Source organism: Quercus lobata, chromosome 1, assembly GCF_001633185.2.
Source record: "Quercus lobata isolate SW786 chromosome 1, ValleyOak3.0 Primary Assembly, whole genome shotgun sequence".
NCBI classification, from domain to species: Eukaryota; Viridiplantae; Streptophyta; class Magnoliopsida; order Fagales; family Fagaceae; genus Quercus; species Quercus lobata.
In genome coordinates this window covers 40,406,672-40,478,760 of record NC_044904.1, presented here as the reverse complement: position 1 = coordinate 40,478,760, position 72,089 = coordinate 40,406,672, and the positions used below count along the sequence as shown (strand labels likewise).

General features: G+C 36.6%; 1 protein-coding gene and 1 pseudogene across 9 annotated transcripts; both read left to right on the top strand.

The window, feature by feature from the left end:
- The first annotated feature begins 40,726 nt into the window (after positions 1-40,726).
- Positions 40,727-64,491, top strand: LOC115990229. Of its 9 annotated transcripts, none has more exons than XM_031114078.1 (13): positions 40,727-41,298; positions 41,616-41,763; positions 42,281-42,438; positions 43,382-43,564; positions 46,030-46,105; positions 47,746-47,823; positions 55,253-55,338; positions 59,178-59,251; positions 60,808-60,853; positions 61,892-62,001; positions 62,311-62,485; positions 63,497-63,547; positions 64,117-64,491. In XM_031114078.1, the coding sequence occupies exons 1-13, from the start codon at positions 41,035-41,037 to the stop codon at positions 64,300-64,302; spliced, it is 1,635 nt and encodes a 544-aa protein (XP_030969938.1). In that variant the 5' UTR covers positions 40,727-41,034; the 3' UTR covers positions 64,303-64,491. The 9 variants fall into 9 exon arrangements, with proteins under 9 accessions (XP_030969938.1, XP_030969965.1, XP_030969949.1 ...); XM_031114105.1 differs by having other exon boundaries at positions 63,417-63,547; positions 64,117-64,186; XM_031114084.1 differs by having other exon boundaries at positions 40,728-41,298; positions 42,284-42,438.
- A 680-nt stretch (positions 64,492-65,171) lies between these two features.
- LOC115953876 lies at positions 65,172-66,510 on the top strand (annotated as a pseudogene).
- Positions 66,511-72,089: the final 5,579 nt, after the last annotated feature.

The window sequence follows — 72,089 nt, the reverse complement described above, 5'->3', positions numbered from 1 at the left end:
AGAGAGAGAGAGAGAGAGAGACACACGCCAAAGAAAACAATCACACGCACATGATAATATTTACGTGATTTGGAAATTTGCCTACGTCCACGGAGTTGCAGATATTTCACTATTATCCGGGAAAAATACAAAGTGCAGCTACATTGTTTTTAGTCTCTCAAGAACGACAACCAAAAACTTTTAAATGTGAAAACTTTACCTCTTTATCGCTTTAAACCTCCTCAGGACGTTTGAACTCCATGAGAATTGATGGTCCTCGGTTTATTAGGTAAGCTGCAGTGCTAACAATATCAGCTCAGAAAGTTTTTGGTAGTCCAGCATACAACCTCATACTCCTAGCACGCTCATTGAGAGTTCTGTTCATGCACTCAACCACACCATTCTGCTGTGGTGTCCCAAAAATGGTCTTCTCCATCCTAATTCCCTGTGCAGCACAATACTCACTGAACCCTCCATTTATGTACTCTCCTCCATTATCTGACCTCAAACATTTTACTTTCAAACCTGTTTCTGTCTTAACCATAACCTTTCACTTCTTAAAAGTTTCAAATACATTAGATTTATTTTTCAGAAAATAAACCCATACCTTTCTACTTGAGTCATCAATAAAAGTGATGTAGTACCTTGAACCTCCAAGGGATGCAACCGAAGAAGGCCCCCACAAATTAGTGTGTACTAATTCCAATTTTTCAGCCTTCGGTGTCCTGTCAGTTTTCAAGAAGCTCACTTTTTTCTGCTTTTCTAAGATGCAACTTTCACACATGTCAAAATCAATGGACTTCAATTTCGGTAGTTTTCCTTTTGACAGCAGCATCTTCATCCCTTACTCACTTATGTGACCAAGTCTACGGTGTCATAGGCTTGTATCAGTACTTGCATCAGCAACTGCAATTGTGTCTCTTGGACTTGATGTCATATATAGAATACCAATCTTCTTTCCACGAGCCAATACCCTAGCTCCCTTTGTAACCTTCCAAGTACCACTAACAAATAATATTACATGTCCTTCATCATCAAGTTAGCTAATAGAAATCAGATTCCTCCTCAAGTCAAGAATATGTCGAACCTTCTCCAGTAACCAAACAGATCCATTGGGCAACAATATCCAAACGTCTCCCATACCTACAACATCCAAGGCTGAACCATCGACCAAATACACCTTACCAAAATCACCTGCAATATAATTATGTATGATTTCTCGGTGTGGAGTGGTATGAAACGAAACTCCTGAGTCCAAAACCCAATCATCAAGTGGACTGTCTACTGCAAGAAGTAATGCATCTTGTACCTCTTCTGTTACAGCATTTGCAGAATCATCTTCATTCTTCTTCTTAGAACTTTTGCATTGCCTCCTAAAGTGACTTGTTTTCCCACAGTTTCAGCATTGTACTTGTTGGCTTGATCTAGATTTACTTCTATTCCGATTAGAATTTCTGGATTTTGATCTGCCCCGATTTGAATTTCTGTCATTACCTCTGCCTCTTGTCTCAAGGTTTAGGGCAGAACCAGATCCTGAGGTTTTACTTGCATCTCTCCTGCGAATCTTCTCAGCCAGAATTAAATCTTGTATATCATTATACTTGAGTTTTTCCTTTCCTGTAAAATTGCTTACTGCCATCCTCATTGCCTCCCAACTGTTTGGCAAAGAAGCCAAAATGATTAGTGCACGGATCTCAGCATCAAAATCAATTTCTACAAATGACAATTGATTTGTGATAGTGTTAAATTCGTTTAGATATTGTGCTATTGATGCATTCTCTGCCATCTTCAAATTGAACAGTTTCTTCATCAGATGCACCTTGTTGTTTGCTGACGGTTTTTCATACATACCAAACAAAGCCTTCATCAAATCTGCTGTGGTCTTTTCTTTTACAACATTGTGTGCAACAAACTTAGACAGAGTTAATCTGATAATTCCAGTACTTGTTTATCAAGAAGAGCTCATTCCTCAACCTTCATAGTCTTAGGTTTTGTCCCCAAAAGAGGCAGATGCAATTTCCTCCCATAGAGATAATCTTCAATCTGCATTCTCCAATACGCGAAGTCTGTACCATCAAACTTTTCTATTTCAGACGCCTTTCCTACTTCCTCTGCCATTACTCCCACTCAAACCTAACCCTAGGCTCTGATACCAGTTGTATGGAATTAACCCGATTTCCCAACCTGTGAGGAAAAAAAAAAAAAAAAAAAAGGCCTAACAAAGGAATATTGCAAATGGTGCTAAATAATGGTGTGATATGAGGTTCCTATGGACATGGACATGTGGGGTTCTTACGGATGTGCATGTGGGGTTGACACGTGGTTCCCATGGATGGCATACGAGAGGCCCATGGATGATGCATTGATGAAGCAAAAATCCCATTCGGCAAGGGGGAGTAAGTAGGACTTATTCATGGCCCACAGAGAGGTCTTGAAGCCCACAGAGAGGTTTTGAAACCCATAGAGAGGCAGACTCACACGTGAGGGGGAGATTGTTGGATTACACGTATGAGCGAAGTCCCACATTAAATAAAGATGAGAAGAATGGTGGTTAATATAACATAATTGAGTACATACCCATTGGGTTTAGGCCTTTTGGGTTAAAGTGTGTCTCTATATATTATATTAATTACTTAAGGAAGCTCCGCAAGATGTTTATCCCCCAACACAAGGTATGTGGGAGTTGGATTTGATGAGGTGAGTAGGTTTGCATCTCCATATATATTACACAAATGAAATGGAAGCCTACATTTCCACTTGGAGTTTCACAACTTTGAGTAGTTATCGTATTAGATTGTCCTTATTGAACTTGCCTTGGTAGATAATCACATCTTTGAAACGCATCAAGGGCATCTTGAATATAAAAGGTCAAAGTTGGATGTGCCACAACTTGGCCTTCGTTTGGTTGTGCTGCGTTCTCAAATATAATGTTCACCGAGATAAACTATTGGCCTTTAACATCTGCACATAACAAAAGGAAATATTATAAATCATTATATAGTTAAGTTAGTTTAATTGTTTTAGAGCTAAATTGAATTAAAAAGAAAAAATAGGTGTTGTTAGTCCTTAATTTCCAATTGTAGCTGATTTATATGTCCCCCCACCGGACGTGGTTTCTATTAACTGAAATGATTGTCTAACCAATACCATTGCCTACGGCCTCCCATCATGATTTTTCATTTTGCCCAGACCTTATTGCAATTGATTGGCTTCTATCAGTTGAGATGATTGGGCTTCAAAGCTCTTATTGTAATAGATTGCAAAACATTTGGCAAAAATAATTCAAGTCAAGTTATTACATCAATATGTTGGTTGTAAATTCCATCTACATTTTTCTACTGCTTGAATGGACTGCATTATTAACTAAATTTCATATTTGGTTCAGTTGTGTGGGTTTCCATCACCTTAGCTGGTAAAATTTGTTGTTATAGGGGTTTGGAATCAGATCCTACCTAAACAAAAAGAGAGGAAAAAAAATCATTAATACCTTGATTTATCGGTAATTTATTCAATTGATAAAATTTCTTTTCATTAAATAAAAGATTTATGATAAAATATTATGTAATCTCTTTTCATATTGATGATTAAGTAACATGGATAGAGGAAAATCCCAATATGATTGAGTCTGTTTTGGCTTAGGATGTATTGAATTTATATTCTATTCTTATAAAAAAAAAAAAAGAAAGATTTGTGATGAAATCCTATATATGTTCCTTCTCAAAAAAAAAAAAAAAAAAAAAAAAAAAATCATTAGCACCTTGACCCAATGATAAGAAGGGAGCCTTATAAATTCAAATCCAATAGAATTTATTTAAAAAAAAATGATTTCAGTTTTCAAAACTTGGTGCGCCCATGTTGACAGGCATAACAGTCTTTAAGGTTGTTTGACAATGCAGCCATTTCAATATATTTATGAACTGTGACACACAAAACAAATCTGAATACAAGATAAACCGTATATTCGCCAATTGATTAAGGCACTTGGAAAGTTGACACCATCAATACTTGTTTCTGCTTTCCACGAGTGGATGAGTACTGAGTACGCGAAACCAAAATTAAAATAAACTGGCTGAGTGTGTAAAGCTCATGATTGACACACATTTCTCAATAATCTAATGCATGAAGACGATTTATTGGGCAATCCACCAGAGCTGCACGTTGCCACTAACTTTTCTTAAATTAGGTATTGTCATTTTTATAATCGCCCTTTGGGTGAAGCACATTTCTTCCATCTGAATCACTGTAGTGTATGGTCTTGGTCTTGCCTAAAAAAAATTATAAAAATAAATAAATAAAAAAAACAGAGAGAAAGAGATATTTTTCTTAACCTTACTTCTTAGTCTATCCAACATCATGGTGCTCCAAACTGATAAATTATTGAACCTATATATTTTTTGTAAGGTTGCAGATCCAAGACGGCCTTAATTGTGGATTAGAAAAAAAATGTTTTATAAATATTAAGACTGCGTTTGTTTTGGCGTAAAACCATTTTAGGAAATCATTTTACACCTCACCGTGTGTTTGGTTGCGCATGAAAAATAGAATTTTCCGGAAAACAATTTCATTTGACCGTAAATATTATGGCTTTGACCTGGAAATTGTTTTACATTTCTATTTTCACTTCAAACCATTTCCGGACTCAGACACGCAAAGAGAGAGAGAGAGAGAGAGAGAGAGAGAGAGAGAGAGAGAGAGAGAGAGAGAGAGAGAGAGAGAGAAGAGAGAGAGTAAAGAGAGTGAGCTAGAGATCACGCCCCAACCCCAGACGTGTCGGCAAGATCGCGCCTTCGAGATCACGCCGGTGAGATCGCGCCTTCGAGATCGTGCCGTCAAGATTGCGCTACTGAGATTGCGCTGTCAAGATCGCGCTGCAGAGATCGTCCCGTTGAGATCGCGCCATCCTCCTCTGGGTCAAATCATCGTCACCGAGATCGTCCCATCAAGATCGTGCCTTTGATTTTTGAACCGGGTCTGATCGTCGCTGCCGCCCTCTAGATCGCCTCGTCCTCCTCTAGGTTAGATCATCTCCTCTGGATCTCATCGTCGCCGCCCTCTAGATCAAATTGCCTTGTCTCGATCTCATCGTCTGCCACTCGCCGATCTGCTTTCTCTCTTTGATCTCTGATTTTTTTGTTGTTGTTGTGGTGGTGTGGGCGGTGGTGTTTTGGTGGTTTTTGTATTGTGTGGTGGTGGGTTTTGTGTGGATAGTGGTGGATTTTCTGTGGGTGGTGGTGGATTTTCTGATATAAAATTTGTTTGGAAACTGAGAAAATGGTTGAGAAAATGTGAAAAATTTGTAGGAAAATAGCATTTTCAGAATGTTACCAAACACTGAAAATTGTTTTCAGAACTATTTTCCATTGCACACCCAAACACCCAGATTTTAATTTCTTTATGGGAATTCATTTTCCCCTACATTTATTTTACACTTGAAATTCGATTACATCGAACCAACGCAACCTAATTCAATAGGAAATCCCAATTACTTTATAAAAACTTCTTGCATGTTGCATCCATGTCTACCTTTTAGTATATATATAATTATAAAAATAATATTCTTTGAAATCTCTCCGGTCAATACTTTTTTTTTTTAAAGATAATTTTAACTTATGACATTCATTCCTGATAATTGCTCTTTATCATTAGATCAAGACATCAATTAGTTTTTGGTGTAGGCTGAGATTAAATCCTAGATCTCTTAATTAATCTCTTGATACTCTTCACTCAATAATTGACAACCTTATTAATTTGAATATAATAAAATTTCATGTTTTTCTTTATTCAAGACATTCTTTCATAACAATGTAATGAATAGCGAGAATAGCTTATAAGCATCTATTGTGTAATATGAACAGCAAAATTCCCTTTCTTGCTCCTTGATCTCCCGAGAAAAGCCTGCTCTATGGACCATTACGTTAGTGTTCAATTATAAAGAAACTGTTCAGTACAACACTACCCAAAAATAATAATAATAATAGAGTAAAAAAGAAGAAGTGTGCTATACATTATTGATTATTCATATTTTTCTTGTCCTTATTTTGTTTTGTTTTATTGTGTGTTTGTTTTGTTTTCAAAATTTGGTTGAGACGTAGGATGAATTATATTTAATTATATTTTTCCTAATGCAATCACCTATTTTTCTTCTTCTCAAAATTTTCTTTAAGAGTCTGTTTGGGATCTATTTATTTTGCTAAAACTGAAAACTTTTTGCTGAAAGTATTATAGACAAAGGTAAAAGTTAGTTGAAATAGTATCAGAAAGTGCAGCGGGGCCATGAATAGTAACAAAAATAAGCTGAATAGTAAAATAAGTTGGGAAAAATAATTTTTGCTAAACACACTAAATTGTAGAGGACAATTATCCAAAAGACAAAAGTCGCCCTTAAAAAGAACCATCAGGCATTCAGACTAAACCTGAAAAAATATCTTAGCAAATCCAGCTAGGAATAGGCCAACTGGGAGGATAAGGGGAGATGACATGCCTATAAAAGGGGGGGGGGGGACTAGCAATTGAAAAGGGGATCGAGAAATGTTGAAAGAGAAACGAGAAAAGAGAGAGAGAAAAGTAGGTAGAAGTGTGTGAGTCCTACTTCTTGAAACCCAACACCACGGGAAAAAGTTGTTTTTCCTTTGGAATGTGTTTATTTCAATGTTAATGCAATCTTATTTCTACAAATTAGTTGTTTGAGCTTTCCATTATAGAGTCTTCACCTTGTTCTTTTACTAAATAAATTGTTTTTGTCAATCACTAGGGACGGACCCAAGTGGGGGCCCAAGGGGGCTCAAGCCCCCCCTGTTCCAATTTTTTTTAATATTTTTTAATATTTTTATAGTTATAATATATTTTATTTTTGTAATTAGGCCTCCTTTCCAAAAGTTTAGGCCACCTTCTCCTCAATAAGTCTAACTAGCCTCACTTAAATAAAAACTATCTAACCCAAAAACTTAACAAAAATAATAATAAAAATTTGCAATGATGATTGTATTTTAGTAAAAAAAAAAAAAAAAAAAAAAAAAAAAAAAAAACTATTTTACCAACAAAAAACCAAAAGATCATGTGCTATCAAAGAAGTTAAAGATAAATTTTTTACAATTATAGTAAAATGGTATAAATACCAGTTGACAATAACAAGTTGTTAAAAATAAAATAAAATATTTTATTAAGATTATATCTTTTCCTTCAATTAAAAAACTCAAATTTTCTCGCTTCCTTAATGTAGGGGTAAGGGCCCAAGATCGTATATTGGGCCTTGGGCTTTATCTAATGACATAGATAGATCCGAGGAGGAGCAAATAATTATTAGATGTTCCTAGTTAAATTCTCATAAATAGGAAACAAATGAAAGGTTGTCCGAGGAGGATCTTCTCCTCGGACTTGATGAATATAATTCAAAGTATGTACTCCAGAAATTAAAGTGATCTTCCAAGAAACTTCAACGATAGGGACATGTCTCATGAACATACGAGAAGGAAGGGAATCTAAAAATATCTAAGGGAAAGCTGCTACCACCGCATTAAATACATGACAGCTACTTTTTTGGCCGCATTTATGTGGAGAAGACCTCTGAACAGTGTTACCTTGGCTACCACAGCTCACAGAGAACTAGAAAGGATGTCTGATGGGACAAGTACTCAAGTAAGGGCTCGGATGATCAACAGGTGTAGGATGAAGATGGTCCAAAGGAGGATATATAATGTGAAGGACTCTTCAAGAAGAGGGGATTGGAAAAATAGAGAGAGAACACTGTAGCAATCTAAATTGTCTCTGTATCCAACTATGATCAATATATACAATTGTGACCTTCTCGGACAGAAAGTCCTTTGATATCAAAACCTCTTATTTGTATTTGATTATCATTTAATTCAATACTAGCCGTTGTTCAACTCATTAGGACCTAGTTCTTTGACCCACTCTCTACAAATTTATTGTATTGGGCTCATTGGGCCAAGATCCCATACATTTTAGGCTTGGGCCACACATTGGGACTCTACACTTTATTATTTTAATGAGTTGTTTATATTATTTTCAATGAAGTGGTAAAAGAAAAATAGAACATTTGATATTGGGTGTATTGTAAAGTGAGGTGGTAAAATAGATAAAGTAGTTTTTTGAAATGCTAAAAGCTAAAATTTTTAGCACCACCACTATGAATGCACTAACTTCAACAAAAAAAAAAAAAAAAAAAAATCCTAACCAACCTAGTATTAAAAAAAACATTTTTTTATTTTGTTTTTATCTTTGTTGGTAAATGATTGCATCTTAATGTATTTAGAAACAACGATTTTGAGCATTTATAAATTTTTAATATCTTATTTAGAGTTTTTTTTTTTTTTTTTCCTTATACTCTGACCCTGCTAACTTAAAATCTTGGATCCACCCTAGTCAATCACCTTAGTATTTGTCAAGGCAGTTCCATTTCACGTTCCTTTTTGGGTTGTTTTTGACGCCTACAAAAACCTTTATTTTTCCTTTACAAGTTTATTAGGAAAAATTAGATTTTTTTTTTTTCTAATGCATTTTGGGTGAATCGTTCTTTTTCAAAAGTCTTCTGTCTAATTGTCTAAGAGCACAACTTTGATTCCAGTGCTTGTTTATAGCTGCAATTTGCATGGGATCCATCCTCCACGTGATTGGTGAGACGCTCCTTGAAAGATTTTACTGCTGAAGTAAATCGTACTACGTACTATTATACTAGACTAATATTATGTCTGTGAGATGCACGGCTTAATAAAAGAATTATATATAATTTTTTTTTAAATATATTTTTTGATAATATAATTAAATATAATAACAAATAAAATAGTAAAAATATTTTAAAGATTATGGCAAGTTTTAAATTTCTAAAAGCTTTTTGTAGTAAATGGGCCGGGCTTTACACGGTTTTGGTCATAAACTTATAACATGAATAATTTTATTGAAAAATACTAATTAATGATTAAAGAGAAATGCTATACCCTGTCGGACTAAGATATAACTTTTACTTATTCAAATAACAATTAAAGTGAAGTAGGGTGAGGAACAACAAATAATAATTATAACATATCAACATAATAACATTTATATTTAATTATAATGAAGCGCTTGCATCTTAAAGTGTCAAATTAATATCAACACAAACATGCTAAGATGTTTATGTTAATTAATGTAAATAAGCATAAAATTAATATCAACATCTAACACCCTACTATTGCATGAATTATGATTAAAATTGACCTAATATTTTTACTTTAACCCCAAGCAATCATTCCGAATTTACAAATTAAAACTACCCAAATTTATAAAATTTAAAAAAAAAAATGAAAGCAAAATTTACAATAATACACGCATAAATATATAGACACAAAGAAACTCTGAATTCAATAATTACAAACAATATTAATTTCTAAATATTAAAAAAAAAATCTAGAATTAGAGTTAAAGTAAAGATACTGTGTGTGTTCTTTTTTTTTTAGTAAAACAACACACAAGCCCAAGTAAAGAAGCAAGGATCTTGCTTTAAGGGACTAGGCTTGGTTCACCACAGCTAAATTAGGCTGATTTCAAACCAAGTGGTGCACAAAGTACAGATCCTACAACACATACATACTAACATACAGAAAACATATACGCATTGAACAACAAGGAACAATAAAGAACGAAATAATAAGGAAGAAAAGTAAAGTAAAACATTCGAGATCCTCAGGATAATTTGGGATGTTTCATTATTTTCTTAAGTTTTAATACATCATGCTCACTAGGATGTTTTACAAGGTCCAAATAAGTTCAAAAATTATAGACCTAGATAGCTCTTTAGGCTTCAAAGATTTGTGAAGTTTGAATCACTTTGAATCCAAGTGTATTCTCTAGTGGCTGTTTCAGGATCCTATACGGTGTTTTCCCTCTCTTCTTACTTTTTGAATTCTAAAGGAGTTTTCTAAAGGATCTTTTCCCTCTTATTCACTATTGCTAAATGCCCTTCACTGTTGGTTGCCCCTCCTTTTATAATGCCATCCCAGGTTTCTAGGGTACCATTGATTCCTTCTATTTGCTCCCCTAGGTACCAGAACCAATGTTGTGTCAGCAACATTGGTGGTTGGTCTCTTCCTCATTCTTTACTATTTCCCTCTTTTGAGGTTCCCTCTTCAAAAGCTCCTAGTCGACTTTCCTGTTCTTAGGGTCCTAGAGGGCTGACCTTTGATCTTTCTTTTTCCAAGGCTTCTAGATTCCACCTTTTCTGACCCACCTTTTAGCTGCTTTCCCTTTGGTCATTTTTCCCAAATGGGCTGATTCCTTTCTATCAGGCTAAAAGATCCCCAGCCACCTTGCTTCATGGTCCATCTTCTTGGGTTCCCCGAGGTACTAGAACCTTATTTATGAGTTGTTGGTTCCCAAGTCTTCTGATCATTTTCTACATCATTGGGTGGCTGATGGGACATATTTGCCCTCGTTCTTCGTGTTTCTGGGCATGCCCCTTTGAACTATCTCAGTCCCAACCTAGACTTGCTGCACATCCTGAGGATCTTAGGCTCCTAGGAATCCCTAGGTATCCTGGTTCAATTTTCTCCCCGGGCTCCTCAACGATTTTCTTACTTTTGAGGGTTGGGCTAGACTTCTTTCCAAAACTTGCCCATTCATAGGCTTGGGTCCCTTCCTATGGGCTCTTAATGGATTTGGGCCTTCCCTTTTTTATTGAAAGCCCGAATGTTTTCTAGATTTCAATCCTTTGTATTGTTTTGGACCTCAACATTTAGCCCCTTAAGCTTGTGGGTTGCTTGTAGCCCACGCATGAGTAGACGAGATTCTTGGTCTTGGTAAGGATTTTTTTCATTTATTGTCTCAGTCAGCTTTGGGATCCCCTTTCTCTGCTTCTTAAGATCCTACTTTTCCACATTATCCTCTGACACCCTGATTTTTCACATATCACACTTTTTACATTTTCCGTAACTCCCATTAATAACTGATAATAATTTCTCTTATAAAAATTGAATATTGGCAACTGGCGTGTTTTCCAATACATCGTCTTCTTCAACTTTTCTCTACGCCATTATTGCAGTCTCTTCAAGCCATCTTTTCACTCCTAGAGATATTTTTTTTCAAACTCACTTTCTTCCTTCTTGTTTTTTCCTTTGTCCCTTCTTCTTTGTCCTTCATTCCCTTAATTCTCTTTTTTACTGCACCGTTATTCTATGGCTTCTTCCTCTTCATGAAAAAGGAGGGAGCATTCTCCCACTCCTTCTGAAGGCAAGGGTTCTTCAACAGGGTCAACATAGGGTGAGGTGTAAGAGGTTGTAGATCACCCAGCTTTCCCTTTACGAGACCCCTGGTACACCCTAGCTTGTTCTTTCCTTAGGTGTCCCATGACGAAGCTCCTTCTTCCCTTCACACTTAGGTATTTTTCAGTCAGCTTAGGTTTGCCAGTTCCGCCCAGATTCCAGACCTAAGGGAGATTTTGGATCTTTAGATCAAACGGGGAACCCACGAGGCAGTTCCCATCTTTTTCGACTTTGTCTCGGGGAAGATTACTAGTTGGTCCAGTTAGGTGGACAAGGAGCTTTCTGATGGTGAGTTTGTCAGTTGCTTGAAACACGCCAGGATCCTGAAATCATTAGCAATTTCTAGGAATCTTGAAGGTTTTAGGGACACCAAGGGCCTTAGACACTTGATGCGTCGTCGGTGTCCTTCTCTCCACACATTCTTCTTTTCTATTAGTGAGCTCACCATCACTTTGAAGGATGTGGTTAATAATTTCATCCTTCCAGTGTTTGGTGATGAGAATCCTTTTGATATCAGCCTTTCCAGTGAGGATCTCAAGATTGAAGACAAGCTTTTCAGTCACTTTGGCGGGCATACTTCTTCTTTCGGGGGGAAACTGGCCAGAATGGGCAAGTGGGTAATGACCCTTTCTCAGGAAAAGGACAAGGTGGTTAGGCAAGCCAGGTTCCTGACACTATGGCTCAGTAAGTTTTTCTTTAGCGAGTTCCCTGGGTATGGGATTAAGTCTATTTCTTTCCTCTTGTAATCAGATTGGCCTAGAATGCCCAGTATCTTTTAGCCCCCATGTTTTTAGGCCATGTTTATTCTCAGTTGGATTTGCTTCATGGAGATGGGGTTGAAGGCAACTCCTGCTATACCATTACTTCATCCCTCCATTGTGCTATTCTTTAAGTGTTCATGTGGGACCATTCTTCTATTACTTTGGTGAAATGCAGGAACTTGAAGTATGTAAAAGATAAGTTCCAAGGATCCCCAGTCGTGATCAAGGGTTTGTGTGGTAGTTCTACTAATAGTCACCCTATCATCTTCCGCTGGTTTAACTTGAAGGGTGGCAGCCTTAATCTGGTGGAGTTGTTTAATCAGGCGGGGCATTTGAGTTGGCATTCTCCCCGAAAGTTTAGCCCCAGGTTCACATGTGATTCTGTGTTGGTTTCTTTCCTCAACTCCCTAGGACATACCTTTGACCTTCGTTAGGGAGATGAAGGCAGCTTGGCATACTTGACCTGTCTAGCCCCTCATGGCTTCCAGTGCCTTCATCAAGTGGTCCAAAGTACACTTACTACTCAGCATATTGGGTACTCAGGCAATTTGGTTTTGATCAGGATATCCCATCGGTGTTCAAAGATGTAATGCCTTCTCTCCCATCCTTGGATCCATTTTTAAGGTTTCAGGCCTTTTCTTATTGGTCGCGAAGGAGCCCCCAGTTTGTGGTGCCAAACTCTCTACGGGGAGTCTTTGCTTCCAGTGGCTTTGTTGGTTACTGGAAAAGGGTTCAGAAGTCCTTCTTGGACTTTGTTGGCTTTGGTAAGATTGAGAGGGTTCCTAATCCTGGTTTCTTCTCTACTCCCTCTCACAACAAGTGTTTGGCTCTCCCCACTGCTGGCATTGTGTCTGCTGCAATAAGCAGTAAAACAGGATTTACAGAGTGGCATGCTTCTAGGCATGGTTGGGTGTGCTACGCCAATGACTTTCTTGATGCTTGGTCAAGGTGCGACCTCATTATGGGCTCTTCCTCTGGTGTGCCAATCAAGAGATGAATGGTAAAGGCCATTGGTGCTATAACCTTTGCGGGCAAAGGCAAGGAAAAGAAGATCAAGTAGGAGGCTATCAAGAAGGCTGAGGTTGAAGGTAGTGTTGAGGGTATTGAGGCTGGCCATAATACCAAGAAGAGGAAAACTGCTAAGTCTCACAAGCAGCTTGTTATTTCCGAAGAGCCTGATGGAGTGGACCCTTCTACAGTTGGAAAGGAGGTCAGCCATCCTTTCATCCCAAAGATCAAAGTGAAGACTAAGGTAGAGTCGTCTGTCCTTCAGGTCCCTGTGGGTTCCTTTAAAGGAACCTCTTCAGTAGCTATTACTTCCTCAGCCTATGGTTCTTCGGGGTCCCTTGACATTATACCCCAATCTCCCTTAGAACCCTCTGGGTATACCCGTACTAAGCAAAAGACTGTTGAAGAATCTGGAGAGAGAGAGAGAGAGAGAGAGAGAGAGAGAGAGAGAGAGAGAGAGAAGGGCAAGGCCTCATTCCTTTTTTTTTGTTTGACATTTCCTTACTCACCTCTGGTTTGTTGTCCTATTGTGTCTCCCTTCTTTTTTTCTTTACTGATGAATGGTCTTTCTTTTATTTTGTAGTCTAAGGGCAAGTCAGACCCTAAGGGAGCAAAGAGTTAGTCCTCTGGTGATGATATGGCATGACCCTTATTCACTCATTCCCTTTTACTTTCTACTATCCCTTTTTCTTTGGAATTGTGTATATATTTTTTCTGTTCTGCTAATTGTTTCTTCCTACTTTTCTTTCTTTTGTAGGTAGAGGTGCCTCCCCCTGTAACTAGTGGCTCCTTGGTGAAAATAGTGGTGGCAGCTCAGCCCCTAACTACCTCAGGCATGGAAAGGGAGCCCTCTAGTGGTGGCGTGGCTGAGGAAGCCAATCAGGCAGTCAAGGATGCCAAACCCATTTCATCTTCTGCCTCTTTGGCTATTCAGGATCCTAAAGCCTCTCAACCTCCTGTTCCTTAGGATCCCAAACCTGTGCAAACACCTAGCCTAACTAAAACTGTAACAATTGAGCCCACAACTGAACTTGCGTTAGGTAAGGAGTCTCTAAGGGGTGCATCTTCATTACACGAGTAGGTAAACTTTATCCCATCCTTTATTAGCGCCTATTTTCTTGTCTCCCTTATCCTTTCTTCCTAAAGGCTTTTGTTTTCTTTTCTCCTTTTTTTTTTTTTTTAGGCCAAGCCAGCGCTCAATTTGCCTTTGAAGCTGCCTATTCCTTGGAGTCAGAGGCTTCTGAAGGTGTGTACTACTCATTATTGTTACCTCTCCCCTTTTTAGTTCATATCTTCCCTTTCTCTGTTCCCATCCTTCTTCCTTGTCTTTTTTTATTTTATTTTATTTTATTTTTTTATGGGGAAACCCTTGGCGTCACTCCCCTCCTTTAGCAATTTTGCCAAGATTTCTTCGCCCTTCTTTCAACATGTATTATGTTCTTTCACAGAGTCTTTTGAGAGGTCAGAGGGATAGAAGGACGAACCTTCCATGATAACTGAAGTGGCTGCCCAAGCTCAGAAGGAAGCTCTACCACAAAAGGCTGGTACCTATTTTTTACCTTTCCCTTTCCCTCCTCTCTTTATCTCTTTCTCTCTTTTTTTTTTTTTTTTTACCATGACTTTATTTGTTCTTGCAGGTGTTGACGCAGGTACCAAGGAACCTGAGCCTACGATTACTAAAGAAGCTAAAGGACCTGCTCCTAGTGTCTAGACTACTGAAACTCAGATAGGGATCCCCCAGACCATCCAAATACTTGAAAGTCCTCCAGTTCCTAAAGGCAAAGACACAACAATGGAGGAAACCCCAGAGATGGCTGTCTCGGATCGTAGCTCAAGGCTTCTAGCTTTCTTGGCCCATTTTGATTCTTTGGAGTTCAACAGCCTCCCTGCGAGCCACTTTCACCATTTTGGGCCTCCCTTTGGTAGCTTCCTATGATTCTCTATGCCTGCTGAGGGCTTGCCACTCTTGGAGGGACCGTTTAAAGCTCATGGGGGCTTTACTAGTGGGTTCAGGGGAGGCGTGTTTCTGGGCAACATCTTGATGGAACTCCTCTGTGCCGTGTTGATTTCACTAAGGGACTCCTCTCTTGACTCCTTATCCGAGGAGAGGCTTTTGGAGTGGAGGGGAGTGGTGTAGGATCTTAAGTTCAATTTGTCCTTTTTGTTGAAGTACCTGCGGTCTTTAGCCCACACACTATTCCAGAGGAAGGCTTTTAAGGATCTTAACACTGAAATTGTTGTTGTTGAGGAAGCTCTGGCTTGTGCTCACAAGGCATTGCAAGATTTGAAAGTCAAGAAGCAACTGGTTCTTTCTTCCTTAACTGTTCATGTGATTCCCTCATAAGGCTCTTTGTTAGCTGGCCTTATATCTTAGCTTTTTTTTTTTTTGGCAATTCAAGGTGTATAAGTTTATTTCATTTTTTTTTTCAAACAATTTAAGATGTATAAATTTTATCTCTCTCTTTTTTACTACTTTTGACTGCCTTTGTGTGATAAATGGATCTGTGCTTTATGTATTTTTTTTTTGGTCATATTTGCCTTTTATTTCTTTTTATTATTATTATTATTATTATTATTATTATTATTATTTTTTGAACTTAGTCCTAGGCCATGGCTCCTAAAAATTCTTGTCGTAGGTCCTGGACCAAGTACCCTAGTGATTGTGTCCTTGCGCGGGTACTGAGCTAGGTACATTGGATGTTGTTTTCCTTTTCTTTTTCTTTTTTTCCAAGTCCTAGGTCATGAACTAGACAGACCTATTTTGAGGCAAGTACTGGGCTAGGTACCTCGGGGTACTTATTCTTGCCCAGAGTCCTAGACCATGTACTTGGACTAATTGTGGTGTGAGTCCCGAGTCATGTGCTAAGATTTCATCTCTCTTTCTCTTTTTTTCTTTTTTTTTTTTTAGTGCTGGCCCAGGTAACTAACCCAGATTTGGCCAAATTTGGGCTGTGTCATGTAATATTATCTTAATATAGTTGTACATCTTACTTGAGGCTCCTTTTAAAAAAGATTCCATTGAAATACATCATAACCACTATAAAGAACATAGGCTAATGACAAAAGATAGTAAGGGTCTCAACATAAAATGACCTCCTATCATAGATTCCTAAAGGAAATAGCTAAATAAAGTTCTTGGTAAAGAAAAATAACATGGAAAAAAAAAAAACATAAAGAGTGACGGGACACTTAGCAAATTGGAGAGTGACAAAAGGGATTCTCGGTGTATTGGAACCTTTCTCTTTTCACGCATAGTACTGCTTTAGCCATTTTCCGTTTATGGGATCCGCTAAGGCAGTCTAATCTTTCTTCACGAGGTAATAATATCCACTATTGTGGGCTTCCCTGATGATGTAGGGCCCTTCCCATTTTGGGGCAAATTTGGAGGGTCTTGGGACATTCTTCCTTACATGCTTCGCTGCTCTTAACACTGGTTGCCCTTCTATGAAGGCTCTTGGGTGTACTGTCTACCCATATGCCTTAAGCATTCTCTGCTGGTACCTCTGGCTCCTCCTTCTTGCCACTTCTCGCTCTTCTTCTAACCCTTCTGGATCTGCCAATCTTCTCTCATTATTTATGCTATTTATGTCCTCTTGGATTCCTTCAAGTACTACTCTTGGTGTGGGGATGACTATCTTTACTGGACTGATGGCTTCTGTCCCATAAATAAAGGAAAATTGTGAAAATCCTGTGGCTATTTTCAGGGAGCTTCTATATGCCCAGAGTACATCCGTCAAATGGGCACTCCATTTCCCCCCATACTTATGCTTCATCTTCTTGAGGATTTTTAGTATCACCTTATTAGTGGCTTTCGCCTGGCCATTTCCTTGCGGGTAGTATGGTGTGGACCTTTGATGTGATATGCCTCGGTTAGGTTTTTCATGTCCCTATTTATAAACAGGGTACCATTGTTGCTGATCAGTCTCCTAGGTATCCCAAACCGTGTAATGATGTGTTTCCGAATGAAATTTGCAACAATTGCTCCAGTGGCCTTCTTTAAAGGGATGGCTTCTACCCATTTTGTAAAATACTCAGTGGTTGCTAGGATCCATATATGGCCAGAGGGAAGGTTTATGGGTCCTATAAGATCAAACCCCCAAATGTGGAAAGGCCATGGTGTAGTCATATTTTGCAACACATTTGGATGAGTATGAATTGTGTCTCCGAGTACTTGGCATGCATGACATGTTTTAACTAGCTCCTTAGAGTCTCTTTTCATTGTGGGCCAGTAGTACCTCAGTTGCAATAGCTGCCTGTAGAGCTTCCTCTTCCCTGGGTGGCTTCCGCAATCACCGGAGTGGACTTCTCTTACTGCTTCTCTGGCTTCCCTAAATCCCAGACATCTTAAGGGTTCCCCACTATACCCCTTTTTGAACAGGATCTCATTCTACAAGAAGTACCTAACAGCGAGCTTCCTGAGTTGATGGGCCAGCGTCCTGTCAGTTGGCAAGATCCCTTGAGCCAAGTATTCGATGAATGGGGTCCTCCAATCTTCTGTTACGAACATAACATAACTATTTCTTCGTCCACCGAAAGCCGACACTTTTGACATTCTTCCTGTACAATTGTAGCATCTCTGTTCATATTTGGCCAGTAGTAATTCATGTGCTGCATTCTTCTATATAGACTGTTCTTTTTTGCAATCCCACAGGCCCGGCTGTGTAATTCTTCTAACCTCATCTTCCTTTCTTTTTCATTGATACATTTGGACAGGATCCCCCTGCGTAGCCTCTTGTATAGTTCTCCCTCTATCAAGGTGTAGTCTTTCAATTCTTTGATACTTCCTCTGTGCTCCAACTTTTCTATCTTTCCTTTTATCTCATCTCTCCAATCTTTTTGCTCTGATTCTTCAGGGAACATCCTCTTGAGGATCCTTATGATGGAATTTTCCTTCTTGTTTATCCTTATCAAAGTGCTTTTTCCTTTGAAGGGTATCTGGGATCCCAGAGTGACTAGTGCGTTAGCAAACCAGTTTTCACTCCTTTGGACATACTCCACACTAAAGGTCTGGAATGTTTGTTCCACCTTTTGTGCCCAAGTTCTATAAGCTGCCAAACTCTATTCTCTTAATGCAAAATCTCCCTTTACTTGAGAAATCACGAGGTTGGAGTTTCCCAAAACTCTCATATGCTTTACTCCTATGCTGAGTGCTACAGCCAGTCTAGTCAAGTACGCCTCATATTCAATAGCATTATTTAAGTAGGGGAACTCGAGCTTGAAGGATAATGGCACGGTATCCCCATCTTCGCAACTTAGCAGCATTCCTAGGCCATTTGAAGTTGTTGTTGCTGACCCATCAAACCTTATGGTCCACTTCTTTCCTGGGAGCTCTGCTGTTGCTACTTCTCCTAGGATCTCATCACTTAGTGAACACTCTTCTTCTCCTGGGAACTGGGCTAGTAGATCCGCTATGGCTTGGCTTTTGACAGCCTTGGGGGTCCTCAAACCGATGTCATATTGAGAGAGCAAGATCAACCACTATGCTATTCTTCTTGTTAAGAGAGGTTGATGGAGAAGTGCCTTTATGAGATGAGATTTGGTCACTAGGAGGATCTGATGGGCTGAAAAGTACCATTTTAGCCTTTAAGATGCATAGATAACCACTAGACACGCTCTTTTTATCTTGGGGTACCTGATCTTTATATCTTTTAGTGTCCTACTCAAATAATGAATAGGTTGCTCATTCCCTTCATCATCTTCCTATGCTAGTAGGGAACCTATAGCCTGGGAATTTGATGCTAAATATAGCAACAGAGGTCGCCCACGTATTGGTGCTTATAGGGTAGGCAGATGATTCATGATCTGCTGGATCCTTGAAAGGCTTCCTGCTGCTCAATTCCCCAAGTGAACTCAGCTCCCTTTTTCAACAGTTTGGATAATTCACTTATGACCGAAGCTAACCCTGGCACAAACCTCTTGATGTAGGAGACCCTCCTCAAGAAACTTTTGAGCTCTTTAACCGTCATAGGCTTTTTCATTGTTGCGATCGCTGTGGCCTTAGCTAGATTCACACTTATGCCTCTATGATGTACTAGGAACCTAAGGAATTTCCTAGCAGACACTTCAAAGGCGCACTTCATGGGATTCATGCACAATTTGTACATCCTGCACCTCTCAAAAACTCATTCAAGTACCTAGAAGTGTCCTGCCCTAGTTTTTTACTTTACCATGATGTCATCTACATAATCTTCCATTTTCTTGTGCATCATATCATGGAAGATGGTTGTTATGGTTTGCTGGTACGTGGCCCCTGCATTTTTAAGGCCAAAGGGCATCACAGTGTAATAAAAGTTTCCAATTGGGGTCTTGAACGCTGTCTTTTCTGCATCTTTGGAAGCTATCCGAATTTGGTTATACCCATTATATCCATCCATAAACGAAAACATGGAGTTTCTCGCAGCTAAATCTACAAGGAAATCAATATTGGGCAAGGGGAACTCATCCTTTGGACATGCCTTGTTTAGATTGTGAAAATCCACACAACATCGGATTTGGCCATTCTTTTTCTTCACAGGCACTATGTTGGAGGGCCATTTAGGATGATGGATAGGCTTAATGAACCCAACTGCCAGTAATTTCCTAACTTCTTGAGTTATTTGAGCCTCTAACTCGGTGTGGAAGACCTTGGCTAGTTGAACTACTGGTTTAACTCCCGGGTCCATATTAAAAGAATGGACTACTAGCCCTGGATCCAGGCCAGACATCTCATCGTATGTCTATACGAATACATCCACGTACCTCTTGAGTAATGCTACTAACTGTTCTTTTTCTTGTGTTGTTAACTGACTGCTGATAAAAACAGGCTTTAGGGATCCCAGACCAGCCTCCAAGTTTACTTCTTTCAATTCCTCTTCGGGCTAGATTTGTGCTTCCTTGTCTGGGTCCTCTAGGATCTCTTCTTGAGCCATCATACAATCTAGTGGTTTGGAACCTTCCTACACAACGCATTTGGGTCCCGTGCACCTTCATAAACGATATATTAACCTTCTTTCGGATTTCCATACTACCACGCACTCTTGGGATCCTAAGAAGCTGGTCTCCTTCTTTTGCCTTTTACTGTCTAGGAGGTTCCTTAAATCATGAGTTCCCCCTCCTCCTTCTTCTTCTAAGACTGGTGCTCCAGGTGTCCCTAGCCCCAACTCGTCATAAAATATTGTTTCTACAAAGTTCACTTCTCATTGGTTGAATGGGTTTGGGTTGGCAGGGATTCTTATGGATCTCCCATTCAATCTCCCTTTGACACATTGATGGTATGTGGAGGGAATGAGGCGATGGGATTCCGCTGTGAAACACTTTACCCTTGAATCTGCTGCTGTACTCATGAGGGATTTTGTGGCAATTCTTCTTGCTTTTGGCCCAAATCCCAGTTGGTTTAATAGTGATCTGAACTTAGGGCTCTTTTGAAGTGTCCTGACTGTTCTTGGATGGAAGGATCCTTCGGATTCTTCTACTTCTGTTGGGTACCCATGGATCACCACAACCACTACTCATTTTCCTTTGTGGTTGCGTAAAGGGTTCCTCTGCAGCTTAGGTTCCCGTTGGGTGAGCTCCAGGGTCTCCTCCCTAAATTTTTTGTGAAAAAGCCTTTGGAGGGTCTAACAATCCTTAGTAGAGTGTTTGACATAATTATGAATCCTACAAAACAAGGGATTCTTTCTTTCTTTCTCAGTAGGTGGCCTAGATACAGTGAATGACCTAACAATTTCGTCTCTAATCCATTTATCCAAAACATGGTTAAACTCTTATGTAGTACACGGGATTACAGGTGGTTCCTTAGTCACTTTTCCTTCAAGTCTCTTTCTTTTTTCTACTACGAAAGCTGTCATGGCTTGGGATACTGGTACTCTCTTTGTCTTCATGGTTAACATTGTTCTCCTGGTCCTTTGTAGTAAGTCAGCAAACTGGGTTATGCATAAATTTTCGAGATTTAGCCTGTAATCAAAGAGCATGTTGGATATGCAGGTCTCTATGAGCTCTTTTCTTCGTGATCTCCATAACAATCTAAAGAAACGTCCTCAAATCTTTTGATGAATTGGATAGGATCTTCTCCATGCCTTTGCTTTATCATCTGAAGGCTCTGGAAAATGACTTTATCTTCGCCTGGATAATACTTTGCATAGAATCTTTCCATCATCTCATTTCAGGTCTTAATGAACCCAGGCCTCAAGGTAGTGTACTATGTGTATGCTCTGTCCACTAAGGACTTAGCAAACTCTATTAGACATAACTCCTTGTTTGCTGCGTAAAGGCCCATGGTGTGAATAAATCTACTCACGTGTTCCACAGTGCTTCCGTTCCTTCCATCAAAAGGGTGGAAATTTGGAGGTTCATATCCCTTGGAGTAGGGCTTGCCAAGGAGTTCTGGTGGGAATGGGGGATCCCGAGAGAACTACTTGGGGATCCCAAATAGCTTCTCCCTTTCTTGTTCAAGAAGGGCATTGACATCTTCCAATGTGAGATACTCGGGGTTGGCTCCTCCTTCTACTGCTGACTCTTCCTCCGATTGGGCCCTCTCTTGGTTGACCATAAGAGGAGTATTATCCCTAATTTCTTGGGTTCTTCCCTCTTTGAGGAGACAAATCTCCTACTGAAGGTCCTTCATCTTTTCTGCCATTCGAGCCATGGGGTCTAGCTCTTGCACCTCACGCCTTTGTCTTGATATAACCTTATGCTCCACTAGAGGTACTTCATTCCTCTACGTAGAAGCTACTTCATTCTCTCCCATGGGCTTAGATGCTGCAGGTGGCACATTGGTGCCCTTATTGTTCCTTGGTCTTGGAGCCATGCTTTGTGGAGGGACTGCTTTTTCCCTCTCCTTTGCCCAGTCCCCAATGGAGTTGCCTTAATGTGTGGGTTTTTTTTTTTTTTTTGTGTGTGTGTGTGTGTGTGTGTGGTAAAACAGCACACAGGCCCAAGTAAAGAAGCAAGGATCCTGGGCTTGATGCTTTATGCTTTAAGGGACTGAGCTTGGTTCACCGCAACTAAATTAGGCTGATTTCGAACCAAGTGATGCACAAAGCGCGGATCCTACAACGCATACATACTAACATATAGAAAACATATATGCATTGAATAGCAAGGAACAGTAAAGAACGAAATAATGAGGAAGAAAAGTAAAGTAAAACATTAGAGATCCTTAGGATAATATGGGATGTTTCATTATTTTCTTAAGTTTTAATACATCATGCTCATTAGGATATGTTACAAGGTCCAAATAAGTTCAAAAATCACAGACTTAGATAGCTCTTTAGGCTTCAAAGACTTGTGAAGTTTGAATCCCTTTGAATCTAAGTGTATTCTCTAGTGGCTATTTTAGGATCCTAAACGGTGTTTTCTCTCTCTTTTCCCTTTTTGAATTCTAAAGGAGTTTTCCAAAGGATCTTTTTCCTCTAATTCATTATTGCTGAATGCCCTTCACTGTTGGCTGCCCCTCCTTTTATAGTGCCATCCTAGGATTTCTAGGGTACCATTGATTCTCTCTATTTGCTCCCCTGGGTACCAGAACCATTGTTGTGTCAGCAACATTGGTGGCTGGTCCATTCCTCATTCTTCACTATTTCCCTCTTTTGAGGTTCCCTCTTCAAAAGCCCCTAGCTGACTTTCTCGTTCTAGGGGGTGCTAGAGGGCTGACCTTTGATCTTTCTTTTTCCAAGACTTATAGATTCCACCTTTTCAGACCTACCTTTTGGCTACTTTCCCTTTTGTCATTTTTCCCAAATGGGCTAATTCCTTTCTATTAGGCTAAAAGATCCCCAGCCACCTTCCTTCATGGTTCATCTTCCTAGGTGCCCTAAGGTACTAGACAGTCTAGACCCTTATTCATAAGTTGTTGGTTCCCAAGTCTTCTGATCCTTTTCTGCATCATTGGGTGGCTGATGGGACATATCTGCCCTCGTTCTTCGTATTTCTAGGCATGCCCCTTTGAACTATCTCAGTCCTAACCTGGCCTTGCTGCACATCCCGAGGATCCTAGGATCTTGGGAATCCCCAGGTATCCTGGATCAATTTTCTCCCCAGGCCCCTCAGCGATTTTCTTACCTTTAAGGGTTAGGTTGGACTTCTTCTTTCCTTTGTTTCGTAAGGTCCAAAGCTTAGCCATTTATGGGCTTGGGTCCCTTCCTATGGGCTCTTAATGGATTTGGGCCTGCCCTTATTTATTGAAAGCCCGAATGTTTTTTAGATTTCAATCCTTTGTATTGTTTTGGGCTTTGATATAACATCGTGATATTTTGGACCTCAACAGATAGTCACGTGAAAATTGAATTAACTTTGACAATAAGGGGAAGGCAGTGAAGTCATGGAGATTTCACATCACCTTAAATATCCATTGTTTTTACATCACTCTTTTTATATTTAATCAATTTTCTATCTCCATTCTTTGTGGAGTGATGTTCATTATCATGGTTTTGGATGCTCAAATCTTGGTCTCATGGCTACCTGTGGGATCTACACATATTGGAAAACAAATCTTTCAAAAAGTGAATAAGATTTTTGTTAAAATTAATCTATTAGTTTTCATGGAAGATATACAATTGATTCTGAAGACCATAATAAGCATATAAATTATATCAAAGTTAACAAAAGGCAACCTGCACACAAAACATATTCAATTTGATGAAAAAAAAAAATAAAGAAGGGAATTTTATTAAAAAAAAGGCAAATACATACATGCAAGTTTCATAGGTACAGTAAGTATGAGAAGGAAAGAATATATCAAGAAACCATACGGTAGGAAAATGGAAAAATATACTAAATTGTATATATACGCCCACTTTTATATTAGATAATTTTAAATTGTGAAGAAGTTGATAATTTGATATGAACAGAAAGAAAAATGAGTTTACGTAATTAAGAAGTTTATTTTAATTGCATATTAGTTTTTTTTTATTACTTTATCCCAAAAAAATAGTTAATGTTATTAGAATTTTTTTTTTTAGTTTACGTTAAAGTTAATACATATATTAGCTATTTTTTTGTTATTTATTCCAAAAGAAAAAAAATTTTGAGAAGAAAAAATAATAGTTTTAAATTTGTTACTTTATTATTAGGAAATAGATGATGTAGGATAAATGTTTATCCCAAAAAAAAAGAAAAAAAAAAAAGAAATACTAACATAAGCTAGTAAAATTGTTACTTTATAAAATTAAAAGAAGAAGAAGAAGAAGAAGAAGTTCATTAGAAAACTTATTGTTACTTTATCCAAAAAAGTTGATAAAGATAAATGTTTTTTTTTTTTAATCTAAAAACTTAAGTGAATGAATTTATTGAAAAATCTAAAAAAATTTCTGCAATTTGGTAAAGTCACTTGGTGCAATCATGGCGTCTAAACCCAACTTTTATTATATAGTATACTAGTCGCTAACCTGTGCGATGCACGGGAAAGCTACCGATTTTTTCCAAATGATGTGACATTAGCTATTGGAATTCAACATCGATTCTCTAGTAGCATGTTGTTATTTTTCTATTTCATTTATTTCATGTCTTCCACTAAATATTCAATGCATTCATTATATTTAAAAACATATATTCAAATTGATTATCTAAGTGTTTGCAAAAAACTACAATTCAATCAACTCTAGAATACAAAATAGGCTGGGGTAAAAAATAAATCATAACTTAGTTTCCACACAAAAACAAAGGAAGCAAGCTGATAACTCCACCTCGCTCAGTTTCCACTAAACAAATTCAAACCCATAGCTCAGTTTCCACACAAAAACAATTCAAATTGACCAATAGCTCAGTTTCCACACAGAAACATATATTCAATTTGATTATCTTAGTGTGTGCACAAAAACTCAATTCAATCAACTCTAGAATACAAAATAGGTTGGGGTAAAAAATAAATCATAGCTTAGTTTCCACACAAAAACAATTCAAATTGACCAATAGCTCAGTTTCCACACACAAAAACACAGAATTTTGTGTTAATTTTATTCGGCCATTGAAAAGCAGATTAGCAGCACAAAATTAATAGAATGAACAATATTCTGGTTGGATAGGCCCAATAATTCATTATTTTGGGCCCATAACTGGGTCCCATTAGGCTAAAATCATATTGGGCTCAAAAGCACTTGTGCTTGGATTCTCAAGTAAAATAAACAAACATAACATTAGGTATCACATCCTTAACAAATGTAAAAGCAAGTTCAGATTGGTTGGCAATGTACTGAAACTCTAGTGTAGCTTCTAGATGATTGGCAATATATAGAGCATTCAGTTTCAGTCAACAATGAAAAAGAAAATATGGTTATCTTTTCTCTCCAGTTCCAATCTATAAATTTCCAGTACCTACCCCCCCCCCCCCAACAGAAGGCACTGAAACTCAAATTAGAAAAGGAGACGCACTAGACCCAGGGAGTCATTGAGATCTTAGTTTACTTCAACCACTTTCCAAAAAATGGGACAATAAATATCACAATGCAGTTCTCAAGAAATACCCCCCATAAGCTAAACTTCACAGATACAATCCTAAAATCATAAATTTCTTCAATTCTACATGGCTAACAACTATATCTAACAAAAAGCAGATTACCCATTAGTCAATTCACACTAATTTTACAAAGAAACCAACTTGTTCAATCAAGTCCATATACTCTATCGTGAGAAGCCTCGCGCAAAAGCATGAAACCGCACCATAATGCACGACAGCAGCGCAAGACGAAGGCAACACATCACACAGATGAGTGAGAGCCCTGGCGGCGAGGAGCAGAGACTGAGCGAGGTTTGGAGGCAGACCCTTTTGCTGATGGATGGAGAGAGCGAGCGACTGAGAGAGAGAAAAGGAGAGGCGCTTGTGAAAAAGAGAGGTTTATAATGGTTTTCGTAGGTTTCGGTTTTTTTTTTTTTTTTTGGTTTTGGTTTTATTGTTTTATGTTTTATTATTATTATTTTTAATGTTGTGCTGACGTGGAAAATTGTAGGAGTTTCAAAAGTTTCGATTTTATATATATATATATATATATAGATGATATGATATGACGTGCATTGGGCAATGTTAGAAAGTAGATTGCTACTCCTTACCAAAAAAAACCCAAAAAAAAAAAAAAAAAGAAAAAAAGAAGAAGAGAGAGAGGAGAGAGTAGCCGCTTTTAAACTATAAAATTTGGATTTTGTTTAATGTAATAGTTGGGACATTTGCACCTTGCAATTGCTCTTAATTGTGAGAGGAAAAAAATTTTAAAATAAAATGGTAAAAAAAAAAATTCTAATATAAGGATTGAAATTGAAAGTGGGTTATTTACTTAACCAATGATTTTCAATTACAACATGCAATTGATCTATCTCAATCTTGACAATTGTGAAAATATTTTATATCTCTAAACATACAGAAGGTCTAATTCCATATTTAAGAATTCAACTTTTAAATAGCGTGACCTAATATATAGGCAATTTTCAAGTATGAAAGTAGCCATAGTATGAAACAGGTTCAATGTCTAATTATGGAACCCTTTTGAAAAAAAAGAAAAGGATGAGCTGAAATTTACACCCTGGGCACAAAAGCATAACCTGTTAATATATACGCTCCAATTATTTATGTGTAGTGTGCTACTCTCTGGTCAAGAAGGGGCGATAGTATATCATGCTGATTTTCCAGTTTTTGTGTGCAGAACACATCTGTCTGCAAAAACTAGAGAATGTAATTGTAATTAAGAAAATCCAATGAACAAAGCTAAGGGCCCCCGATTTCTTATTACTTCAAGCGGCACTTTCCTATATTTTTATCAATTTCATTTCCACATATCAAACTCGGTTTTAGAAATTTATCAAATTGAGAATGAAAATTGATCTTTGAAAACTAAACGGGTAATTAAAAACTAGTTTTTATTTTTATTTTTTATTTATTTTAAAAAGTTCTATTGCAGACGCACTTTTGTTTCATTAACAGTATTTGCAAGTAGTGACCTAGATTTGTACTTCGTATTTCTTCACCCCTATAGATTTTTAGGTTCTTCAAGTTTACGACATGTAAAGAGTAAAAGATCTACGGAGTCTCATTTACCCTTCAAAAAGGAAGTCCTATAGAGCTACGTACTTGTGGGGATTATTGCAATTTAATTGAACTTATAGGTGCGAAACATAGCAAGGGAAGTGATACAGTATATAAATGGCTGAGCTTGATTCCAATTGCAGTTAGTCATGTCACTAGTTTCAGTGGTAGGCAAAAAATTTTCAAATGAGAAATGCGTGGCGTTCAAATCAAATGATAGATAAGGCATGCGGTATGCAGAGATGACTAGATAATGCATGTTCCAGTTAGGTGCCACTTTAGAGCATTGGAGAAACAGTGACTTTAATTTGACATTGCAGGCCATTTGGGATGCCCAAATTAGGTAAGGACAATCCTTTAAATTCCATGATCGATATTATGGCATTGGGAATCTGAAAGTACTTCATTAACAACAAAAGGACAAAAACCTTTTCAGTCAATTTAGATTGGAGACTAACCAATAATTCCCACACTTTGAAGTCATCCTATAAGAGACTGTATCGAGGGACCTCTTACTGCACATGACTTCAATGTTAATGGGATATCCGAAGACTGCCTTTTAATCTACCTCAAAACATCACTGAAACTCTTTGAGCTATAATACTTCTTCCTCAAGCTCATCATCAAACAATGGTAAAAGACTATGGCCTTCACATTTAATAAACTCAGCTTACAATTTTCTGATGTCCTAAGTCCCAATCTTTAGTGCAGGAATATTCTTAGACATGGCTATGGAAAGTTCCTGGACCACCAACAATTACTTGTTTTCATCTGGAAGTGTGTGTGTGTGTGTCCTAACAAAATAGCCACTACACCAGTAGCATTATCTTTCAGCATGCCCCAGCAAATCTTCAAGCCTGTCTTAGATGTGGGTTATTAGAATATCCTTTCCATGTTTTAAGAGACTTCTGCTTTTTGGCACAACACATATGGCTACCTTACTGCCCATGAATTTAGACTTTTTCTCCTGCCTGATACACTGCTTGTGCAAATTCAGCACTTTCACTGAAGTTTAATATTTAATAGCTGTAAAGGTGTAGGTGGAGTCAAGATTTGACTTCAAAGAGGAGGAAGGGGAATTTAAATATCATAGATTTTTTTTTTTAAGAAATAAATTAACTGCTAAACACACCTACTTTAATTATATTCTTTCACTAAATTCAAACACATTACTTAACTCAAAGTACCACAACAAAATAGCCCAATTCTTACAATAGTAGGTGAGATTTTAAGCAATGGAAAAGAGAGAATTTAAATATCATAGAAATTTTTTTTTTTTCTTTTTGAGAATGTAAATATCATAGATCTGATTGCATACACTTGCGTATATACATAGATACACATTAATTGCATACGCACACAATATATATATATATATATATATATATGATCAATTTTGACAAGAAAATGCCACTCTTAATTATGAATGTTAAATGGTATTTTAATGTTAAAAAGTACATAATTAAAAAGATAGAACATTTATTCTATTGTATTTATTTGTTAGGGCTTTTTTTTCTTCTTTTTTCTTTTTAATAAACAAGCTCCGTTGTAGCTTTTCATTGTCAAAATTTCACCTAATTCCCGTTTTAATGATTTTTTCAATAATTAGATCAACCTAAATATAGCTTATGTAGATTTTTGTTAAACTCATAATATGATTATAAAAAAATATAGTGACCATTTGTACATCTCAAATAGGGTTGTCCACGGGTTAATTCAAGTTGGGTTTGTGCTCAACCCAGCACTGGCGGCTCCACATAGAGTCTAGGGTGGTCATAGGACCACCCTGACCTGGAAAAAATAATTATTATTATGTATAAATTATAAAAATTTATAATTTTTTCATCCTTAAAATTTTTTTGTGACAACCTTAAATTTTTTTATGCCTAACATAACTAAACTTTGGATAAAATTTGGCAACAAACTTTATTGTAAGTTAAGGCTACAACTCCATTCAATTTTTTTTTTTTAATTAGTTGTGAATTTTAACAAATCTATCATTTAATTACATCTTCTTCTTATATCCTCCATACTTGCAAAATTTCAAGAAGATCAAAGATCAATAATTATGTCATCAATCAAATATTTAAATTTCGAGTTTTTGTAGTCTAAAATTATACATAATAAATAAGTGTATGGATCAAATAGTAAATAACATCTAATTGACATGAAACTTGACATGTGTTTTAAGAACATAGAGAACATGCAATTCAACGGTTAGATTTGCAAAATATGTAGCTATGTTAATTTGTTTAGAAAGAGCTGTAGCTTTGTGCTACAACTTAGTTTGTAGTCAAACTTTGCCCTTAAACTTTAGTCTCCTTAACAACAAATTAGGTTCTTACATAAAAAAAAGTCCAAGAAAAATTTTATTTAACTAAAATTTTAAAAGAGATGTAACTTGTAACATTGATAATGAGACTATTATGTAGCGATTTCAAAATAAGAAAATTCATAGAAAGAAATTGTAAGACTTTAAGTGTTTGCATGTGTGTGTGTGTGTGTGTGTGTGTGTTTTGTCATTAATATATGAAGTTCTCTTTTTATTAGATCTTATATAATTTAAGTTTCTTAATGACCACCCTCAAAAACATTTCTGGAGTCGCCACTGCAACCTAGAACCGACCTGCTCACATTGAGTGGTTGATAAAAAGACCTACCACCAACCACCACTAACCACGAGTCGAGTCGGTTTTGGTTTGGATGGACAATGTCCGGTTTCGGTCCAAACTGACAAATGAGTAGCAGTGAGACAATGGTCGTTTTGGTTGTCGGATCTAGTTGGATATCGTTGAGACCTTGCCAAATCTCAAAGAGATCTTGATGGATCTTAATGGATCTAGTTGAGACCTCTCCAGATCTAAGGTGCAAAGAGAGAGAGAGAGAGAGAGAGAGAGAGAGAGAGGGCGATGGTTGAAGGAGAGCAAAAGTTTTTGGTGAGCTTTATGCTTTTGGGTTAGTCGGATCAGTTTACTATTTCGAACTCCTAAGCTGTCACTCAACTCTCTACTCGTTGGATTTCAAACTCCTCAACTACCGCCAACAACTGCACTGAGTGAATTTGTTGAGTCTTGATTCTAGGCTAGACAGTTCTGGCAGGTTGGTAGATTTCGGTTGGATTTGGACAAACCTAATTTCAAACTTTAAATTATAACTTGTGTGTGGGTTCTTTTTTTTAAGATACAGGCCCAAGTAGAAACAAGGATCCTGAGCCCAATACTGATTGTTTTAAGGAACTGAGCTTGGTTCACCACAGGTAATTGGGCTGATTTCGAACCAGGTGGTGCACAGAGCACGAATCCTACAACACATACATGCTAACAGACAAGAAATATATGCATTGAACAGCAAGAAATAACAAATGAATGAAGTAGTAAAGAAGGACACAAAATAAAGCGTTAAGGATCCTTAAAACAATGTAAGATACATCATTACTTTCTTGATTGTGTAATACACTATGCTTACTAGGACATGTTACAAAGTCCAAATAAGTTCAAAAATTACAGACTTAGATGGCTCTTTAGGCCTCTAAAACTTATAAAGTTTGAATCCCTTTGAATTCAAGTGTGTTCTCTAGTGGCTGTTGAGGATACCGGGCGGTATTTCCCTCTCTTTTCTCTCATTTTTTGAATTTTGACAAAGTTTTCTCAAGGATTTTACTTTAATTCACAGTTGCTGAATGTTCTTTCATTGTTGGCTGCTTTCCCTTTTATAGAGCCATCCTAGGGTTTCTGGGATACCACTAATTCCCTCCATTTGCTTCTTAGGGTACCAGAACCAATGTTGTGCTAGCAACATTGGTGGCTGGTCCTTTCCTCATTCTTCATTATTTTCTTCTTTTGAGGTTCCTTCTTCAAAAAGCCTCTTACTGACTTTCTCGTTTTGGGGGGGTCCTAGAAGGCTGGCTTTTTATTCTTTCCTTCTCCAAGGCTTCTAGATCCCACTTTTTTTTTTTTTTTCAAACCCACCTTTTGGTTGCTTTCCCTTTTGTCATTTTTCCCAGGTGAGCTGATTCTTTTCTACTAGGCCGAAAGATCCTAAGCCTCCTTCCTTCCTAGTTCTTCTTCCTGGGTTCCCCGAGTTACCAGGCACTTGCCCATGAGTTGTTGGTTCCCAGGCCCTTTGACCCCTTTAGCTCCCCAGCAATTTTTTGACATTGGCAGGTTGGGCTTCCTTCTTCCCTTTGTTTCATGGGATCTAAAACTTGCTTATTCATGGATTTGAGTTCCTCCCTATGATCCTTAATGGGTTTAGGCTTCTCCCCCCTTTTCTTTATTGAAGGCCCAAATATTTTATTTTTTCTATAGTTCAATCTTTTGTGTTGTTTTGGGCCTTGGTGCAATATTGTAATTTTTTAGACCTTAAAATTTAACCCCTCGAGCTCGTGGGTTGCCTACAGCCTACGTGTGAGTAGACCAGACTCTTGACTTCTATAGAAGTTCCTTCCTTGCTATTTCAATTGGCTTCAGGGTCCCTTTCTCCTTCCCTTAGGATCCTGCTTTTCCCTACTATCTTTTTTTTTTTTTTTTTTTTTTACACTTCTTTAACAACTCCCCCTCTTTGTATGGAACGTGGTAGTTGAATGTTTGAGTAAAACTTTCCCATCCACCTTTTTCGTTCCCCCTAACTCCCATTAATAACTACCAATAACTCTCTTTTATAAAAAATTAAATATTGGCAACTGTCGCGTCTTTCTATACATCGTTTTCTCTAACTGTCCCTATGCCATTATTGCCATTACTTCAAACCGTCTTTTCATTTCTAGAGATTTTATTTTCAACCTTATCTTCCTTCTTCTAGCTTCTGTTTCTCTGTTCCTTCTCCTTTGTCCTTCACTTCTTCAACTTCCCTGTTTCTTATTGCATTACCATTCCATGGCCTCTTCTTCCTCAGGAAAAAGGAGGGAGCGTACTCCCAGCCCTTCTGAAGGTGAAAGCTCTTCTGGGTTTGCATAGAGTGAGGTGTAGGAGGTTATGGAGTGCCTAGCCTTCCCTTTATAGGATATCTGGTACACCCCTAGCCTATTCTTCCCTCAAGTATCCCATGGCGAGGCCCCTCCTTCCCCTCATACCTAGGTGTTCTTTGCCAGTCTGGGTTTGCTAGTTCCACTCAGGTTCCAAATCCGAGGGAGATTTTAGATTTGCAAATTAGGCGAGGATCTCATGAGGCGGTTCCCATTTTCTTCGACTTCGTCCCGGGTAAGAATACTGGTTGGCCTATTTGGGTGGATAGGGAGCTTTCTAATGGTGAATTCATCAGTTGTTTGGAGTGTGTCGGGATCCTGAAATCAGTAGCAATTTTCAGGAACCTTAAAGGTTTTAGGGATGCCAAGGGCCTTAGACATTTGGTGTGCCGCTGGTGCCCTTCTCTCCACACATTCTTCTTTTCCATTGGTGAGCTCACTATCACATTGGAGGATGTAGTCAGTAATTTTCTCCTCCTAGTGTTTGGTGATGAGAATTAAGAGAGGGGTGGTAGAGGCAACACCAATTGCCTTTACCACCCCTCTCTTAATTGGCAGACCAGAAGAAGTGCCTACAATAAGGTCACACCTTGACCAAGCATCAAGAAAATCATTTCTGTAACATACCCACCCACCCCTAGAGGCATGCCACTCCGCAAATCCTGTTTTGCTACTTATGGCAGCAGACACAATGCTAGCAGTGGGGAGGACCAGATGTTTGTTGAAGGTAGGAGCAGAGAAAAGACTAGGATCAGGAACCCTCCCAATCTTACCAAAACCAACAAAATCTGAGAAAGACTTTTGAATTCTTCTCCAATAGCTAGCAAAGCCACTAGAAGTAAAGACTCCCTGTTGGGAGTTTGGCACCACAAATTGAGGGCTCCTTCATGACTAATAAGAAAAAGCTTGGGACCTTAGAAACAGATCCATGGAAGGGAGAGAAGGAACTACCTCCTTGAACACCGACGGGATGTCCTGGTCAAAACCGAACTGCCTAAGAACTCGGTGTGCTAAGTAGTGGGTGTACCTGGGACCACTTGATGAAGGTACTAGAAGCCATGAGGGACTGATGCAAGCCAAATACGCTAAGCTGCCTTCATCTCCCCTATGCAGATCAAAGGTATTCCCCGGGGAGTTAAGGAAAAAAGCCAACATAGAATCGCAAGCGAACTCGGGACTAAACTCTCGAGGAGAACGCCAACTTAGGTGCCCTGCCTGATCAAACAGTTCTACTAAATTGAGGTTGCCACCACACCCTAGTCTCCCTTAGGACCTTCTGGGCGTACCCGTAGGAGACAAAAGACCATTGAAAAGCTGAGAGAGAGAGAGAGAGAGAGAGAGAGAGAGAGAGAGAAGGGCAAGGCCTCTTTCCTTTTCTTTTTTTTGACATCTGCCTGTCCTGGTTTGTTGTTCTTGTTATGTCTCTCCTTTTTTTTTTTTTTTAAGTGATGGATGGTCACTCCCCTTTTGCAGTCCAAGCGCAAGTCAGACCCTAAGGGAGGTAAAAGTCAATCCTCCGGTGATGATGTGGTATGGCCTTCTTCCCCTTGTGCCTTTTATTATTTGCTTTCTCTCTTCCTTTAGTGCTATGTATATACATTTTTTTTTTTTTTTGATGTCTTTCCACTTACTTCTTCTTACTCTTCTTTTCTTTGATAGGTCGAGGTGCCTCTTTCTATGACCGGTGGTGCTATGGCAAAAGAAGTGGTGACAACTTAATTTGCTACTGCCTTAGGTGTGGAGAAAGAGCCCCTTAGTGGTGGCGTGGTTGAGGAAGTCAGGCAGGAAATGAAGGATGCCCAGCCCATTCTACCTTCTGTTTCCTCGGTTGTTCAGGATCCTGAAACTCTTCATCCTCTTACTCCCCAAGATCCCAAGCCCATGCAGACTCCTAGTTCTACTAAAACTATGACACTTAAGCCCACAACTGAGTTTGCATTGGGCAAGGAGTTTCTGGGAGGTGCGTCCTCACCTACACGAGCAGGTAAGCCTTATCCGTCCTTTATTAGCATCTGTTCCTATTTCGCTTATCCTTTCTCCCTAAAGGTTCTTTTCCTTTTTCCCCTTTGCTTCTTTTAGGTCAAGCCAGCACCCAGTCCACCCCTGAAATAGCCCCTTCCTTGGAGTCAGAGACTACTGAAGGTGTGTATTGCTTACTTATCCTTCTCCCGCTTTTTTAGTTCACATCTTTCCCTTTTCTCTTTCCAAACTCTTCCCTTGCCTTTCCCTTTTATGGCAAAGCCCCTAGCATCCTTCCCTTCCTTTAACAATTTTGCCAAGGTTTCTTTACCTTTTCTCCAAGGTGCTTTATGCTCTTCCGCAGAGTCTTTTAAGAAGTCAGAGGGGCAAAAGGAGGAGCCTCCCATAATAGCTAACATGGCTGCCCCTATCATGAGGAGGCTCTATCATAGGGAATTGATACTAGTTCTTTAGCTTTCTCTTTCCCTTCCATCTTTATTTCTTCCTCTTTTCTCTCCTCCTCCCTTTTTTTTGACTTTATTTGCTTTTGCAGGTGCTGACATAGGTGCTAAGGATCTTGAGCTCGTAGTTACTGAAGTAGTTGTGGAACCTGCTCTCAATATCCAGGTTGTTGAGGCTCAGGCAGGGATCCCCTAGACTATCCAAAGGGTTGAAAGGGTCGCAACATTGGTGTGGGAATGCTGTAAGCCCCGGGCCCGAGGAAGAAAGCCGCCCGAGGAAGGGAAGAAATGGATCAAGGTACTCTGTAGTATTCTAAGAGGGAGCTGGAGTCTGGAGAGAATGGAAGTTAGTGGATAGTAAGGAAGCTTTTGGTTTGGTGTAGCTTGTTGCATTCGCATTAAATGGTAGACAACAGCTTTATCAGTTGCATTTATGAGAAAGTGACCTGAACAGTGTAAGCCACAGCTAAGCAGATTCCTTCCACCATTTTTTTCAGATGTTAAAAGCAACAAGTGTCAAAAAAGGAGAGGGGTTAGGTGAGAATGGATGGTGGAGATATGTTGAAGGGAGAAGTATATAAGGAAAGGAAAGAGCACTGAAAAAGGGATCGAGAAAAAAGAGAAAAAAAAGAAGGAAGAACATTGAGAGAAGAGAATGAACAGTATTACTTTTTATGCAAACTTAGTCTCCTTGGGAGAACTTGTGGAAGAGCTTGATACTCATTTATTTCTTAATACAAACCTTATTTTTCCCTACACCTGTCCTCGGGCAAAGCCTTCTATTGTTGTTCGTTTCCTTCTCTTACAAATTTTATTGATTTGGGCCAGGGTTGAATTGCACAACCCACTACTCTAAGTGGGCTTGGCCCACCAAATTTTCTGGTCCTTACACTTAGTATTTTTTTTTTATTATTAAATTCTACAATATGTTTGATTCATGCTTTTGGTCCCAAAGATAAAATATTTATCCATAGGACATTTTTTTATTATCAAAATTATAATTTGAAAAGCCACTTGCGAAGGCTCTTTCTGGCATTAGTGATGGAGAGTCCTAGGACAGATTCACTGTGAATGATTCAAGTGGATTTCATATTATGGGTTTGAGAAAAGCTAGCATATGTTGGACACATGATAAGCTTGGAATGCCTTTCCCATAATGGTATTAGGTGTGTCTTATTCTTATTCTTTTATTTTATTAGAAGGGGCTAGGAGTTTAAAATACCCATCACTAAGTATTCTGAAAAATGAGAGAATTGGATAAGGTTTATCAATGATAATCTTAAGTTCATCTCAAGAAAATTATGTAGTTTAGATAATGGGTAAGGATTTGCTGCAAACTAAGTTGTAGCAACTTTTGTAAATATGCACATGTGTCTAAGGATGTCCAAACAACCCGCAGAACGACCCACCCAGCCGATCGGACCTAAACCGTCTGCCGCCCAATTCGACTACTCCGGTGGTCGACGACAGGTCCTTACTTTCCAAAACTGATTCCAGCAAGTCTGCGGCAGGTCTCTTCTTCCAAAACTTGAGCCACCTGACCTGACCGGACTATAAATGGGTTAAAAGGTTTTTTAGACTCAATTCTTCTACTCTCACTCTCTCCTCTAACGATCTCTTTGCTCTTCGCCGATCTCTACTCTTCGTTGATCTCTGCTTGTCGCCAATCTTTGCTCATTGTTGTTAATCTTCGCTAATATCGCCCATTCACCCTCACCAATTTAGATTTATGATCAGGGATGAACGCAGGATTTTAAGCCGGGGGGGGCCGGAGATAAGCAAAATTTTTTTTTTCAAATACACATCCATATAGTATTAATAAACTATAATCCAAAGAATCAAGGTCAATTCTTTGAAATTGTGTTTGAGAGATTGAAACATCCGCATTTTCCGGAATTGGAACATCCACATTTTCTAGAATTGGAATAGCAACATTAGTTGTTGGCAATTCCACGTTGACTTCAGAAGAATTTGAAGTTGAACCTTTTCTTTTGAAAAAATCAAGCGTTGTAGTTGATTTTTTCATGATCTACAAATAAAATAAAAATCATATAAAAATCACCGTTATTTTCTTAAATTTGTGTGACAATTTTTTATATTATATGATTTATTTTTTTTCTTTTTGTCTTTGGTCTGCCTTTAATGTCTTTGTGTTTGGTTTGCCTTTATTTATGTCTCTATGTGTGTTGTCTCTTCCTTTATTTATGTCTTTTGTGTCTTTGTGTTCTCTCCATTTTCTAATTCTAACCCACTAACCCAAATACCCAATGAATCCCACTACAGACACTACTAACAAAATCTTTTCTTTTCTTTTCTTTTCCTTTTTTTTTTTTCTGTCACTTGTAAGTTGCCCAACTCCACTTTTCCCTATTATTATGTCCAACTACCAGTCAACAAAGAAAAAACAATCTGACTATCTCTATAAACTCTACTCTATCTATCTATCTCTTTTATCTATATAATGCAAGAGTCACAAACACAGAGTCATAAAGCCAAAAAGCCCAAAAAAAATAAAAATAAAATAAAACACACCACAAGCAGCAGCCGCAGCACAGATTCAATTCACAATCACCAAATCAATTCAGTTCATCACTCATCAGTAAAAACACAAACATGAAACACCACAAGTCCACAAGGCACAAGCACAGTTTCTTTGATTCTCAGATCACAAGGTTTTGAAGGAAAAGATAAGAGTAAATACCTATGAACTGTGAAGGCTCGAAGCTGGGCTGGCTAGGCAGATCGAGCAACGGCAATCGGCGGCGACGACTGCAAGTGGATCTCGTCTCGCGTGGCGGCGTGGGTCTTGCTCTCACCAGCGTAGGTCTCGCTCGAAGCTGGGTTTCGCACTCTCTCGCTCTCGTTTTGCTCTCTATCTCTCTCTGTCACGGCGACACGGCTCTCTGTCTCTCTCCGTCATGGCGACACTGACACGGGCCTCTGAATCTGATCAAGATGGGTCTCTGTACTTTCTATCTCTATCTTTATCTTGGTCTCGCAGCTCTCGCCTCTCACTTTCCTTTCTTTCTTTTTTTTTTCTTTTTTTTTCCTTTGTTTTTTGCTTTCTTCGTTTGGTTTTGGACTGCTGAGAGCTGAGTTTTTTTTTTTAGATTGACATGGGTCATGGGCTCTACTCTGAGCTGGCTTGATGATATGCTAGGGGAAGGGGGGGTTCATGATTTTTGGGAGAAGGGCCGGAGCTAAAAACTAGGGGGGCCAGAGCTAAAATCTCAGGGGGGGCCCAAGCCCCCCCCTTTTTTTTTTTTTTGGGAAAATTTTATTTGCTAATTTTTTTTTTTTGGGCCCAGGGGGGGCCCGGGCCCCCTTAGCCTTCTACCTGGGTCCGTCCCTGTCTATGGTTATCTCTCTCTCTCTCTCTCTCTCTCTCTCTCTTAGGTTCAAGCTCTCAAGTTTGATCTCTCTATTCTCTGTTATTTGGGTTTGTAGATCTGTTATTTTATTTGTGTCTGTCAATCTGTTTTTTGAGTTTGCTGATCTGTTCTTTGGGTTTGTAGTTGTAGATCTTTTGAATTGTTGGTTTTGTTCTTTAGGTTTGTGTTTGATCTTTGTATTCTCGGTCGAAATGAAAGCCGACCGCCGTCCACTCGAGCCCGATCTAACTTGATTGGTGGCTTTTCGCGGTTGACGGCGGGTCTGGAACTTCTCCACCTGATCTGATTGGGTCAGTTGCGGGTTGACACAAACCCAACCCAGACCAACTCTTGGACAGCCTTACACGTGCCAATGCCTTAGATAAATACCTATCTAGGTTTATATTTAAACAAAAACTTCCTTGTCAATATTGAATTTTTCACCAAATAGCCACTTAATATGTGTGCATTTTGCAACTTAGTTTGCTGCAAATTCTTGCCATTAGATAACAAACTTACCATCATCCTTGCTCCCAATGCTTAGACTCATCAGCCATCCCCTTCAAGGTACTTGAAAAAAAAAAGGAAAAAATAAAAAATAAAAACCTGTGCTTAATGAGGTATGTTGGGCCCAAGTTTGGAAGATCTAAATCCTAAAGGGTTTTCTCTGGGGAAGCTTGTGTTGTCTGCCATCATTTCAAGCCCAACCCGAAGCTATTCCAAATAGGAAATAGCACAAGATAATAATAATAATAATAATTAATAGTGGGTTTGCTAAGCCCAAAAATAAGTCCATTTCTGTCTTTATTATATGTAAAAGGTTTTAATTATGAGCTCATTTTGACGAGTCCTACACCAAGAAAAATACATCCTCATTTTTTACAGTAATTGCAACAAAAAAGCCATTAATTCTGGATTGCAGGTGACTCCTAGCCAAACCTTGGGTGGTTCGTGTTGAGAACATATGGAGGGAAGCCAACAAATATTGCGCATATATGTTGGCAAAAAAGGGAGGTTCTTACTTCTTAGTCTGAGAGAGATATTCTATGATAATGATACATACCCCACATTTTTGTTACAATGCTTCTTTTGGGATTTCATGGGTTTTGTTTCAATCTATGCGGTGTGCTGCAAATAAGCTTGGCTTACTTTTTGGTGTGGTGAAGTGTATGTCTGTAGTCTCTTGGTCAGCTTGTGTTGTTTAACTTTGTTTTTTGTTGTGTGTTTATTTCTTTTTAGTTTGGTATGTACCTTAAATCAAGGGTCACTCTTGTTTTGTCGTTTATACTTTGTTTTGTGTTTGTAAGTTTATTTCCCTTCAATAAAATTTCCTTTTTATGAAAAAAAAAAACAAAACAAAAAACAAAAAAGCCTTTAGCAAAACGCATCTAAACGCACATGTAAGATTATAGGAGAGGTTAGTGTTTTCTTAAAAACGATTATAGCCTATAGGAGAGGTCTTTTAAAGCGCGAGAGCACGCACAGTAGCGAGTTTTCTTTTTGGAAAAAAGTTAATTGATATCTTAAAAGTAGGGGATATTCATCAAACCGTACAAACTGTCCATAAAATGGTATAACCGTACTGCATCGCAAGTAATAGTGCACTACATTGCATCACATGGTGCAATGCAGTTTGCTGTTTTATAATAGGAAAACCACACAAACTGCATCGTACTCTCTCTATATATTAATATATTTATTTTTTTAATATTAAATATATTATTAATAGTTCAATAACCATAGTTTTCAAAATAATAATAATAATAATAATAACCCTAACAAGTGTTGATTAGAAAAGTCAGCTCAAAATAAAGAAAAACTAGCTCAATAGTTTAAAACTTGGCCAAAAACAAAGAAAAAAATCAGTTTTGAATTGAGCAAGAAAATCCAAAAATTTGAAAAATATACCAGTTTCAAACCGTTCAAACAGTATTTTAAATACCATGATTACAAAAATGAGGTGTGGTGCGGTTATGGTTTTAGCTAAACTCTAAACCACATTGCACCACACATGTGACTGCAAAAATAAGGTGTGATATAATTATGGTTTTGGCTAAACCGCTCTGCAAAGTACGCTGCTAAAAATGGTCCAAAATCACATTGCACTACACCGCGAACACTTCTACTTAAAAGTATTCTCGAATCCTTTCCCTCCTAAACTTCCAAACACTTTGTACATGGGGAGATGCCAATTTAGCTACAAGGCCTTTGACAACATCACAAATATATGAACTATATATATTTTTGATAAACCACCGCCTGTGTAATTATTTGGTGTCACATGTCCAACTTTTATTCTAAAAACTAATCAGCACATGTCCGATTATATAATACTAAAAATTATTCCACCTGACCTCATCATTTCATTAAATCACATAGGATTAAAATTAGAGTAACGCTAGTATTACTAAAATTGGCACAATTTTATGCCACAACTCACCACTAAACGAGTTGTGATTGGTGAATGTGTGTCATTTTGATGGTACTAACATTACTCTAAAAATTAACAAAGGTCGACAAAATGGCATAATCTGAAACATCTTCAAAAGCTCGAGAACAAGAAAAATCAACTTTTTGAAATTTAAACAATTTTTCACCAAAAGCTTTATTTTATAATATATGTTATAAATTTTTAAAGGATTTTACTAACGTATGCCCTTAGGGCATATATTAGTAAACCATTTTAGAAAATTTTTTCTTGAAAATTGAAAAAATTGTCAAACTTTTACAACTTTTTGAGAAAAAATTTCCTAAAATGAATAGTTAATATATGCCCTAATGCATATATTAACCGAACCCATTTTTAAAACATAAAATAAAAGTTTTATTTTAACTTCCTCCTAAACTTAAACCCCACTCTTATCCCTACAAGCACTTATATTTTGAATTATCGCACCAAGAATAATAGAAAGAAAGAAGGAAGAATAACATCCTCAACTCAACTGAAAGAGAAATTTGAAGAATAACATTCCACAACTTTTCCTCCAAAAAAAAAAAAAAAAAAAAAAAACCATTCCTCAACTCTTTTTGGCACCTAAATTAACATCCTTATCCCATTTTTCCCGCGCAAGGCCAGCGATTTCTTCGGCAAATAATTAACCGCTATGCTTTCTTCAACTGTTCCTTCCCTCCCTTTGTATTAACGCTCGCTCAGGATGAGTTTTAGTGCCGAAAGCTCATAAAACTCCCGTACGGTGGTACAAGTACCCTCTTATTTACCTACTCTTCTCCACCTAACCCTTCACTTAAAGTTATAAACCCCATTTTTCCATATCTCTCTCTCCAATTCTCCAATGGCAGAAGCAATTCACAACCTGGCGTTGATCCTGAAGAACCACCCGCAACCACAAAACGACGCCGAATTCCTTCTCGTCAAACAGACGCGCCCGCCCAAGTTCAACGACGAGGAGTACGATTCCTACGTGGATTCTGATCTCTGGGACTTGCCCTCCACGCAATTAAACCTTCTTCACGGAAATTCTGAGTCTCCGATCGTCGTCGAAGGCGCCCAATCCATCAATTTGACCAACTTCGATCTCCATTCTGCTCTCACAAAGGTAAACCCTTTTTCCTTTTCTTTTTAAAAATAAAAAATAAAAAAAATTATTTGGAAACTGTGTTCAAAATGTTTTATTTTCACCATAATGTGATTCAGATTGTAACCATGTAATTTTTGTATTTTTGAGTTTACGTTTCTAATAAAGCCATTTAAGCGCTCAATTTTTATTTTTATTTTTAAATTTTTTTATAATGATTTTGGGTTGGTATTTAGTGAGAAGTTAAACCTTATGTGTGTAAAATTTAGCTGTATTTGATTTTTTAACAATGCAGAATTGCTTTGAATTTTACAGTTGTGAATTTGGGATATTTATAGGTATTGGAACAAGTGGGGTTTGAGGTAACTGATGGTGGAGAATGGAAGTTCTGGAAGTATGTGGAGGAAGCTGAGTTTGGACCAGGGCTGCCAGTTCATACTGTTTTCATTATGGGAAAATTGCTGGCAGGGGATCGAAATTTACAAGGTTTGTGTATATATATATATATATCTATGCTTTGTTAATTTTTTTAATTATCAGATACAAGTTTAATATTTTTTGCAATGCTAAATATGAGGGATGTCTTCATTGGGTCTGACATTAAACACATTTGAGAAACAAACTAATTTTTTTAGTGCTTGTGCTTTAAGAGCTTGTCTATTCATGTGGATGCTGGGTCTTTGACACTTTTACATCTTAATTTAATTGGGAGAATTTCTTAATCACATGAAGAATTTTGGAGCTGAGTAAAGATTTGTAGAAATTAAGTGAGAAATTATGTCATCTGTTCCGTGTTATCGGACTTTCCTGACAAAATTTTATTGCTTATCTAAAGAAGAAACAAGTTAGCATGTTTTGCTGATTACAATCTTGGTATTTCTAATAAATAATCGTCATCCTTCCTTGATGTGAATATTTGAATCTCATTTTAAGCAGTTTATTACTTTTATAGCAAATGCTATGTCTTGCATGTGATATGGAACTAATATGAAGTATACATTAGCAGAGCGGTGCAAGTGGATGTCAGTCCAAAGCTGTCTAAGCTGGCTTCTGGAAGTGAAACCAAGCAGTGATCGTGTGGGGCCTCTGACAGTTGTTGGTCTTGTAAATGACTCAATTCAACCTGCAGATCAGAAAGTCCCATCCATCTTACGGCATCAGGTTTGCCTTCTTGTGAATTAGTGCCATTTCTAGATGGAGCAAAAATAAAACATTCAGTTGCAAGGAAAGATCTGCTGTCAAATCACTGGGTGTTAAAAATTCAGTGATAACCTGGAATGCGGAAGCAGTGATATGACCCTGACTTTTGAGGGTCATTAGAATGATTTTGAATGGCCCATAAATTTACTTTTTTCTTTTGGTAATTTTTTTGGAGGCAGAAATATGAAAAGGAAATTTGGTGCTTAGACAATTAAATTCCAACAGAATCATGTTTGAAACCCTTTGGTAGTTCTTTTTATATTTTAGGGGTATCTACACCCCTTTGCCATTACGTAAAGAATTGCCCCCCTTCCCCCTTTCCAACAAAGGATGATTTCATATTGCTTCTTGGTATTCTAATTGTAAGTTAGAATTCTTATACTAACGTTCAATATAAAAGTTCTTGACTAGAGCTTTATTGCAAGTTCTATTCCATAAAGTTGCTTCTATTTTTGCCTAAATCTAATACCTATCTGTCTAAACTTTGAAGATGATGTTCAAGAAACAGATTCTGAATCAAGATGTGTACCATGTTCAAATACTGATAGTGTTGTCATTTTTAACATATAGACTTCTACTCAAACATAAGGTTGCATTTGGAAACTTGAATTTGGATTGGATTTTGATTCTAAATCAATATATTTGAAATGCCATGATTTCATATCCATTTATTTTAGATATCATTTAAAATCCAAGAATTTTAAATGTTTAAAATCTTTGTTGGATTTGTCAAATCCAAATCCTTGACTTTTTTTAAAGCATCCAAACAAGTTATTTGGATTTTAATTACCCAAATCCAAATCCTGTCATCCAAATGCATTGTAAGGGGATTCCTCTGTATAGTTGTCCACATGCATCATGTTAATATATCTTCCTTTTTTTTTTTTTTTTTTTTTTTTTTTAGGAGTATCCTCCCGGTGTTAAACTTGTACCAATTGGAAGTAAGACAGCAAAGCCTTTCCGTACAACAAACTTGATCATATTTGCACCTGAAAATGTTTCAAATGAAAGTGAGAACAATAGTTTTGTTGCATGTGGGGATGCATTGATAGTGGATCCAGGATGTAGGTCTGAATTCCATGAAGAGGTATAATTTCTTTTGTTATGCTGAGACACTGCTGCCTTTTTGACAGATGATTTTTAGTATTTTATTCTGCTTGACATTCTCATTCTCAAATACCATCTGTGGATTTAGTGAACTCAATAATGTTTGAAATAGGATATTTTATTGTTGTCCCGTAATGTGGGCTTCTTACATACTTGTGGATTTCCTACTTGAATACATTTTATGGGAAAAACTTGTGTCACTTTCAAATTATACAATGGGAAAAAGGAAACATGAGGCTAATTTTATAACCATTGTTTTCTATTTATATGAAAGTAAGAATCCTATTCTCGTTCTTGTGGATTACCTGCTTGGCAGAGTTCCACCATTTTCCCTGTCCTTGGAAGCTATCTCTGCTCTTTCTTGAGTAACCGTGCTGTATTATAAAAGAAAGTAAGAATCCTGTTCTCGTTCTTGTGGATTACGTGCTTGGCAGAGTTCCAACATTTTCCCTGTCCTCGGAAGCTATCTTTGCTCTTTCTTAAGTAACAGTGCTGTCTTATAAAATGGAAGCGTCAAAGAAAAGTAGTGGCTTTTAGATAAGTTCCTCCACCTCTGAACCAAATTATAGCTCTGTGTTTGGCACACTTTTGGTGTGTCCCTTCAAAAATGGGAGTGCCTAAAAAAGGGAAGTAAGAATCCTGTTCTCGTTCTTGTGGATTATCTGCTTGGCAGAGTTCCACCATTTTCCCTGTCCTTGGAAGCTATCTTTGCTCTTTCTTGAGTAACAATGCTGTATTATAAAAGAAAGTAAGAATCCTGTTCTCGTTCTTATGGATTACTTGCTTGGTAGAGTTCCAACATTTTCCCTATCCTTGGAAGCTATCTTTGCTCTTTCCTAAGTAACAGTGCTGTCTTATAAAATGGAAGCGTCAAAGAAAAGTAGTGGCTTTTGGATAAGTTCCTCCACCTCTGAACCAAATTATGGCTCTGTGTCTGGCATGCTTTTGATGTGTCCCTTTAAAAATGGGAGTGCCTAAGAAAAGGAAGGGTATTGGATAAATTCTAACGGTTTTGATCCAATACAACTCTTCATGTAGGGCTGTTAATAAGCTCCTTTACTAGAGCTCCATCCAATAGAGGATTCCTTTTGTGATCAATTGCCCTTTCTAATAATCCATATAGCCTTTATTTTGTCTGATGTATGGATAGAATGCACTTCCTCTTTTAATTGGCAGACATTTGGTTGTTCAAAAATTAATCCTGACATTCCATCAGAACTTTGTTTTATGGAGCCTAAGGCTCATTTTTGTGGCTTTCAGGCCATTAGTGGGTCTTGGAGGATCAATTGGTCTCACATCAGCTGGATGCCATCTGGCTATTGGATATTTGGGAGCTCCAATTGGTCTTATATTAATATTAGCCATCAACAGAATCTATTGGTCCTTTTCAAGAGGTCATGTGGCTTCCCATGGAGTTTGTGTATCTGTCCTTCAGCACATTTTGGTTGATTTGTAACCGTAAACTGGGATATGGAGCTCTCCTGGGAAGGATCCTATTTAAAACTTGTCAGCTGTCAAGGCTGTGAACAATAAGAGATCAGTAATCAAATCCTTGGTAGTTTCCATGCTTTCTAAGGTTTTCTTTACTTCTTGTCTTTTTATATTTTGTTATATTTGACAAAATTAAGGATTTAACTAACAGAAATGTTGGTTCTCTTCTGCTATGTATTTAAACTTTTTAATATGAATAATCATTTAATCAGACATAGTTTTGATGATGTATGTTGCTGTTGATTAATTCATATTTATTTTATTTAATTTACATTCATTAGATAAAATGATCAGTATTCTTAGTGTTTTGGAGGGGAAGGGGAGTAGAGGGTATGGGGGGTAAGTAGAGGAGAGGGAAGGGGAATGGTTATCCCTTCCCTTGTTTGGATGTTTTACAAATTAAGAGGGGGACGGATATCTATACCCCTCCCCTTTGTTTGGATGTATTAAAAATTGAATGGGAAGGAGAACATGATAAACATCATATAAATTAACAATTATAGCCCTCTATGTTCATTAAAAGAAGTAGATATAAATTCTAAAAAAAATAACAGAAAAGAAATAGGTATAAATTGACATTTTAATTATTTTTTAAATCTGAGTGGTTACCTTCCCATCCCCTTGCCCTCCAAGTTTCCCCCAGTTTGGGGGAATTAAAAACTGAGGGGTTTGGAGGGGTATCTTACCCCTCCAATCCCACAAACCCCTTCCTACTCCCTTTGAAAAAAAATCCAAGCAAGGTTTATTAAACACCTCCCATCCCCTCCCCTATACTCCCTGCAACTTTCCCCCCATCCAAACAACCCATTAGAGATGTGTCCTTGTACGTGCCTATGAAATGATATGCAGTCACCCTTACAACAGCTGATGCTTACTTTCTAATTTTTTTAAAAAAATATTTTTTTCTTGTGGGTTTTGTAATGGTGTTGATAAAATTGTTGTTTACATGATCAGCTCCAAAAAATAGTTGCTGCTTTGCCACGGAAGTTAGTTGTCTTTGTTACCCATCATCATCGGGATCATGTGGATGGTAAGTTTTTGTAGTATTAAGTAACATAACTGAGAGGAAAGGTTTATTTTTTGTTTAATTCAGTGTTTTTAAATGCCAATTACAGTAGTAGATTACACATAAGTAAGGAGATATATTCTTCTCAAAAAAAAAAAAAGGAGATATGATATATCACACACATGTTAAACACCTGATTATTTTTGCATGTATAACTGTGAAAATTGGGAGATGACTACAAAATTTAGTTCCAAATGGTTTACTAAAAAATAGTTTATGTATAAAATGCTATTAATCTGATAAAGAATAAATAATTCTTGTGATTCTGTGGAGGATGTACCATGTTTTGTTCCTTTGAAAACAAGGTGTATTTTGTTTTCATTTGCTGTTTTCTGTGGGACTCACCAGTGAAAAACTGGTTTGAGTTTGTTTTTTTGTTCTTAGTTTTCACTTTTAAGATCCAAAAATGTGGGTATGATTACAAAAAATGAAAACAACTTTTTGGCATTTTCATTTTCAGCAAATATGAAGTCAGTAGAATTCTTGTAATAAAATGGATAAGAGTGGGACCCATCTGTCACTATCAAGACCCGTGTAAAATACTGAAATAAATCACACCCAATGGCTCGCTCTCATTTTCCTTCATCCCCCCTCTCTCTCACTCACTCCTCTCTGACTCCCTGTTTGTCAGCTCTCTCTCTCTCTCACTTGATTGCTAATTCATATTTTTTAGCTAATTTATGAGGACATACAAATTGGGAATGTTTTCTTTTCAAGTTTGAAATTTTGGTTTTATTCTGATTTGTGATGATCAATGGGTGGAACTTTTGTTTTGGTTAATGTTTTGAGTAAATTGTTTTAATTGATGAGTTGGGTCATTGGGAATTGTTTGTAATCCTAGTGTTGCCTTTTCACTACTGTTAACTAAGGAAGATGAAATTGAAAGGATGGTGCTAGTAGGAAGCCACACCCTTTTGGCAAATTTCACCGAGCACTTATTGCGGTTTAGTTGTGGTGGGGGATGTGGTGGTGATGGAGGTGGCTGCTGATGGATTTGGTTTTTAGTTTTGTTTTACCATTGGTGTAGTCGTGGTGGTGAATTTTTAATTGAAAAGATATAAGTGGGGAAAATAAAAAAAACTAGACCCAAAAATTGGTGCCAAACTGAAAATGAGTACAGGATTTGAGAAGAGAAAATGAGAATAGAAATGAAAACACACCAAACAAGATCCAAGTAGGGCCATAATAATCATACTTACTTTGTTTTGGGGAGGCATGGACCATTGGTGGCCAGGTAATTGAGTCAGTAAACAAGAAATCTTAGCTTTTCTTCTGAAAAGAGTCAGTAAACAAGAAATCTTAGCTTTTCTTCTGAAAAGAAAAAGTAGAAAACGAAGACAGTGAGTTAAAGTTGTGTTTACCTATCAAAGCAAACAAAAAGAGAAAAAAAGGGGGAAAGCAACTAAAGAAAATAGCCTCCCCTTAATCTCTTAGAGTAAATTCTACTCTAATAAAACTTCTCTACTCTATAAAGCTTATTTGATGCTCTCTCAGACTATTACTTTTAGCTGGATATCTGCATTCTAAAATTCTGATTAATGTGTTTTTTTTTTAAACCGGATGCTATACTGGGTAGTAATTCTCTGTTTCTTGGCTTGTTTCAGGCCTTTCAATTGTCCAAAAGTGCAACCCCAATGCTACTTTATTAGTGCATGAAAATACAATGCGGCGCATTGGAAAAGGTATGATTCCTAACATTATAGTTTTGTGTCTAATGGTTGAGATTACTGATTGTTTAAAGATATAATGTTATTTCTTAGATCTTCTGTCTTTACTCATTATTTTGGTGTATTAAATTGATGACCAGTGTTCATAGAATCTTAAACTGCATCTATCAATTAAAAAAGAAGTAGATGCCATGCCCAAGCATTACGGCTCCTGGAAAGATTCTTTTCAAATATTGAAGCTCTTTGAGCAGTGTGGATTTGCAGTAATAATCCTAAAATAATCTCATAACTTAAAGAAAGCCTGTATCAACCTTTCGGGGTCCAATACATGAGGTCTTAGTTAAGAATTGTGTAAGAGGTAAAGTTTTATTAAATTTGTGGATTTAAAGCATGAACCCGGCTTCAATTTTGCTAGGATTAAGGCTTAGTTGAGATAAGTTGTATGTAATAAATAATATTCTTTGCACAGGTTTTTTTTTTTTTTTTGATAAGTAACGAAAATTTTATTAAAAAACAAAAAACAGCCAACCCGAGTACATTGGGAATGTACTATGGGGGCATAAATCAATAACCAAGATTACAACGATCAAGTAAAACAGGAAGGGAAGAACAAGAAAAATGACAAAAGACCACACTCCAATCCAGGAGAGTGTGTAAAAAAAGAGACTTAATCTCTAACATAGAGCGTTCACATCCCTCAAAACTTCTAGCATTTCTTTCGCACCAAATACACCATAACAAGCAATGAGGCACAATTCTCCACAACTCTATATTTCAATGCCGTCCAAACTTACCCTGCCAAGACTCAAACAACTCAATAACCTTCTGAGGCATAACCCATTGAATTCCAAACAAACAAAACACCAATGACCACAACTCACAAGCAATGGGGCAATGAAGAAGAAGATGATCAACTGACTTCCCACACTTCTTACACATACAGCACCAATCAAGAACTAGCACACGTCGTTTGCAAAGGTTATCTGTTGTTAAAATCTTACCTAAGGAAGCAGACCATGAAAAGAAAGCTACACTTGGAGGAACCTTCGATTTCCAAATCATTTTCCAAGGGAAGGATAAGATGGTAGGAGGGTAGAAAGAAATATAGAATCCTCTAACCTCAAAACCTCTACTCCTTGTTGGCTTCCAACAAACCCAATTTGAACCCAATCCCCGTACCGTCGTAGAGTAGACCATATCCATAAACAAATCAAAGGATTCTTGTTCCCAATCCTATGGAGGACAACGAAATTTAGCAACCCAATGAATCCTCCCACCAGACCAACACATAACCTCCGCTACTGAAGAATCCTTTGTCCTACTAATACAATAAAGTTCCAAAAAAGCCTCTTGGAGAGTACAATCACCACATCACACATGCTTCCAAAACTTCACTCTAGTACCCTCCCCCACATCATACAAAAGGTGTTTAGAAAGACTCATCCAACCACTCCTAATATGCCTCCACAAACTAACACCATAAGCACTGGTCACCTTTTTCGTGCACCAACCACTCCAATCATTCCCATATTTCACCTCAATAACCCTCCTCCATAGAGCTTCGGTCTCCATGCCATACCTCCATAACCATTTTCCTAACAAGGCAGAATTAAAACTCCTCAATCGTCTAATACCCAACCCTCCAACCTGCAACAGCTTACAAACCTGAGCCCAACTGACTAGGTGTAATTTAGGTTCACCATTAATACGACTCCACAGAAAATCTTGTTGTAACTTCTCCATACGATTAGCCACCTTCCCAGGTAAAGGCAGAAGGGAAAGGAAGTATGTAGGTAAGGAGGAAAGAGTACTTTTAATAAGAGTTACCTTACCCCCCTTAGATAGATACAACCTCTTCCACCCTGCTAATCTCCTTTCCATCTTCTCCAAAATAGGATTCCAAACTGACAACTCCTTAAATTTAGCTCCTAACGGTAGCTCCAAATATCTCAATGGAAGAGAGGATTGCCGACAACCCAACATCCCCACCAGAACATCCATATTGTGCACCACCCCTATAGGAACCAACTCAGATTTCCCCAAATTAATCCTTAAACATGAGACCTCCTCAAATCTGGCTAGAATTGCTCTCAAACTAGCTATTTGCGTAGGATTAGCATCACAAAAAATAAGAGTGTCATTAGCAAATAAAAGATGAGACACCATCACCGAGTTACCAACCGTATTACCTACAGAGAAGCTTGAGAATTGACTAGTAGTAGCAGCCACATCCAACATATGACTCAAATTCTCCATAACAATATCAAATAGCAACGGAGACAAGGGGTCCCCTTGCTAAATCCCCCTAGAACTACCAAAGAAATTAGAAGGACTACCATTGATCAGAATGGAGAATTTAACATTAGAGATGCAACACATTATCCATTTTCTCCATTTCTCTGAAAACCCACATTGCTGAAGCATATACATTAAAAAACCCCAACTCACATGATCATATGCCTTCTCCACATCCAACTTACACAACACTCCTGGAACACCTGACTTCAATCTACTATCAATACATTCTGAAGCAATTAAAAAAGAGTCCAATATCTATCTACCTTTCACAAATGCATTCTGAGAATCTGAAATAAGCCCATGAGCCACCCTTCTAAGACGATTGGCCAACACCTTATAAATAATCTTATAAATCCCACCAACTAAGCTAATAGGCCGAAAATCCTTGATCTCCACAACATCCACCTTTTTGGGAATAAGAGCAAGAAAAGGAGCATTAAGGCTCAAACACAGCCTGAGTATGAAAATTTTGAAACACTGCCATAATTTCAGCCTTCAAAAAACACCAGTAAGCCTGAAAGAACGCCATAGAAAAGTCATCCGGGCCAGGAGCCTTATCACCCTTAAAATCACTAATCACCCCAAACACCTCCTCCTCATCAAATGGCCTATCTAGCCAACGTGCATCTTCCTCCGAGATACAAGAGAACTCCACATCATCTAAAAAAGGTCTATGAGTTGCAATTTCAGCATATAGTTGCCTATAAAAATGAGAAATACAACTTGCTATAGCCTCTGGATCTGAAGACAATTCTCCATCCACCATAAGCCTATCAATGGAATTAAATCTTCTGTGTGAGTTAGCTATACGATGAAAGAATCTAGTATTCCTGTCTCCTTCTCTAATACAAAGGACTCTAGACTTCTGCCTCCAACAGATTTCCTCCATCAAAGTAACTTTTTCTAATTCACCTCGAACTCTCTCCAACTCCAGCCTTTCCTCCTCCAATAAAGCTCGACTATCCTCAATCATCTCTAAATCACTAAGCTCTTGCCACAATTTTCTCACCCGATCTTCAACATTTCCAAAAACCTCCACAGGTAAACTCAAGTTGAATATACTTGACTTAGATGCTAATTATGGAGCTGTATCTCCTTTAAGGAATTTGACTGAACAAACTGTGTTTGCTGCAACTGCCAGCTGCCAGTACACCTTGCTTGATTGAATTTTCCTGCATTTTTCCAGTTAGTAATCTTCCTGTCCTTTATTGCTTTTAATTTGGGACACACAATTGAAAGATATTTCTGCAATAGAATGGTGACATACTAACATTCAAGTAAGGAAATTTTTCAATCAAAATTAATGACATGACAGAATGCTCCTAGCTCAATTATGTAAAGAACAAACATGAAAGCATTGTTTTTTTTTTTTTTTGATAGGTAATAACAAACTTTATTGATAATAGAAGTAAAATGAATTTACGATAGTAAACTCACTGCACTGGAAAAAACACAAACCAATCAAATAGAAAGACTAACAAAATTAAGAAATTCAAACAAAGAATGAAAATGCGTAAACCCCCAAATATGGGACCACTCAAACAAAGTTCTAAGCAGCAAAGACTTCACACATTCTACAAGTTTCTCATTTTCCTCAAAAGTTCGGGCATTACGCTCCTTTCAAATTAACACATAAGACACACTGGAACCATATTCCACATTTGAAGTGTGACTCCCCAACCAATTCCACCATGTAGGGAGAAGAGAAACAACGTTCTTCGGCATCACCCATTGAACCCCAAACAAACGAAGCATTGTCTTTTCATGATATTACACCAAAGCCAAAGTGAGAAATTTTTGAGAAGACTTCCTTTTAGAATTTTGGTTTGATGGTGACACAATGGAATGTAAGCTTAGTAAAAGAAAAAATAAAGATGAAGGGGCTGAAAGACTTAATGGTCAAGAGATACCACGGAGTGAGAGCTTTTGATAACTTATATCAATAATTTGTAAGGATGGAAAGATTGAAGAAGATGTGAATCATAGGATAGAGCAGGGTGGATAAAACGGAGAATCTCATTAGAAGTATTATGTGATCATAGAATACTTGTTAAGACTATGAGACTAGCTATGCTCTATGGTACTGAATGTTGGACTATTAAGAAGGAACGTTCATAAAAAAAGTGTAGTTGACATGAGAGCAATAAGATGGATAAGTGGAAATACAAGGAAAGATAGAATTTGAAATAAAGGAATTGGCTTAAAGATAGGAGTGACTCCCATTGATAAAAAATGAGGGAGAGTCGCTTGAGGTGGTTTGGTTATGTGTAAAAGTGGGCGATTAATGCAACAGTAAGAAAGAGTGAGTTGATTCGAGTTGAGGGAACAAAAAACCCTAGAGGAAGACCAAGTATCATTAGTATAAGTAGTAAAAAATAAGAAACTCTCATTAGTAGAAGTAATTAAAAGGAACATGTTAAGTAAGGAGGTAATTGAGAGTATGTCTTAATATTGGATATAATGCTGGAAATAAATACATGTGACCTTAATTAGTCTGTTGTGGATGTATAGTTGATCCTAAATTTTTTAGATTAAGACTTGATTTTTGTTGTGGTCGAGCCTTCGTGCGATGGCGCCTTTTACCAAAAGTGACAATTTGTGGGTTTGAGTCTAGGAATCAACCTCTCCAAGCTACCTACCATGCCTCTTCCAAACCTAACAAAAGTGGGAGATTTGTGCACTAGGTAAGACCTTAAGGCTTTGATTGTAGTTGCTGTTGTTGTTGTTTGAGGGTGAGGTTAGCAACTAGAAGGTTATGGAAAAACAAACTATTTATTTATATTATTATTTATTTATCATTCTTTGTAATAGTAAATTTCTGGCCTTTTTTTATTTCTGTTCTTAAAAGTTTTTGGTATTGAGGCAATTTTTGTAATTCCGAGAAATTCTGGACCTGGGCTGTGTTTTTGTGGCTCATGGGTCTTATTTTTGAGTCAAGTTGTGCTTTTTTGTCCTTATCATGGTACTTAGTGGTTTACAACTCTGTTTGTTTATACTTTCTAATCTGAACTATATGCCCTATTAGAATTTAGATTTACTAGAAATATATATATTATAGTTTAATTCAAGGGAGAATATGTTTGGGAGGATATTTTATGAAGCCACAAGGCTTTTTATTTTTATAATATTTTTTGAGAATTGTATGATGTAGTCTTAAACTTGGCTGTGAAACCTTAAGGAATCTTGATAGAATGCCTAGAAATTCATCCCCTTTTCTTTTTCTTATATTTAATTCTCTGCACTCTTGTATCATTATTAGCCCTTTTTGTCTCTAGAATTTCATTGCAAACCATAAACTCTAACCAACCATAAATATTTTTAAATTAATCCTAAAAGCTTCGAGCACTAAAGTTTGCTAAGTGTGGAGATTCTTTTGTCATACAATGAATGCGGTAATTCACTTAAGTGGATGGTCAGTTAAAGTGTGGCAAATATGCTTGTTTTGGATGACAAATTTCTTTATCATTCTCCTTAGTATATAGCAAGGGCAAAATCAGTCTGTTTCTCAAAAGCCAAAAGAAATGATTTTGATTTAAGAGAACTTTAACTTAAGGGCATGGTCAGTTAAAGTATGGAAAAAGATGGTTGTTTTGGATGACAAACCTCTTCATCATTTTCTTGAGTATATATCAAGCGCAAAAGCAGTCCATTTCTCTAAAACCAAAAGAAGTAATTTTGATTTAAGAACCCAGTGCTTGTGAGTCTATTTCCTAGCTCTTTAATATCTTTGGTGTTGCTGTTGCCTTTTTAAAATATTTTTACTATATTAACAGTCTAATGGTTTGGTTTTTGACTGTGTAGCTCATATTTTAACCAATTTAGCGCTTTGTTCTTTTGGATGACAACCTGGATTCCGTTTATATAGCTTAGAGCATGTGTGTCTTTGAATACCAATGCAAAAATGATGTTTATATTAATTTGTAAAACTAAAAATATGATTTAGCATTTTATTACCTTTAAGTAAAAAATATATGTTATGGTCTCTGTTTAAAAAATATATGTTATGGTCTCTGTTTCCTTCTTGTTAAGGTCTATTTGTAAAAATTTATTATCTCAAAAAATGGAGAGACTCTTAGGGCACGTTTGGTACACTGTAATAGATGTTGTAATATAATAGCTATTCCTAAGGAGTAGTTATTCAATTGTTTGGTTATTCTTTTATTATAGGAATACACATTTCTAATGAATAGTTATTTTTTAAAATGAGGAATAACTATTCCTTAACCTATTCAGTAATCTTTTAAAAGAAAATTCCTAAAATGCCCACACAAAAAACTGCCGCTGCTTCTTGCCAAATTAGGTTCTCTTTATATAGAAATTAAAAGGTATGTAAAATTATGTGGCTGATTTTCCACCTATTAACTTAAAATTTCCAACAAAATATGTTCATTTTGCAAAGATCACCCACAGTGGATTAACATCCATGAATTTCTAGAATAAAACCCATATATATCAATCAAAATTCAAATCTCCAAAATGCTTTAAAACTATCCATATTCGTATGATAAGCAATTGTTCTTGGTAGATTCTAGAGCTCTTATTTGCCAAACCCTCTATAAAATCAAAACCCAGTCCTATAAAATAGTTCAAGACTATTATAGTTCCATGTCGAATAAAAAAATAATATTCTGAAACTTTGTTATCATATCATGAACATCATGCTATTTAAACATTTATTGAGTTACAAATTTTGAACAAAGAAGACGTATATTATTTAATATATATATATATATATATTTATATATATATAATTTTTTTTTCAATTTACACATAATAAATTGTTAAGCTAGAGCTATAAAAAGTGTAAATATAAATTTATAAATAAGGCTAATTTAGTAAATTGGGCTTAAATATAATTTCATTTAAGGTTTTATTCATATGTTGTCACCAAACAAATGAATAGTAATAGTCATTCCATTACAGCTTATTGCATTCCTTGTAATACTAATTCCTAATATATTGTATCATTACATTGTACCAAATGTGTCCTTAGTCCTACAATGCAAAACTGCCACTTGGCTACAAGGGTTGGTAAATTTTTACTTCATTAGGACATGGTTGTTTAGACCTTTAGTTGATTCACCCATCATAATTAGAGATCAATTTTATTATCTATAAAACTTTAACTGATGTTATATAACCACAGGTGACTGGTCTCTTGGCTATACCTCAGTTTCTGGAGCAGAAGACATTTGCATTGGCGGTCAGCGATTAAGGGTCATTTTTGCACCGGTATTCCTCATCTTTTTTACTACACAAATATAAATGATAGTTTTCTTTTTGTTGGAAGCTTAAGTAACATTTGGTGTAAGCCATTACAAACTTGCATGTTCTTACTCATGGGCGACGCTAGCCATGGTTCAGGGGGTTCAAATGAACCCCCTGACTTGGCAAGAAAGAATATATATAATATATAATATATAATACATAATATATAATATATTTATTTTATTTTGACCCTCTAAAATAAAATTTTGAACACTTTAGCCCTAATTTATTTTAATCACAACTAAAATAACCTTAAATATAATCCTTTTACCAATATTTTGGCATTTTTAAACCAAAAAAAAAGAATCCAACAACAAGCTAATTTAATCTAAAACCTTGAAAATAAAAATTAGTAACTGAATCTGAAGTGCTTTTAATTTGTTATTTGTTGAGTAGGGATTAGGGGTGTGGGACAGGCCAAGAGTGATTGAATGAAAATAAGCAAATGTTGACACTTCAAAAATTTTCTTAACATCTATTTGAGAATAGTTTATCTAACTTTTTGCTTAAAGTATAAAATAAGTAGGAAATCATATAAGACCCGCAAATAGTAGGAAAAAAGATGAAGTAATAAGTTGGTTTACGACTCAAACACACTTAATACAGTTACAAAGAACAATAGTTGTCAAAGTTGAGTTGAATTGTTAAATACAAGAATTGTAAAGAGTTAAAACAAACTAATAGATAGAAGTATTCTGAGCAATGATAATTAAAGTTCACTTAGCAATAATAATTAATAATTTTATTGTATTTGAAAACTATGGATGATTTTCAAGATTTCATCTTAGCAATAATAATTACTATGTTTATTGTACTATGAAACTATATGCCAAATGAACTAATAGTTTATCTTTTATTTTCTTGCTAGAATTATGAACAAATTTGTAATAAAGAAACATTGTAGACTACAAGATTCATTTTCTATCTAAGATTTATCTTCTTATTGAACCCCTTAGAAAAAAATCCTAGAGCTGCCACTGTTCTTACTCCAGATGTGCTCAGGCTAATTATCCGTCCATATTTGTTGACAAATTGATAGCTGTCAGAATTGAGGATAGGATTATGGGTGAGACAGAGAAGACATACGTCGGCGGTTGGTAATGAATGGTTGCTATGCCTGGATGATGGTTGCACTGGTGGTTGGAATGATGACATTAGAAATGAAATTGGCAAGATGATATTGACAACCAGAATGATGATGTTGACTGTGGTCATCATCACTGGTGATTGATGACGATTGGTTCATGGGGTGTGTCTATCCCTAAGAGGTTCATGAGTGAGTTGGCAGTCTTTGGGAATTTTTTTGCATAAATTGGGCCCTTAAATAATGAGTGATGGGTCATTCGGGTTATTTGGGAGCCTCAAATGGGGAAACAAACCCAAAAATTGGAATCTAGGCAGAAAAGGCCTGTCAGAGTACAAATGGTTGCCACAAGACAATTGATGTGGTCAATGTTGGTCAACAATCAAAGTCAACAATGTGGTATGGTGATGTAGCTGTTGATTTTTAGGGTAGATGTGGACTATTTTGACATGTCATCTTTAGATAAGGATACGTCTTTAGCATTAATTTAGATGAGTGACATAATTTGATTTAGGCATGTTTCGGACACTAATACGTGGTAGATGAAGGAGAAGACATGTGGCGGAGTCTTGTGATGACATGGCAATTGCTGCTTGGGACTACATGGCTGTAATGTATGCAGGCATGTGGCTGGTGCATATATCACACATTCTAGCACACGGCATGTAAGGTAGTATGACTGATAGCACATTGGGACACATGAGAGTTTGTGGAAACCTATTGTCGTTGCGTGTGGGTGCGTGAAGGCTGGAGAAGGTGAGTGGGAACATATGTAAAACCTTTGGAAATTGCTTGAGGGCGCATGTAGTGGTTGTTGGAGCTGATTCTGATGGTGTTTTGGAGAGTGGCATTCGATTTTTAAATGATGTGGTTTTTGGTTTTAAGAGTTCTTGGAAGGCTTATACATGAAGAACACAGTGCTAAAGTGTGGTAAAATTGTTGGAAAAAGGCGCACTACTTTAGGTAAAGGATGTTAGAGTAAGAGGGGAACCGGATAGTGGGTTGGCTCTGATACCATGTTAAAAATGTTGTTGGGTTTGTGAGTGAGAGAGAGAAGAGAGAGAAATAGAGACTTGAAGAAAGGAAAACCTATTTTGGCATGATGGCTTACGTTCACAACAATAAGTTCTGAATGGCTACATCTTTATTATATTGAATCATTTGTACAAAAAAAAAAAAAAAAACTCATTGAAGGGCATTTATAGGAGCATATATTAGGCATAGTATGGTAACCCTAAAACCACAGTATCTTGTCGTACTATAAAACTATGGTAGCCTATGGTATTCTACAAAACCATGGTTTATGGTATCTATGGTATAGGGTGTTGTATTCTAACAAGGGGAAATTATTGTGTAATCCCAGAGTACCATAAATACGTACTCTCTCTTCTCACATGAATGGTGGGTCCCACAATGAATTTAATTAGTGGGACCCACCATTCATGTGAGAAGAGGGAGTACGCATTTATGGTACTTCGGAAGTACCTAATAATTTTCCTCTAATAAGGGTCATTAATTATTCATTTTAGGAAATTTTTTATAGGAAATTGAAAAAGTTATCAAAAAAGTTAGTCACTTTTTCATTTTCCCATAAAAAATTTCCTAAAATGATTTATTAATGGATGCCCTAAGGATATACATTAATGAAACCCTCCTAACAATTACTATTTTAATAATTTTTTCCTACATGAAAAAGTTATGTTTAATTTTTTGAGGGGGATTCCGTCATATGGACTTAGTCCTTTTAGTATGAGAAATCTTGAATACTTTATCCTTCTAAGAATCTTGCAAATACCAATTTCCTTTTAATTTTGGTTGTCCAACCTAATTGTGGGTTCAAGTTCTTAGGTCTAACAATCCCTAAACTGAGCAATAACTTGATAAGAATTCATGAATTGAATTCTCATGAGTTTGGGTAACTCTAAATAACAAATTGATTTCAAAAGAGTTTGAGCATCACTAAGCACATTGGTGCTTTATAGAATGATATAGATATTTTAAGTTTTTGCTTGCATGTGGCTTTATGCAGCATTTATGACTGTTTGATCATGACCAAAATGTCATGTTTGCTTCTTCCATACTATTATGCACCTTTTAAGTTATTGGTCATGGGTCCTGCAAATTCAAGAAGTGATTTAAACAAAAAATGACTTTGTTATTCCTTGCAGACATCATTATCATCATCCATCATGATACATTTAAACCATAGCAATGAGATAATAGGAAAAAAATTAAGGAACAATTTCCCAGTAGGTTCTTTAGTTAGTATAGTGTTACAGCCTACAGGCTAGTGAACCAATATCATAAAGGGAGACCTATCACTGTCAGTTCTGAAGGATGTGTTGATTTTATGGCTTATTTTGATTTTCTTGGTCTTGGTGTTGCTTCCTTAATCAGCTTGCTGCTTATGTCTCCAAGTCACATTAACATTATTGATTCTCAAATTACCATATCAACTGGTAGTTCACTACAGCCAAGAGCCAGTTCTCAATGTGCTTAAGCAAAAAAGAGGAGGGGAGAGAGACAGAAAGAGGGGCGGGGTGGGGGGAGCTTGCATAGAGTGCTTGGAGAAACAAACACATGAATTTTGAGAGTTCATCATCTTATACTAATTTAATTTTAGCCTTTCGTTTCTTTAAATGAAGTTCTAAATGTAGTTTTCCATATAAACCAGCATTATATTGTTGTATCTGAATATGAAAGATTCTTCTTAATACAGGGTCATACTGATGGCCACATGGCACTGCTTCATATGAGTACTCACTCATTGATTGTCGGTGATCATTGTGTTGGGTAAGATTCTTAAGATAACTACTCCACTATATTATGGCATCTTTACATGTAATCTGATTGGCAAAATTTTGCAAACAGGACTACGCTCTATTATTATCCAGATTTCTTAATTATATTTAAGAAGAAATGGCTAGAGGGAGAAACACAACAGTTTGGTGTGTCCTGGCAACAATGTTAAGACCTTTACTTTCTAGAGGTTTTTGAGAAAAAGAAGGGGGCAGGGTGTTGGCTCATGGACTAACAACTTAAGCTACCAAATTAAATGATTGAAATTTTTGGAGATTGCAGTCTGACTTCCAAATTAAATGAGTACAACTATATGTTTATACATTGCAGAGTTTTTAAGCTGAATAGTTTAAATTCGTGTTGGCACATGTCTGATGAAGAAGTGAGTTTTTTTTTTTTTTTTTTTTTTTTTTTTTTCAGCTAATTTACTATTTTGTTTGATTTAGTACAAGGTGAAATATTGTAACAAGATTTTAGAACCTCCAAATGCATACAGTGCTAATTCTATAGCACGTATATTTAAGATCCAACCATTACCATGATACAAGCATTCATTTAAGATGATTAGAAAAACTTCTTCCACGTCTGTGTGAAGCGGTTGGGGGAAGGGGGGTTAAGTGTGTGGAGAAAACTGATTAGTTACTTTGTTATATCCCAATGTACACTTTCCAGTAAGTCAATTTGAATGCTATTCAGAGAACCACTCTTTCAAATGAGTCAAGTTGAGTGCAGTTCAAAGAACCACAACACGCTATGATGTTCACTAGGAAATTGTTGATAGGAGGCTTAATGGATGTAGATCGACTTAAATGCATGAAAGAAGCAGCTTCTTTTTTCCAACAGTAAATTTTATTTTGGATTATGGACAAAGCCCTGCTTTTGGCTGGAGGAAAATTTAAAGCACTTAGTTTTAACTTCCTCTTCTTAACTCAGTTATTAACCATCAATTTTGGTTTTGTTCTTGGTATTTATTTTGTATTTATTTTGTTGAAGCAAAAGGGCTTTACTTCAAACTTTGTGCTTGAAATCCCTAGGATCCCAAACCAATAGCTTTTTTACCAATTTTTTGTGATAGTGGAGACGCTAGTACCAATTTATTGTGAAAAACATACAAAATAATAGAAGAAAAACAATACAAGACACAAAGTTTAATATGGTTTGGCAAACTCTATGCTATAGTCACAGGCAATGCCAACCAGAAAAAAAATCCACTATCAATGATAAAGCTTACAATTACACTCACTAACTCTCACAGACCTCACAAACATAGAAAAACTGAAACCAAAGCTTAGTCTCTAATTCTCTTATTGGAAAAAGTTTTCTAATTCTCATGCACCCTACAAAGGCTATACCACTCTATTTATTGGGGCTATCACACCTCCCTACTTCTTTTCTTATCAGTGTGGTGACACTCCTAATATGGATTAATGCATCTGCTTATTATTCTTCTAGTTAATGTTGGTTCCAAAATCAGCAGGAAAGCTCCAAACTAATTCCTCTTTTGGGCTGGACTTAAAATGCTCTGCTAATTTATCTGTGCTTTGTTTCAGTCAAGGAAGTGCCATCTTGGACATTACTTCTGGTGGAAATATGACTGTAAGTTCATGTGAAAGTCCTAATAATGATATATAATTACTCTCCTTTCCATTATGGACTACTCTTATGAACCAATATTGTTGTGCTATACATTTAAGTTTAAAGTGTTCTCATTGCTATTGCATTTCTTTTTTATTTCCTATTCACTAAATATGGCTAAAGTTGGACCTTCCATAATCAGATTTACATATTATGCCGTAATCAATAAAATACAATTGACAAATATCGGTAATACCATTTGATATTTTTCCATCTTTTTAAAAGGTCTGAGTTGGTCTATCTTAGGTTTTGTATTGTCACCCTTCCTCTGCCTCATATAAAGTGGCATTATATGTTGGGGTTTGCCAAATTAATGATCCTTGCACCCTGTAAGAGATTTTAATTTCTTAGAGATCAATGGTTTTGAAGAAATTATTTGTGTATTAATTTCTGTGCCCCAATGTATCAATTTAGTAGTAAAGATGTTTTCTTTTTGGAGATGTTAAATTATCTGTTTTAATTTCTTCCAATTATCATAGCCTGGTAGTTGGATTTCATTTTGGTTATATGATGACAATATTATTAGCATAGATTAGGTCCGTGTTTCAGTTTCTATTTGCATTAAGCAGCACTATTTTGAGTGCAGTTCCTGTGTCTTATTGACACTGAAACAAGGTTTGGTAAAAAAAGGAAAGAAAGTCATTACTGCATCCTTCACATTTGTACATGGTAGGTCATAGAAAATTATCAGTTTCCCCCACCCCCTTCTGTCTAAAACTCATGAAGTGGATTTACAAACTCCATATGTACTAAATCTATTACATGGAGTAACTATTTCGGCTATTCTCCTAGAAACTAGCATACCTTAATTACCAAAAATGGCACAACTAACACATGCTAAATTAATACATAAATCAATCAGACATATAGATACTCATACTTTACCAATAATGATAATACAATGGTTTAATTATTTGAGTGTTTCTATACATGTAATTATAATTTCTGTTTCTAAAAACCTTAAAGATTGCTGAGTATTTTGTTTGCTTGTTTAAGCAGCAATACTTCCAAACAACTTACAAATTCATGGAGCTTTCCCCACACACTTTGATTCCCATGCATGGGAGAGTTAACCTGTGGCCAAAGCACATGCTTTGTGGATATCTCAAGTATGCACGTGTCATTTTCTCTATTTCTCGCTTTCCTAATTTAAGCTAAATTTCCTACAAACTTTTTACCCATCATGGGATCTTAGACAATGACTCCTTTGCAGGTAAACAAAACTCTCTCCCCCCCCCAAAAAAAAAAAAAAAAAAAAAATCCCCCATCACCTTTATCTGCAATAACTCTTTTATTATTGGTATTGTTGGGCCCTAGAGTTTGACTTCTGCCAGCTTCGTCTTCTTACATCTAAGATTTACACTATATGTAACAATATTGTCTACCAAATCCTGACATGGCATTGTTCCTATATTCAGAAACCGCAGAAGTAGAGAAACGTCCATCTTGAAAGCTATAGAAAATGGAGCTGAAACTTTGTTTGACATAGTTGCAGAAGTATACTCTGAATTTGATCGTAGTGTATGGATTCCTGCTGCATCAAATGTGAGGCTTCATGTGGAGCATCTGGCTGAGCAAGATAAGCTACCAAAGGTAACTTTTGCTTGTTTCAACACCAGCATTTCCCATGGCTATACATCAACACATATTAGCTTGAATATAAATGTTTTAGTTAGGTAGTTCCCATATATTACTCTTGAAAGGGGTAAAGTTAATTTCCCCTCTCTCTCTCTCTCTCTCTCTCTCTCTTAACAAAAGAAAAAGATAAAGTCATTATAATATCGTATTATCTCCTTATCGGAAAAATGCTAGATTTGCTTAAAGATACCTTTTTTTCTAGGAATTGATCTTTATCTTGAGCCAACTTTTAAAAGGATCAGTCAACCCTTGCCATGAAAAAGTCTTGCCATTAAATGTTGTAATTTTCACTTAATAGAAAGAAGGAATCAAGGTTTCCCTTACATTTAAGGACCCTGCCATGTAAGAGTGTACTGGAATATTAGTAAATGAAGCACACATGATTACCTTGCTTGTGTTATCTTCCCTGCATATTTGCATTTGCTTTTATAATTGATTATTCTCTCCTCCCCTTTCTCTTGTGGATAAAATTTTCCTCCGGTTTGGAAGAATCTCCTTCAACTCATTGCAATTATAATAATTATCCATATATACTTTAATTACATGACCCATTAAGTCATTTAAACAAGTTACACAACTATCAAATATTAATAGTTATATGAGTAAAAGCACATGACGATATTCATTTGCATAGCCTTGTAGTGGGTTGGAGGATGGGAAAATTTTGTCCATTCTCACTTGGTGCCTGGGCGCCCTGCATCCTGCGATCCATGGAGTTGCTGTTGTACCTTCTGTCTTAGGCAATTTTGAAATGACTTATACCCTATAGTGGAATAATTTGAAGGGCCTCTGAATAATTCACTATCTATGTTTGAAATGATTACAAATTGTTTGGCAAGCATACATATTTTAGTGACAAAAAGTGAAATTCCAAAAATTTATCTAGAGTGTGCAGGGCTTCTCTTTAGAAACTTTTAATAGCAGTTTGGATGCATTTGCTGACAAGGTGGGTGAAAGAGTGTGCAGGGCTTCTCTTTAGAAACTTTTAGTTGCAGTTTGGCTGCATTTGCTGACAAGGTGGGTAAATTTGAAACCAAGTGAGGAAAGCTTCTTTGGCCACTTGTTAGGTTTGGACTCGCTTCCCTTGCAATTTCCCTGGAATTTATAAAAGCTCTATATGTAATCTTATTGAATCAGTGAACCATACCATGCCAAAATGAAAGAGAAAAAAAACTAATGAGCTCTAGGTCAAATGGCACCTCCTTTGCTCGCTTACTTTAGTGGCTCTCTTTTTGATTGGTCTAGGGCTTGGGGACTCACCTCTAGTGATTCCATCCCTTTGTTTCTTAGTTCTCTTCTTTGTAATTAGTTCATTGTTGGCTATGCTTGTTTTCTTGTTTTCTTCTTTTTTTCTTCTTTTTGTTTCCTCCTTTGTACTCTCGGTTTGTCCTTTTGTTTCCTGAGGTTTTAATACAATTTTTTCTTACTTATCAAAAAAAAAAAGACCCCAGAACATAAAACTTTAATTCTATTATAATATATTCATTGTAGATCCAGGTATACATTTTCTAAGAACAAATAAGTGTTTGTGATTGTGATTTTTAATTTCTAGTAATGCTGATAGAGCCTGCTGAATTGTTGTGTAGGCATTTTCGATTCAGAAGTTCCAGAAAACTTGTGGGCTGTATTTCCTTGCCCGATGGATTTGGGCATACCTCAGTAAGGGTCTCCAGTTAAATTATCAGAAGCTATGGACATCTAAATTATTTGTATTTGGTGCAGTGGCTAGCTTTGCTGTTCTGTACTCAGTTAATAAGTTCAGTGCTAAATAAGACCCCCATAAGGGCATAAAATCTGGAATTCGGTTTCAGATGTAATCTAAGTATATATCAGTAATTACTAATTAGTCTATTCATATTGTATTGTAGAGGATTTTCCAGAAGTTAGTGGAACAGGGTCTAAATGGTTGGTTTATACTTGATATGATGCTATGGTAAAGGTCATTGGTGTTTACAAGTTTAGACGACCTTCATTGTTTTGCTGTGTTGTGAAGCATATACGAAGAGTGAGTCCGTAGATGATATAAATAAGATTGTGAAAATTTATATGTAATTGGTTTGGTGGTAAATTTTAGAGCTCCTTAAAATGGACTGACACCCGTCTCATAATAAAGGAGTGTTGCTCATTGATAATAAGACTAGATTGTGAAAAGTCAAGAATAGAACTGAGCAGTCTCTCTCTCTCTCTCTCTCTATCTCTAAGAAAAGAAAAAGAAAAGAGGTAAAAATCAACACGTAAAACGGCTCTGTTTTTTCTCTTCTAGACTCGTGTTTTATGTTAAACGGGTTCCAAGCTTGATCTTTAATTCTTGGAAGTTATCCAATTGTCTCTTTAACCTGCGTTTCTGCAACCAAACTCGTGATGTTTGTGATCTCTCTCCCCCCTACTTCTCTCGTGTATGTGGGCTTGTGAACTCCAAGGCCCATTATTTCCTCCATACCATAACGTTTAAGGCTTTACCATTCACGCTATTCCTGGCACTTTCCATGTGCCCTTGCTTAACCTTGCTCGAATCAAGCCTTTTTTAGACCCTGTCCATTGTCTAGCTTCATAGCTTAAAAACACTTCTGAAGACTTCCTCTTGCATAAATGAAGAAAACTATTTCCGAGCTTTTGCTTATACTGTAAGCTAGAGAAAGAGATGAAGCAGTGTAAGATCACTGTGTTTGTAGAACAACTTTCCACACGTATTAAAAGAGTTAGGGGAAGGAGTTTAAATATCACAACCACGATATTCTTATGTTTGTCACTGGCGTTTTTCATAATGATACTAGGAATGTTCGTCAACAATCGTGCTAGGAAATTCCTATCCTCAGATGAGATTTACTTCCCCCAACTGTCTGCATTTTATCCAAAGTCGCCCAGGCTTTCATATTCTTATTTTCTTTGCAATTCTTCATCTGATCTTTCCTTGCACCCATTTCAATTATCAAATGGGAGTAGAGGTTTGAGAGATTGGACTGCTCCCAATCAGCCATCACATTTAATGAGCGATAAGGAGCTAATGTGGCTAGCCTCAATGGTGCCAAATATCAAAAAATACCCTTAGAATCGGACGCGAAAGGTGGCATTCATGTTCTTAACTAGAGGAAAATTGCCCTTGGGACCATTATGGGAAAAGTTCTTTAAGGGACATGCAGGGCTCTACTCAATTTACCTCCATACTTCACCAGAGTTCACTGAAGAACCACCAGAATCCTCAGTGTTCTACAAGCGCATGATACCAAGCGAGGTTAGAAATTTATATTGCCCTATCTCAAATTAAAAACCTACCAAGACATGAACCAAGCCAAGTTTTTTCCTCCATTCAAATTAACTGAAACTGTATTTTGCAGCAAGTGGAATGGGGACAAGCCACAATGGTAGATGCAGAGAGGCACCTATTAGCTAATGCCCTACTTGATTTCTCCAACGAGAGATTTGTGTTACTCTCTGAAACATGCATTCCTTTATTCAATTTTACAACAATTTACAACTACCTGATCAACTCTAACCATAGTTTTGTTGGCTCAATTGATGATCCAAGAAAGATGGGCCGCGGCCGTTACAATAAACATATGTGGCCAATGATATCATTGTTAGATTGGCGTAAAGGCAACCAATGGTTTGAAGTTCACTGGAAGCTAGCCATAGAGATAGTGTCAGATGTCACATATTACCCCATTTTTGAAAACCATTGCAAACCTCCATGTTACATGGATGAGCACTACTTGGCAACCCTTGTGACCAAAATTCAACCGAGCATGAATTCCAACAGGAGCATTACTTGGGTTGATTGGTCCAGAGGTGGCTCGCATCCAACAAAGTTTGGGAGGAAGGATGTCTCTGAAGCGTTTTTGAATCGGGTGAGACAAGGTTTTAATTGTACTTATAATGGTATCACAACTACAGTTTGCTTTCTTTTCGCGAGGAAGTTTCAACCAAGAACCCTAGAGCCTTTGCTAAGAATAGCCCCAGTATTGCTTGGGTTTAATCCATAGAAGAATTTGTACCTTTTTTAGCTTTTTAGTACTAGTAGTTAGTTGTCTAGCCATAACATTTGGATTTAATTGATAGAAGAATTTGTATTTTTTAGTGCTTGTAGTAAGTTGTCTGGCCAAAACATTAAAGACAAAATGAAGAATATGGTTACCGCAAGGATATAAAATAATTTGGCTGTACCATGGCATTGAGAGCATGTACAGGTGATGGAAAGGTTTCGTTGGTGTGCCTTGAAGAAATCATTGGCCACAAGAATAAATAGTTTGTTTTTGTTTTTTGGGGAAACAAACAAGGTATAGAACCAAATGAGAAAGAAAATCGTCGGTTGGATCCTTGTAATGTCTTGAAAATCAGGGTTTTGTCCCTTACCTTTGGAGAATTTATTTACTCTTACCGGAGGAGTTCTTATTCTCATAGGAGGTGTGGGCCTGATGTAACAACCCAAGGAAAAGTTGTTAATAAAGCCTAGTTCAACCCAGTAAATACCCGATGTAGGACTCATCACACACCCACACACATCACACAATCAATCATATTGGGGCATCACAATCTCCCCCACTTAAATCCCTAACGTCCTCGTTAGTGCCCACTTTGTGAGGTAGTGTCTTTGAGCCCACACGGGGTTATTGGGTTGGCTTTGATACCATATGTAACAACCTAAGGAAAAGCGCTAGCCATATTTGCTCTATACTTCAAAAGGACTAGTTACAATTGAAACTCCTTGCAGTTGTTAATAAAGTCCAGTTCAACCCAGTAAATACCCGATGTGGGACTCATTACACACCCACACACATCACACAATCAATCATATTGGGGCATCACAATATACTATATGTGTGTGCACAGTAAGATGGGAGTAAACAATTTTATGGTGCTACAAATAGGTGAAAAAATTAAAATTTTAGTGCATACAATTTAGTGAGGCAATTAAAATAAATAAATAAAAAGAAAAGAGGAAGATGTTTTATGGGCCTCTTAGAGACTAAAGAGATAAGTTTAAGTGGGTTTTAATCTACAACCCACTACTCCACTAAGCCCACATCTCAGATGCGTCAAATATAAGGTAAATGAAGAGATAAATTAGAGTTTTTCATAGAAAGGGTTTCATCGCTTAGGAGGTGTACTTTTCCCTTGGAGTTTAGAGCACATATAATTGAAAAAGCAATCAGATTGTTCAAGGTATGATTTCTCACCGTTAGAAATAAGAATTAAGGAGTTAGAATTTTTATCATGGAAAACTTTAGTGATGTGTACACTGTGAGTAATTTCTCAGATTACGATTTTTACACTATTTCAATTATTCTTGAATCTTAGAATGCCACTGTTCGGAGTCTGAAAGAACAGCCGAAATTAATTAAAGCATGAATAAGGCTGCATCGTTTTGTAGGACTATAAGGGCTTTAAGGTCTATAGGAACTTTTGGGCTATTGATCTATGCCGTAGGGTTAATTATGAATTGCTGGAGAAATTGCAACCGACCCCCACAAATGAAATCTCATCTTGTCAAAGTCCAAGTCCTCTTAGGGATGATTAATGGCCTTGGTAGTCTTTGCCTAGACTTTGACTAGTCCAAACAAAATGAACCATTCAGTTTCAACACTACTACAATTGTATTGAAGGATATTGACAGACTTGATTTTTATCCGAATTGTAATTGCATCCCAAAATATTGTGATATTAAATCCATTAGGGTCAATGATATTAAGTCCATGAACAAAGTCATATTAGATTCGGCCCACAGTTTTCATTGGGGTTATATATTAAATCCTAAAGTATTGGCTATTGCCTCTAAGTTTTGATAAATTTGAGGAAACACACTTTTGGGTAGAGATGCTTTGCATTAGTGCTATCATTTAGTTCAGCAAAGTATTTTACTAGTAAGTCAGTTTGTATAGTTTAATAAGATTCATATTTTATGGAGGATATTAAGTAATTTCCATGATTGATTCTAGGTCCTATCTAAGAGTATTTTGAGACAATTGGAGGGTGTTTCAGCTGGACTTTCAGAATGATTCAAGTGCTGTAAGTAATTATGCATAATATGCACAAGTTTTGTCCATTAGGTTCTTAGAAGTTAAAAGTTTTCAAAAGTTTTGTTTTTCAAACTTGTATTTCCTAAAGTTCATCAAAGTATTTTTGTATCATTGAAAGAGAAATTTTGACTATTAAATAAAGAGATACTTCGAATTTTAAATAAGTTTTGAATGTCCAAATCTTATTTAAAAGATGATTTCTAAACTAAACTATTTTCCGCAAATAATTGAGTTTCAATGTAAGTTTTCTAAAAAGGTTTTTGTTCTTTAAATTTGTTAAAACCAAGTGATTTCAAGGTCATATTCCTATTCTCCAAATGGTATTTAAAATGTTTCTTTTAGCAAATTTAATTTTCAAATTTACTTAAGAATTGTAATATATTTACATAAACTCCTCAGTCTCTATTCGTTCCCTAAGAGAGTTAAGCATCCTTTGATTTATGTTCAATTCGATATTGTGACCTTTAATATGCCTCTGTATTTGGAATAATTGTTAATATCAAGTAAATTATTATATTTTGTATAAACTTTACTTTTGTGATATGAGACTCAAAAATGAATGTTTTTAGAATTGATTAGATAAGTGTGTAAATCCACTCACAGGATTGTATGTGAGAATATGTGTTGATCCCTCACCAGCAGGGGTTAGACGTTGGTATCCACTCACAGGATTGTATGTGAAAATATGTGATATGTATATGTGACACTGTGCTCTGATCAATTATGTGTATGTGTTCTCTAATGATTTTAAGATGTGATTACATATGTATTAAGTGATTCATTATATGTTTTGGAATAATTATTTCTGATATCATTGAATGAGTTTGTGAAAAAATCAAAATACCCGTGCTTTGCTTGGCTCTATTCCGTTGTGTATTCTGTATAATTACTTACTGGATGTGTGGCTCACCCCATCAATTACAATTTTCAGATTAAAGTTTAGTTGGGGAACAGGACCTTTGGATTGCTTAGTAAGGTGCAAGGTCGAGCGTGGGAGTTTTAGGCGAAGTCAATAATACTTGAAGTCTTAAAATATTATTAGTTATTTCTTTTTATTCCGCTTTAGATTTCACTGTATTTTGGAGATTATTCTAAATTTGTGGAGTTTGGATTTTTGTAAGAGGTTTTTAAGAGTATTGTTTCTTTGGAGTTTTAATTTATTTTGGATTAATTATGTTTAGTAAGTTATATAAGTTCAGCAAGTTAGTCATGTATCTAAATTCATGTTCCATGGATTTGGGTTCCATGGAACATGAATTTAGATGCATGACTAACTTGCTAAACTTATATAATTCTATAAACATAATTAATCCAAAATAAATTAATACTCCAAAGAAATAGTACTCTTAAAAACCTCTTACAAAAATCTAAACTCCACAAATGGGAAATTAATCTCCACCATAACCAAAAAAAAAAAAAAATACATGAATCACAAAATAAAGGTAACTAAATTCTATAAGTCTTCAATTTCTATTGAAGTCGCCTATAACTTCCATGCTCTACCTTGCACCTTACAAAGCGACTCAACGGTTCTATATTCCCAACTATACTTTAATCTGAAAAAATAGTAATTGATGGGGTGAGCCACACATCTAGTAAGTAATTATATAGAATACACAACGGAATAGAGTCAAGCCAGGCACGAGTATTTTGATTTTTCACAAAATCATTCAATGATACCAAAAATAATTATTCCAAAACATATAATGGATCACTTAATATAATTGTAATCACATCTTAAAATCATTAGAAAACACATACATATAATTGATCAGAGCACAGTGTCACATATATACATCACATATTCTCACATACAATCTTGTGAGCGGATACCAACATCTAACCCCTACTGGTGAGGGATCAACACATATTCTCACATACAATCCTATGAGCGGATTTACACATATATCTGATATATCTGATCAATTCTAAAAACAATTATTTTGAGTCACACATCACAAAGCAAAGTTTATACAAAATATAATAATTTACTTGATATTAGCAATTTCTTTTCAAATACAGAGGCATATCAAAGATCACAATATCGAATAGAACATAAATCAAAGGATGCTTGACTCTCTTAGGGAATGAATAAGAACTGAAGAGTTTATATAAATATATTACAATTCTTAAGTAAATCTAAAAATTCAATTTGCTAAAAGAAACATTTTAAATATCATTTGGAGAATAGGAATATGACTTTAAAATCACTTGGTTTTAACAAATTTAAAGAACAAGAACCTTTTTAAAAAGCTTACATTGAAACTCAATTATTTACGGAAAAATAGTTTAGTTTAGAAATCATCTTTTAAATGAGATTTGGACATTTAAAACTTATTTAAAATTCGAAGTATCTCTTTAAAACATTATTCAATAGTTGAAATTTCTCTTTCAATGATACAAAAATACTTTTGACAAACTTTAGAAAATATAAGTTTGAAATACAAAACTTTTGAAAACTTTTAACTTCTAAGAACCTAATGGACAAAACTTGTGCATATTATGCATAATTACTTACAACACTTGAATCACTCTAATAGTCTAGCTGAAACAACCTCCAAAAAGCCTTAAAACACTCTTAAATAGGACCTATCATCAATCATAAAAAATTACTTAATATCCTCCACAAAATATAAAGCTTATAGAACTATACAAATGGACTCACTAGGATTATACTTTGCTGAACTAATAACACTTTCAACACTAAATTAACGTTTCTCTAACCAATAATATTTCTTGCATTAATCGAAACTCATATTGCCATGAGGAAGGCAGTAGCCAAAATATCATTGACCTAGGGTTTAATATAAAACCCCAATGAAAAAGTAAGAGCCATATACCTGAATAGAGATTTGTAATCCATGGCTTGTTCTAGAGACACAATGGCCAACCTAGGATTTAATTAAATAACTCTGATGAAAACGTGAAGGCCATATTCATGAATAATATTTGATCCATTACTATGTTCTTGGATACACACGGTGGCCTAAAATTAGGATTATATATATATATATATATATATATATATATATATATATTCCAACGAAACAACCTTAAAGTCATCCTAACGTAAACCATCCTCTAATATATATAACCCAAGAAACACGATAAAGCTACCTAATATACAAACATCTTTCTGCCAAAACCATAAATATATCTCAAGGTTTATAACAGTATAGTAATATTAAGATGGAGTTTTCACCTTGATTTTGTTGCCAAACCTTGTGCCCCTAACAATTTTGTCTCCTCCTACTGTCACGCCACCTCTCTCTCTCCCTCTCAAATTTTCTTTGGCATCCACTTTTACTAAGAAACCCTTCTAATGAAAACCCTAATTTATCTTTTCCTCTACCTTATATTTTAATGCATCAAAGATGTGGGCTTGGTGGGATAGTGGGCTGGAGTTTAAAATCCACTTGAGCTTATCTCTTTAGTCTCCAAGAAGCCCATAAAACATCTTCATCTTTTATTTATTTATTTATTATTTTAATTGCCGCACCAAATTGTATGCACTAAAACTTAATTTTCTCATCTATTTGTAGCAC

Excerpts from the sequence above, each read along its gene's own strand:
- LOC115990229 (XM_031114078.1), top strand. The coding sequence starts at position 41,035 with ATGGCAGAAGCAATTCACAACCTGGCGTTGATCCTGAAGAACCACCCG. Across the intron at positions 41,764-42,280 it reads AGGGGATCGAAATTTACAAG|CAGAGCGGTGCAAGTGGATG; the intron begins GTTTGTGTATAT and ends AGTATACATTAG. Across the intron at positions 62,486-63,496 it reads AGCAAGATAAGCTACCAAAG|GGCTTCTCTTTAGAAACTTT; the intron begins GTAACTTTTGCT and ends AAGAGTGTGCAG.